Source organism: Cryptomeria japonica, chromosome 6, assembly GCF_030272615.1.
Source record: "Cryptomeria japonica chromosome 6, Sugi_1.0, whole genome shotgun sequence".
NCBI lineage: Eukaryota > Viridiplantae > Streptophyta > Pinopsida > Cupressales > Cupressaceae > Cryptomeria > Cryptomeria japonica.
In genome coordinates, this window is record NC_081410.1 from 110,636,747 (window position 1) to 110,708,835 (window position 72,089).

Genomic DNA, 72,089 nt, shown 5'->3' on the forward strand with positions numbered 1-72,089 from the left:
CCTCCAACTGTTGTACATAAGTATCCACAATCATGTCAACCTCAAAAGAATGATCATGTAGCAAATGAACAAGAGGGTCAGAGTGTGCCCTTGCAACAATCAAAGAAGGATCATCTTCATCAAAGAGAAGATGAATGCCACCAATAATGTCTCCCAAATCTGTAATGTAGGATTCCATAAACAAACCTGCAATGTCTGTCAAGTAATCATCCCATGAATCTGAAGCTGGAAGACAATGAATATCCTACTGCACTGAATCACATGAAGGCAAAACTGTCGCACTATCTACATCATCAGGTCCAATAGGTGATGTGATATCAATATGAGGAGATGAAATACAAGGCTCAAGAATGGGGTCACATGTGAGAATCCCCATGTTCAAGTGCCCAAAGTTCTCCTCAAAATATGAACCATCACAAGAATGTGATCATCATGTGTAGAATCATCAAATGTGAAATCATCATCAACAAAAAAAATCTGAAAAGGAGTATAACCGAGATGCATGATCAACCACCCCAGTCGCAATGATAGCTTTAGTCTCCAAGTCTCTAATGAAAACTGACTCAGGTGTGAACTCCACAACTCTCTTAGTTGCGCTATGTGTGATTTGATAGATGGAAAGGAGATTGTTTGTCAAGTGGGGTACACACAACACATCATTGAAGGAGTTATCCCCAATGTCAATAGATCCTTTCCGAATCACATCCATGCATGTATGATTGCCCATCAAAATTTGCTGCACGGTGCAAGAATCAAATGTAGAGAACATAGACTGTGAAGATGCCATATGATGAGAAGCCCCTGAATCTAGAAGCCATCTCTCTGAATCATGACTTGTTGTAGCACAAAGAGCTTTTCCTTTTCTTGTCCGAAAAGAGTGAATCTTCCCACTTGTAGAAGCCATGAATGCTTTCTCTTTTCCTTTTGAATGTGAGGAAGTGGAAGTTGATGAATCATCCTTCTTGTAGACATTAGGCAAATCAATGTTATGCTTTTTGAGGATATGTGTGAGCTCATCAATCTTCTTAGAATGGCAACGACGCTCCTCATGACCAAACTTTTTACAATAGGCACAAGTAGGTCTCTCCCTCTTTGGTGAGTTATCCCTCTTGGAAGAGGATGAATCTCCTTGTTGTGGAGAGGATGATGCTTTGTCCTTAGGCTTTGATTTCCATTTCTTCTTGTTTGAGTTGTCCTTTCCTTGATTTCCTTTGATCCCTTGATTTGCCACTAATGCTTGAGACTTAGAAGCCTTATGAATGCCCATGCTTATCAACTTAGTTGGTTCCATCATCAACATTTCAGTGAAAGCATCAAATGTAGGCATTGTGTAGCTTTAACCCATTGTCATCTTATGGGTTTGGAAACTAGAAACAAATGTTGCATATTCTTGTGGAAGCTTGCCCATCAAGTTGAAGATCAATTGAGTATCCTTCTTATCAATGCCACAATCCTTGAGTTGTTCCCTCAACTCATTTGCCTTAGTGACATAATCTTGTATAGTATCAAAGTTCTTGGGATCTAACATGGTGAGATCACTATCAATCTAATATCCCCTAATCTCATCAACTTGACCATACAAGTCTTGAAACTTTTGCCAAGCATCCTTGACTAGAGTACACTTCTCAATATGAAAAATGAGATCCTTTGATACATACTTTCTTAAGATACCAATTGCCATGATATTTTTAGTGAGCCAATCCAAGTGACCAATTGGATCAACCTTAGGATTAGCAAGAGCAACAATAGTTCCATCAATATGATGAGTTAGTCCTTTTTCCATAAGTTTACTCCATGCATCAATTTTCCAAGTAGCATAATTATGAGGAGTTAATAGAGGAAACTTAGTAGGAACCCATAGCAGCAAAAATGAAGGAACACAAGAGCACAAAAGCACAAGAGACACCCCCCAAATTCACTCAATTAAAGTACCCCCCCCAAAAAATGATGATTTTGGCACTTTATATGTAGTGCATGTACAATAGGCCACTTGCAAAAAATGGCAAGGTGGACTTCTGATTTTGTTTTACAATTGCCCCAATAGGCTGAGAACTACAAAACAAAAGATCAGAAAGATAGATCTATGCAATACAAATGCCAAATTGGCCAATTAAGAGCATATGATGAAAGTATAATTTCTACCCAAAATTGCTGAAAACTGATAGCAGATTATGAAAGTAGATGAAAAATTATGCACTTAAAAAAAATGACACCTGAAAAGGAGTCCATATGAGCCCAAATGAAGCCTCCAAAGTTGTAAAAATCAGGATTTCATGATTTCCAAAAAACCTGCATCCGAAAATCCAAAAAATCCCGCACCATTGTATAGATCACGAAATTCTACCCCAAAACAAAAAAAAATTGCTCAAAAAAGGAGTCCGGATCAGTGAGATATCACTATTTGAAAATTGCTTGCAAAATTATAATTTCTGGAAAATTTCCGCTGCGGATTCAAACTTCAAATGCCTCTAGATGTAATGCCTCGCCAAAAACCCTAAAGGAAAACAATACAACTAGGCAACTAAAAGGGCGTAATAATTTTTTTTAAAAGAACATGTGCACTAATTATAACCATTGCACGTCTAATAACACAATGAAAGACTAACACATGATCTCCTAAGGGTTACCAACAAAGATTACTTCATAAATTTAATTAATTAATTAAAACCACTATGATTAATCCAGTTGTTCAGTTAATTAGGAAAATTAAATGCCTAAGATAAAATCTACACATACATCTAAATTCCATAATGAAAGAATCAAAGTACTCCAATGCATTCATTTCCCATATATCATATATACAAAAGTTTAAAGCAACTGAATTAACATACATTCCAATGACTTCCCTTTTACAACATCCATAAATACATGGTTACCAAAAATGCCACGGATTACAAAGTTCCAATATCAAGGTTCCAAAAAAATTTGATACAATGACCACAAGGTCTCAACTGAACAATGATCACGAACATGAGCTGGTACATGAACCACGAACCAAGAACATCAACGAAGCCCTTCCTCGCTTGAAGATACATTCCTGAACATCTGATGGGAAGTGACACTACCACCCGACCATGTGATCCCGAAATGGAACCACCCCACCGTGCTAGGAGATAGTAGAAAAGCCTCAAGCAAACAAAGTAAGACAAGTACGAAAGGACTACAAGACTCCGCAAACATCCATGCAACTCAACTCATAAACACTAGTGACTCTAAGGAGAGAGTGTCATCGTATAGCTTAAGATGGATACCATGGTACAACCTCCTAGGTCCTGACTCTCTGTCTTGGTAACCTCTCCCGGCTTCCGGCTCCAACTAAGTCTCATGCAGACCCTACCAATCCTTTCATGAAGACAAGGTGGCAAGTTTGCCATTCCAGGCCTTCTCGTAACATTATGAGCCCTGTACAAGCACTACACCTATGCACGAGGCACATTATCTTAATTAATATTTATTTTAACCACCCCTTAATCAATTATTAGGTTATCACTTTTTATCTGACTTTTGACAGGTTATCTTGTCATCCACTTCGGGCACGACCCCCGCTCAAAAGCCACTCTCTCTCATAGGACACTATAGGAAAGGTCTCTCTACAAGAACTCTATGGCGAAACAGACATCCATACCTAATCCTGACAAACCACAGGTGAAGGATACACAATCACTAACCAAAGATTGACCATTTGGACAAAACACACAATGGCTCACATTAATAAGGTTATACATCAAAACCTGACCAAGGAAATATAATAACATAGGACACAATGACAACTCAACCAGAATTGCAACGTAATTTAAACTTGACTACAAACACCTTTTACATAAGATCCTAATACAGACAATCTTTTCTTAAAACAACCAAATGCATAATAGCTTGCAATTTAAGATTTCCAGAAAATAAGAATTACAACTATATTAATACAAATAAATCAATGTTGTCATTTGTTGAGAAAAGAGGTAAATGAATCAGGACACACAGGATTATAGAGCGCTTAGGCGATATAAACTTAGAATTTTAATCCATAAGAAATGTCGATATTTCTTAGCGAAAAAGAAACATATTTGCAATGTTACATCTTCTGTAACTTCTATCATGCTCCCTATCAACTAACCTTATAATATAACTAAGAGATTAAATATCCCTATTCACTACAATAGCAATTAAATTAGTTAACATCTATTTCACTATGATTTCCATTCCTCTATTTCAAACGATTAATAATTACATTTTCAATAAACAACGATATAAGCAAAATCATATAAATAATCGTAACCTATATCTAAAACTACAAATTTCACACTTCCTTATATAATAACCAAAATCGAAAGAAACTCCGACCTATTTGCAAGCTCGAATATGATTTATGAGACTTCTGACGATCTTCCGCCAAATAGTACTATGCCTTGCTTGCCAATCTCAAACCAATCTATCCTCTAACTTGCTATCTTCTAACTTGCTATCCTCCAACTTGCTATCCTCCTATTTCATTCTCTATACCTTAGTTACATCTCCCCCTCTCCCTTCTATCCTTCTTCCCTCACTCTTTTTCTTCCTAAACTGTCCTTTCCATTCTCTCTACTCTCTCTTGTTGTTCTTCTTATTTCGTTTCCTCTTATCTTCCTCTCTTCTAACTTACTATCTTTCTCTTCCTCCTCTATTCTTCTTGTTGTCCTCTCCCTCGAGCCTTCACTATTATTTATACCGTTCTCATTCTAAATTAGTTGCTATAATATTGGCCATAACAAGGACACCACTAATAATTATAAATCTCTCTTTTAGTTCTAATTGATTTACAACTCTAATGGTTGCATACCTGTCAACAAAGCTTGAATCTATGGTTGATAGATCTGCTTACCTATGCTCCACGTCTTCACCACTTCTTGACTTAGCTAGTGTTCAAATTAACATCATGAGCACGATAATCTGCAGATCCATCTACCTTGCGGGGTTAAATGCTTTCAAGGCCACGTCTCCTAGTTTATCGACCAACGACCAGTTGTTTACTATAGTCGTGGGATGCTAGTCTACTGGTTTAATCAAACTCTCTGCCACCATATCGGGCATGTGACTGCAACGTGATTTGTTAGCATTGTATAGTTGATACCAATCCAAAGACTTCCTTCTCTTAACTCACTGTTTTCTCTGAGTCATCATTAATACCGATTATTTTGGAAGTTGTTTAGCTACGTGTATAGTGATTTTCCAAGTCTTAATGGTTGCTACGTGTATGAAATATGGTTATATAAAGGGGGGTAGTTGGTGGTGTGTCGACTCCCTTCATTACTATGCTTGCCACATTAACCTGCCAACTAACATTAAGTTTAGTGTTTACACGTCGTGGGTGTTAAGGACAACATTACCCATCTTGGCTTGTCTATGGAAGAGGAGAGGTGGTCGGTGGTAATACTGCCCCCTCCCTTTTAATAAGGGGGAGTGGTCGATATTACTATCGACCTCCCTCACCTTAACCTTAACTCATATTCAAGACACCACCCGTTCTCGGTCGTTACTTGCAATAGCTTCTGTATTTCGGTGGCTTCCAATATGTAATTATACTCATCGACTTTTGCCACATCGAGGATCGGGGAGAAGGGCCAAGTTGACTATCGTGGGTCGATATGTTTAGTTGGTTCGACAACGGTTTCTAATAGTCGACTTACTTATTCAACCCACCACCTTTTACTCTACGTTGCATAATATTGAAATAATGACTTATCATTGATATATATATTAAACATTAAACTCTTACAAATTCTTTAATAACCATTTTCTATAATTAAATATATTTTTTGGCTTTTCATTAAAACAATATTTATATAAAATTTGTAAAACAAGCATTAATAAAATTATACTTTCTTATACAAAAGACAATTAATCATTCGATATAAGGTATGTTAAGTCGTAGAATCCAAATTATTCAACTTATCATAAATCACATTAAAATATAATTAGTCATATACTATATTCACCTTTGAATATATATATATATATATATATATATAAGTTTATAATCGATTCCTAATATTTAAAATACGTACAACTAAAATGTAATTCCAAAAACCAATTATAATCGATAATTTCCACACAAGGAACGTAAAAACATAGAATCACTATTTATTTCAAATCATTAGTCGATTTTTCATCCTATATAGACAAATAAAGCATATCATGCAATAATTAAAAATCATTAAACACACAAACTGAGCAAACCTCAAGCAGATACCCATAAAAGATCAAACAACAAAATACGAAGGCCGAAGGCTGAACAAACTGACAGGACGACCATCTGACGACACTCACCCGAGTGTAACTGAATAAACTAGGGTCAACTACTATCTCCTCCACTTCCATCGGACAATATAAGGCACACTCAGACCTGTGAAGCCAGGTGGAGACGATACCCCGTACCTACCTGATACTTATACCTGCAATATCCTGCATCACCGAACCACGCATGCATATATACAATATAGAAAAAATGACACACACACCGATGAAGGAGAATCGCAACGTTCCCTGTCTCACCGAAATGAGTGAAGGAAAATCGTCCCCTTGCATCCAATACATTCGCAGACACACAACTTATAATTCCACATTGCATAGATAAGTAAAGTGTTAGTACATAGCAATAATTCATAAAATGCCATAAATCACGAGTACTGAAATACTGCAAATAAGTTAAGCATCTCATAATAGTGTGGGTCATATTATTAAATAATGTCATATAAGTGTGGGAGTGAACATGTTCTAATTTGGGATAATGGCTCTTGTTATCCTTTTCTTTTCTTTTTGCCAATTTCTTTGGAATCTTTCTTCTTTGTTTCTTGTTCTGTGTTGTTTGTGGTTCTTTTTTGCATATCATATTTATTTGCTCTTGTTTTTGTAATTTGAGTTTTGAGTAATTTATTGTTATTTCCTCCTTTCTTTTCTAGCAAATCCCCCTCTCTTGTTGGGTACTGCCTTGTTTTGTGTGCAACACCCTCCTCTTTTTAAACATCCAAAGATCTGCAATATTCTATTTTTCTTTTCCATGAGCTTTCTATCATCCTGATGATGGATCACACTAATGTTGATGCAAATAAGCACACACAATCTAATCCAGAAGCAATAATACTTATATAATTATGGAATGTGGAAAAACTAATATCTTTAATAATGGCTTTCTATCGAGGTAATGCATAAGACATAAGTGTAGGCCACTGGGTCAAATTTAGTTGTTATTGCGGGTAAGACATATTGGTCTTTTGCCATTGTTAGTTTCCTCTCTATTGTTATGAGAATGGATTCGGAGGGGTCTACCATTGAGTTTAGTTGGAAAACTGATATTGAGATTGTTGTGGCCATGGCCCTTGCCATGACATCCAGTTTGATGAGGAACTACCTTGCCATGCTTGATTAGGAATTGAGTTCAAAGGCTAGTAATTCCAGTTTGCAACATTTGAATTGATTGCAGGGAATGACGCATTATACGACAGGGAGTCTGGAGGCATACCTTGTTTTTGTTGTCATGGATTACATTGATCAACATATAAAACTTGCCCTTCTTCATCTTCTAAGGTCTGAAACTATGACCGGATCTACTTTTCCTCAGAGATAGAAACAATCTTCTTTCATATTTAATTGGAATTATTTTGTCTACGGTGGGGGTAGTACTCTATGAGAGCTACTTCAGCTTCCTCCTCTTTCTTCTTGATATGCAAAGTGTCCAATTGTGTGGCAAGATGACATATAATATCCTCCTTCATGTTAAAGAGAATATTGTTGAGCTTCACTCTAGAGACACCATTAGATGACTTTGGTAGTTAAAAGTAATAGTTTATTGCTTCAAAAAGTTATAAATGAAGGTTGATGATTGATTATTGGTTGTTGATGACTTTGGTTTCTCGTCTGCATTTTGGAGAGAATTTGTGTTTTGCTCAAAACCCTTGAGGATGAAACCCTTTTGATTTTGCTAGTTTTGGTGGTGAAAGATCCTCCCTAGCTAGTTTATGACGGTTTCAATTTAGGAATTACATTAGAGCTTCAATGAAGTTTTTTTATTTTATGTAGATACTTTGATGTCCATTGATATATGTTAAAGTTTTGATTTGATTATTGTATTGATTTTTTAGCAAATAATTTTATGGTGTTTGAAGATTTCTCTAGTCATGCCATTTTCAGTTATATATCTATGGTTGCTTGTGAATCCTTAGATAAGTTGTAGCATAATTTCAATCTTGTGGGACTATGAGAGGAGGTTAAAAACAACACATTTTGCTAGATTAATTCTCTTTGAGTTTGCTCAACAAGATTTTATGTGGATTTGAAGGTGTTACAATAGATTTTATTTTGTGCAAGGGAGAATACCATTGAAGGGTGTCTAGTGGCTAGGTGTGAGGTCTTCAAGTCTTTGTCGCCCTATTTTTGAGGGATTTTTCTAATAAAAAATGGATGCCCTACTTATGTGCTTAATCTGCAACAAATTTTAGGTAGAAAATAACATTTTTGTGGAGTTATGAAATTTTAAGGGAAATCTTCCCTATTGGTTCCGACACCATTATTATTGTCATATTGTGACATCGTTTAGGAATTCATGTGCTTACTTTCTCAATATATTGAAGGCTATTAAAGGTTCATTGAATTAGTTTGGTGGTTTCTCGGGAACATGATTCTTGTGTGTTTGGTGATTGAAAAGAAGGGTTAAACTTGTTGTTTTGGATTGTAGTAGCCCTTTAATTGATTTACCAACACTCAAATTGATATATTAGACCTATAGCTAATGTTTCTTTGTTTGAAAAAATTGGATGCCTAGAATTTTAGCCCTATAGTTGGAGTGATATATGATTGGTGATCAAGTGTATTTTGAATGGTGGATGATTCCGCAATAGCCTGCAATATGCTTCAACGGATCTATAACTGTATTAAATTACATCATAAGTTGAGGTATTTTCATGATGATTACACTTGTTAATTCCTTAATGTAATGAAACTATAATGCTAAATGATTATCTTCTAATAAATCTTGCACAATAGTGTTTAGACACATTAAATATTATAAAATAACTTTACGACAACCCAATATTTTATTACAAAACACATCAAAACTTTGTGATAGTGATTATCTTTCATTGCATGTTCATTTTCTCAATTACGTTGTGGTTTTTTCTTTTTTTTGATAGATTACATTGTGGTTTCCATTAGAGATAAATTTTTGAAAAAAATAAGGGTGTTATTTTATTCTCTTCTATCTCCCTACTTTCTTACTCTCTTTTCTCTCTTACATCCTATATTTCCTAGTACTATTTATATCTATGTATAATAGTACAAAAGATCGTGTCTCTTACTATTGGTATATTTTTTGGGTGGGTCGATAGTTGATTGAGTATGTTCCTTTGAAGTGGATTTGTCTTGCTATAGAGTCAACTCTATCCTACCAATATCATCCCCCTTTGAAATAATGTTTTGTCCTCGTGACATCCTAGCTTTTTCTTGATTGAGACATCTAAATATATGAAAAAATTGTTATTACTATTGGAAAAACATGTCATATTTCTATATAGGAAAATAATGTACTTATCGATCTTTTTAAGTTGGGTAAATGTATTACCCCATCATCTCTTTTCCTTTTCCAATAAATAAATTTAATAATTTATCAGGTAATGTATACTCTCCTCCCCTTGCCTTAGTTGGTATCTAAATGAAATTTAACAATTTATTTGCCTTTATGAGTAACACAATTTCATTTGCTAATGTCGAGTTTGCCACCTCTCTTAATTGTTTTAATATGCGTGGTCTTAGTCCTTCTCTTTGATCCTAGTTTTGTTAGTACTATTTATGGAGAGTTTCTATGTATACTCTTGTAGTTTCATCCATATCTTTCATTGCATGGTAGGTGGATAAAACTTGCATAATTTAATTTTTAATGTGGTCCATCTAAATTATTAAGGCCTTTGTTGAAGTTGGCCACCTCAAGAATAACAAGTACACATGTATTGATGATGTTTATAGGTGTTTGTAGAGTATTCACTCTAGCTTCTAGTATTGTGTGGGTGATGGAACATTTCTTTATTATTTCTTCAAATATTTTGCATCACCTATTGTCATATTGTGTCCTCTTAATTATGCATTTCTATAAGTATTATAGTGTATGTGCACAAAAATGGGGGTTGAAAGTGGTAACTTTTAAAAAAAATTAATAACAATTAATGTTAGATGGGAAATTGAAGATAACCATGCTTAAAATTTGAAAATGTGTCAAGAATAAGATTTGTAGTTCTTAGAATGAAGTGTCCAAATTACTATTTTGAAAAATGGTGGAGATTAAGAGGTTCGAATAAAGGGATCACATAAAGTGTTCTTATCTTTTTTCAAAACAATATCATCTAGTGTGCTCCCTAAAAATGTTGGCTTTTTAAATATTTCATAATTTTTTCTTTAATGAAAAATTAGCTAACATCAAAAGTTAATTTTTTGAATGTGCATGTAACAAAGTCTAGAATATAAAAATTTAATTTGTTTCAAATTTGGATGTACACATAAAAAATGAAAAAAAATACTATACATAGGTTTTTGGCAAAAAAAGATGACACTAGCAAAAAAAATTAAAGATTAAAATTTTTACACATTAAAAATGTAGTAGAAGTTACATGGTTAGATAGGTAAGAGACAATTTGATGTTATTGTTGTATTTTTTTAGATCAACATAAAATAATCTACAGACTTGATGTGGAGCACAATTAAAATTTATTTATTTTCCTATATTTTATAAAAAAACATGTATGTTTGAGCATTGACATGAAAGTCCAATTGAAAGGTTTGGATTTGCGAGGAAAATCCAACCCTTAGGGTTGGTAGTTTCCAAGGCAAGTTATAATTTTATTGCATTATAATGTGCTCACATTATAACATGTTAATGCTATGTAAAATTTGAAAAATAATCTTAAAATAGTGTTCTTTTTTGTTTTTATAGAAAGAAAAATGTGAACAAGTTATATGCACAATTGACAAAACAACTTTTTGATGCCCATCTTTGTGCACATACCTCACATATGTAAGCTTTTATAGTTGTTTCCATAGTGAAGTTGAGGTATCCTAGGTGATACTTTGCTATGCATTGTATTGATTAAGCTCTTCATAATCTCATATGTATCCACATGTTTCAACATGTCTTTCCTTGTAGTATTTCCTAGCATGTCACATAATTAGATTTTTTGCATTGGGAAAATCTATGAAAAATCTATTTGTGAGCCATAGAATACTAGCTAAACTAGTGAAGTTGAGGTTGATGGTTGTATGTACATTTTTATGCCAATAATTCTTTTATTTGTTGTATAGGGTTAGATGGAAATGAAGTTATAATGTCTCTAATAAAATATTATACAAAAATTATTAAAATTACTAAATTATAATATTCTGAGCTATTATATATACCAATATTCTTTTTAATGATATGCACCCAAGCTTATATGTGTTTACCTTACTCTTGCAAACTTAAAAATTTCTTCACGTTGTATTTATAAAATATTAAACCCAATATTGTAGGTTGGGTTCACAAAAAGAAGATAGACTACTTATTCAAATGTTTTGTCTAATTTAACAAACCAAAAAAATTCATGATTACACATTAACACTTTATGTATTTTAACTTGATATTACTTTAACCTAGATTGAAAAATAAAATTGTAGATGGAAGATAAGTTTTAGAGATACTTATATTTATAATTATAGTTTGAATTACATTATGTGAGGTTGTCGTAAGAACACAAAAAACAAATACATCTTCACAATTTATACATTAACTAAGGTAACTCAAATTATGAATTGGGATCACAAACAAAGAAAAAATTGTAGAACCCTTATTTCATATTTAAAAGATTGAATCTCATTACCATAGACTGCTAGAATGATAACCATAATGGGAGATACAATAATATACCTTAATAACGGAAAGAATGGCTACAAGTCACAACAACAAATGAAAAATATAATGCTTGCTCCCAATAAAACCTAAAAATAACATAAGTTTGATATCATTGAATATTTCCCACCAATAAGGCTTGAATGAAACCTTTATGTGATACCTCTCCTTTAGTTGAAGGGGTTTCATCCTTCAATGCAAGATTTATGGGATTTTTGCCTCTTGACCTCCATGGATTTGTAAATTTTTATCCTTAGATGTGTACACTTGGACAACAAGTGATCATGGAACTTTTGGGTTAGGGTTTGTGTAGTTTTTCCTATATTTCATAATAATTCTTTTGTTCAAACTTTGAAACCTTAATACCTCCAAAACAAATGTCAAAACTTGCATTAAATGCAAATACCTCATGATTGGTATGTGACAAAGAGTACCCATTCCTAAGGAGTGTCATTTTCTTTTGAATTATGCTTGAAATCATGTCACATACCCCTCAATGTACACAAAAAATATAGGTAAAAAAATTGTGTCTTGTAAATACTCTTTACAATAATGGTGAGAGATCCCATAGGGTATGAATTATTAACTATTTCATTAGTGGTAGTCAAGGAAACATCTTCATTTGTAGTATTGATCCACATGCACATCATTAAATGATTCTTTTATGCCTCTAAAAAATTGGTCATGTAGAGAGGTAGGTCATATGAACAATGAAAAGAGTTGGGAGTGTTCATCTTTGTGAAGCATAGATACTTCATGAATCTTACCACTAGTTGGAGATCAAAGTTCAGACAATAGATATGATAGCAAGGACAAGTCTAAAACTTCAACGAGGCAAGGGAAAAAAGAGGTTTTACAAAAATGGATGATGGGATGTACAACTAGTATGTCTTGTTAGGAGAATTGAATGAAGTCAAGGGATGGATGCGAGTTATTTAAACATGGATAAATTTGACACTCTAATATGCATAAAGGAAAAAAGTAATATTTTAGAGGAAAGATATGTTGGGTTGAGATTTTCAAAAGTTTAGCAAGGACCAAGGAAAGATCAAACTTAGATGAGAAAGCATGCCTAGAAAAGTAACACTAAAACTTTGATGATTGAAAAACATTTAGAAGACTAGGCATGCCTTTAAACTTAGAGGCTCTAGGGACCTTATACGATAAAGGAGGCAAAGAAGAGAAATAACACACATAAAATTGGACCATGGAAGATGCATGAAATATGAAATAAATAATTTGGTCCGTAACATAGATTCTTACGAAAAGGGGACATGCCATATCGAGAAGTGGAATGAAGGATGTGCTTAGGAGACTTAAGAACTATTTCTTCTTGTTCTTATTGTGTTTTCCTTTTTATTTATTCTGGTGTCTCCCTTAGCACTTCTTCTATTACCCCATTTTTTAAATATTCGACCACGTCCTTTGTTCTTTCTTCTTATTCTCCTTTTATTGAAGGATTTTAAGTAGTCTCTATTGTTCTTGTCTAGCCTTCTCCTTTGCTTATATAGTTTAAGAGAGAAGGATTTACACCCTTTGATTGGAATGGAGTTCTATTATCTATATTTCGGTTAACTTGGCTCTTATTTTTATTGATAGATCAAGAAAAACTATGTCTATTTCCTCATATTTCCTTCCATCTCTACCACCTCTTCTCTTTTGCACTTATGTTTTTCTTCTAATTCTCCTATTAAACCTTCAGTGATCTCTACCAAAGTGTTGGGGTACTTGCAATATACTTTAATAAGGCCTATTCAGTCACTTTTTTATTCTTTGTGCCTACTTGGTGATATACTTGTGCCATTTGTAGGATCATTCGTGGTGTAAATAATGGCCTATACAACTTTCTAGCATCCATCAACTCCTCTTTTTGTTCTTCCTTATCTTGTATATTTTATAATTATTATTTTTTATCTTTTGAATTATTCTTCATTAGGATATTCTCCTTCTTGCTTTGTTCTTATTCTTTGAAACCTATATCTCTTTCTCAAATGTATATAACTTTTTGTATCCTTTTTGTTTATTCTCCCTTCTTTCCTTTTGTACTCATTTACAATAGATCATGTGTAGCTTCTCTTGTATGATATTGTGACCCTTTTCTATCAAAATACATTTGGCATGAAGTGGAAGGTCATTTGACGGATATGGTGGTTTGACATCTAGGCTCATACACTTTGATCTTATTCGGTAAGACATGCAATATGAACTACTCTAATACCAATAATTCAAATCTAGGTGATCCAAGGGACAAAACTCTAGGTAAGGGCATATATGTGTTATAAGAACATGGAATTAAGTTGAAGATAAAGTATTAGTCAAAGAATAATACTATAATGACAACAAATCATTTTATTAATTTGTGTATGCCATACTCTCACATAGAGATGTGCTGCTATGTATTTGTGTCATTTATCTATTAAATCTCTATACCTAATAAGTTATATATGTAGATTTATAATTTATATGTTAACACAGATAAGGGTGGTCATTATAGAAGTTGAATACATAGTTCTTCCATGCATGATGTCTCATCTCCTAATAGTTAGGATCTTATAGATATGCATCATGCTGACAAGTAAAATTTTATGAAATGACTCTAGTATATCTATTGGTTCATTACATTATGCTCCATGTTATCATGTAATGTTCTACACCAAAATCTAAATTATACAATATGTAGATGATGACACGTGAAAACATAAATGTGGTCTATAACACAAACAATGTTGTTGGTTGTAGTGTGTGGAATGATCCTTCACATTACATCTAGATGGTGCATGAAAAGGGTTATGCAGGAGCTAGATGATGCATGTTGAGTTGTGTGACATGGTTCCAAAGATTGCATAAGAGGCACATGGATAAAGGAGCTATGTACAAATCAATTTACATTGGATTGAATGACTATTACATGAGCTATAGTTAAGAGAATTATATATACATCGTTGCTCTTGTGACCTATAGTAAAGTAAGAGTTTATATTTCATTTTCATGGTGGATTAAAAGTAAGAATACCCTTGTATCACCTCTTAGAGAAATCTCTAGGGATGATAGAAGGATATACTTCTCTTGTTTCCTCATTTGTCTTTTTATGTGTCGTAGTAGCTGCAATATCATTTTATTAGAGGAAACACAAACATTTGGAAATGCTACAAGATCAAGACATCAAATGGATTCAGTTAACTATGCAAGTATAACCTAATAATTGATTAAGTTAACCTTAATTTCCCACTACTAATCTTGTGATTGTCTTGGATCTCAACGTTCTAACTATATACCAATTCCACTCTAACACTCCTATCACAATGAAAAGAAAAAACAAAAAACCCTTGATTCTCCTTTTTACAAAGTAAGAGAATGATATGATATTTAGTGTTTCTTTCCCCTCCCATAACTCATTAGAGCTTAACATATGATTTCAATCTCACCTAGTCCTTGTTAATCTTTACTAGTTTGTTAAACTCTAGTGACCATATAAGAGAATGTTTATATTTTTTAGTCTTTTTTTGTCACTATGACAAGGTGGCTTACTATCACCATTGCCATGTCATTCCTAGCATGGTGGCAATGCGACCACCACTTATATTTTGCACCTCCACAACTGCCATACTTCACCCCAAATTTAGGGCATGAACTAAATAAAATGGAAATAAAAAACTCATTGTTACACTTGTTGAAAGATCAAGTCAATGACTCTAATAAGTTAAAGAAGGTTCCATGCTATTTCAAGACTATTACCTTATGCCCTTTTAAATAATTAATAACCCCCTAGATACTATAATTGATTATGTTAATCCCTAATTGATTTATTCATAATAGAACAATTGATATCTTTTTAGTATTTGATACACAATATCTTTAGTACATTTTTCTAAAGAATAATCATTGGTGAAACCTAAGGTCAAGTACAAGCATATAATTGATGAGGAACACAATTTTGTGACTCTTAATGCTAAAGAACAAAAATATATTGAATTGTCAAGACCATCTACTAACTCATCAACAAATTGACAAGGGAACTCTAAACTTATTCAATTATACATTGGGTTTAATTGACTTATAGAAGCACTTGAAACCTTTGACTTTCTATCCACATTGCTATAAATTCATGACAACATCCTCTTGCTTGATGTTTTCCCTATACTTAAGATTATATACTTTATAAAACTCATCAAACATGTTGGTCATAATTCTAGCCAATATATAATCAAATACATAGTAGTTATATAATAAAAATTGAGAATTCATTTTAAATGGAGAATCAATATCTAAAATTAATAATGTTATCAATATTAATTACGATAATAATAAATAAAAGTCACAATTTTAATAATTAAGTAGATTTTCTGGGGTATTACAAATATATATGATCATTAATATATTTTACTAATAAAGAAAGGTCTTTATTAATCAACATATTAGTTTGGTGTATAAGCTCTAATTATAAGGATTATTTTCTCTTTTACATTATATATTATTCAACAAGGTATACCATCTAAGTTTTATTTTAAAAATGAAACATATAATCTTTATACTATGAAGTTTCTTTTTAGATAGGAATGTGCAACCTTATTTATGAAGCATACATGCATGTACAATTAAACCAACACTAAAATCATAATAAACATAATGACATCATTTTCTCACTAGGGTTTCATCCTTTTATTCAAATATAAATAAACCACCTTAGGCCCTTTTACTACAAACATAATGAAAGGTTCACTTTATATGGACATAGTTGAAGGAGTTTGACAAGTCCCTCTATTAACAATAAGAGTTCACTCTATTTACTATTGCAGTAGAGAAAATTGAACTCTTTCCCACATGTTTATTGTATTTCAGGTCAATGTCTTTGTTGCATGATTTTAGTGCATACTTTATATCTTTTGACATGTTCATTGATCCTAAGTTTGGACCTAGTCTTTTGATATACAATATATTTCAATTAGATATTTCTTGACTCATTTCCCAATTACCCATCCCAACTTAATTACACTTACAATTTTATCCCTTAGATAATAGATGCAATTATTTTCCTCTTATCCAAAATTTATAATCTTACATTGTAAGGTTGACAATCTTGAGATTTGATTGATATTGTTAATGTGGACGCCAAAAAGTTTGAATACATTTGCATAGGGTCATGCATATAAAGCATCATCCTACGACACTTATAGAGAAGAATCAATGATCATTTAGAGATCACAAAGTATTAAAGATCATTTTTCTCCTTTTGTAAGAATCAAATATCAATCCTCATAAATTATCATTACGCATCAATAAGAAATAATAACAAAGTAATTAACACTCATTGTCAAATCGCACTCCAAGAACATCTCTAAACATAACCACTCATTGGTTTGTATTGAGTTTTAACGAGATTCAATACTAGTTTAGCTACATTAATTACCACCACATGTTTGTTGACACCCACTATCCCTCTTTATCTCTTTTACTATTGTTAGCTCACTCTTAGGAATCAATTAAGGTACAAGGAAGTCTAAGACTTCAATCCTTACATAACATGTCCCATAGTGCTATTGAGAATCATCCAAATTTTCTTACTTCAAATATACATCAAGTGAAAGAGTTCTACAATTGTTGAAAGTCTATTTTTTCTTAGGGTGAAATCATTCAATCTAGACAAAATCACACTATTATATAGAATCAATCATGTGATTGTACCATAGACACCTAGCTTTTCACATCTTAGTCATCTTAGCTCTATCCTTTACTAAGTTTTAGTTCTCAATTTTTAAATTTATATCATAGCATAATATTAGTCAAAATTAATTTCATGGTATTCAACTCTAATATGTCTCATTTATGTTTTCAATGCATGCTTATTTTTAGTTGATAGATCAATAATATATTTAAAATTATATTTGATTTATACTCCCATAAAAATATTTGTAGGGTGTGCTTTTCCCCCCAAAACTATCAACCAAAAGACTTATTTTCAACATTTAATTACATCTTACAACACATGTATCTTTTTCAAGCCTTCATTTTTTTCCCAACTCTTTCCTACTAATTGTAGAAATAATTTTGAATACAAAAAATTACAAAGTGATTACATCTTAGTTTATCTATTCAAGTGGCTTAAGGTTTCATTGAGCATAAATCGACACTATCTTATTGTAATGGTGAAAATCGTATACCAATTCTATTTTCCCTTATGTTTCAAGTTCACTTCAACTAGGTTGTCCTCTGTGCACTAATAAGTTTAATGTCACTGTGTTAAATTCGTCTGACACTCTTATCTTAGCTTGTTTCATGACCACCCATCCTTAGGAACTAATTTTGATTTATATATCTACCATTCACTACCCTAGTTCAAATATATGAGTAAAGAATTACTATAGGTCACTTCCATGCATGCGTCTTTGAACCTCATTTAAAAAAAAAATTAAATTTAAATATAAACCTTTGGACCCTTTTCCTACTAGACACTATGAGATAATTTAGCACATGTTTCTGTAGACTTGTGTGCCATATTGTTATATTTAAATACATTCATTATTCATTTTGAAATCATATAGGATCATCAAGGATCGTTCAAATGAGAGCATTATAGTAGCATCATTGGGCATCTAAATTACATTGTCAATTTTGCATTATAACCATCCTAAGCATACTACATACTTTTTTGTTCTTTTTTTATACCAGTTCATCATCATTGGATCGATCCCCCCAAGAGGATTGACCAAAGGAGAACAAATTCTTGCCTAGTATGTTTCTAAATAGCGCCTCTCTATAATACACCACTTTAAACATTTGTATAATAAGTTTAGGCAAAAGAGTTACAATTATAATTTTTCTACCAATTCATTATGTAGGTTAGGTTCGTTTTCACATATCAGGGCCACTTCCGTAAACATATTTCAATTGAAGCTAAATTAATTTAGGCTATACATTTTGAGCCTTTTGTTAACAAAATCTTATGTTTTTACATATTGGTAAAACAATTCTCAACATCTTTAATAATATATTGCTCTATTCAAATTTTAAACTAAATATCACAATGTTTGTCGATGGTTTTGGAAATGGATTGACAAACTAAGAGGACTTGATCTTGAGGGCAACTTTATGATTAAACATACTTGAGTCAAAATTGTACTTAAATTGATGACTTTTTATAAAATCTCGATGCTTCATCCTTACAAACATTAACAAGATATAATAAATGATAAATACCATAACTAAATATCATATTCAATTTATTTATATTGAATAAATTCCATTCTATATTTATCATTATTTAATTATTTGTCCGAGGTAATCTATGGTTGGGTGTATATATTATCCACTTATTTCTTTGGTGTTCTCGTACAAATCTATGGAAACCCACTTTAAATATACTAGAGGTGTCTTTAAAAACTTTTAGCTTCCTTCTTTTTAATTCTAGAGTATACCTTAACTTTTCCTAGTCTAGGTGGCAATGGTATACTAGCCAAAACATATATATGATATCATGATTGACTGTAATCATATTAATAATAAATGATGAACAAAATTCGAAAAAGAAAAATTCCATTCGTCATTGTTTTAAAGCAACAAAGAAGACTGAGAAATGGGGATCCAGAGAAAATGGGGAGGAACTCAAATGGGCAAATTATATTTTGCAAATAGTAAGCATGGTGTTAACTTAATTGCCGATAAATACCAAAAGGAGAGAAAACAAATATAAAATCTCAAAGAATGATAGATGTCCATTATACGCCTTCATTCAGTAGGTGTTGTTTGTGGGAGAAGGGCATGGATGAACACATGGAGGATGGATCAGCGGCTCCTGCAGGAGGAGGAAACATTGAAACATCAGAGGCCTCAGAAGGTTTGAGGAGAAGAGGGAACTCCCTCAAGAGGAAAAACAGTGCGTCTTCGTCCACCCCATCTAAGCGCCTGGCCAAAGATAGGTCTCCACTGCCTCCCTTACACAATGGTGGTGTCAAAACCAGGCAGTCGCCCATTAAAATGGCTGCTGCCCAACAGAAGGCACCCATTGTATCACCCCCATTTAAAAGTGAAGATACCCAAATGGTTACTCTAGCTGCTAAACCAGTGGTTGTTGGTGGAGATTCAAAGCAGGAGGATGAGAAAATGGATCAAGCAATTGCTGCTGTAGCTAGCATGGAGTTAAGTGAGGACGTGCTTAAAGATGAGAATGCCCACATAGTGCCTACGCCTTCTGGTAAGCTTTGTTTCTTTGTTTTGGGCCATTTTAGGGTAGACTTTGTATTGATACGGGTCTTCAATGGGCATCGCTGGTTTGTTGAATTGTATGGTGGGATTTAAAAAAATAAGGGTTTGCGTGCAGATCAGTGGTTTAGACTCGCCAATCATAGGTTATGATTTCTAGTCCCTAGAACTTAAGGATATCCTCTTATGTGTACCAGGAAGAGGAAATTTCTATGAAGTCGTTTCCTCGTTATCAGAAACTCATACCGCACATTCACACCAACACAAACATGTAGAATCTGCATAATGACTACATCCATAACCACATAGTTATAGCCATTCAAGATACATACATATAGAATTGGACGGTCCTACTTCACACCCACACCACTACATACAAATAGTTGTGCATTGTGACCGCATGCACATGGTGATGTCTGTGTACAGAGAGCAGCTATTTCCCATACATTTACACACATGTTAGCATATTTGTTGAACCCTATATCCAAACAGCTTGCACACAGAACAGCTATTTCATTTGCATATATACACGCGGCTCTGCATGTTGATCACAACCTACTCCTACTTTGGAAAACAAACAGTATTTTGTGCAGTGTCTGCACTCACACTCACATAGTAATATACATTTCACATACACCCACATGCATAAAAGTTAGCTAAATTGATCGCACCCTATATATACAGCAGCACATACAGAGGTTCTGCATAGTGACAATACCACACCAAATAGTTAAGGGAGATTGAGGAATTTTTACTTGATGGATATCAAATAGTGCGAAGGTTCTGCACCTTGTCAAAGAGTGTGCCTACCAGTGGATTATCTTGTACTTGCCAGTTAATCCCCACGTCATATAAGATCTATACAATTGCTCATCTAACAATGCAGAGCTATGCAAATCGATCGAATCCAATCTAAGTACAGACATTCAAGTAGAGTTCTGCTTTCAAATACAGACATACACAAAGAACTTTGTAATTTGAATACACAATATTCACATCGACACACACACAAAGTGCAGTGCATATGTCTTGCACTCACCAACATTGAGGAGTACTTGCCAGTTAATCCCTACGTCATAGAAGATCTATATAAATGCCCATCTAACCACATCCAATCTAAGTTTACACATTCAAGTAGAGTTCTGCATGCTCATGCAAAGCTCTGCGTTCAAACACAGACATACACAAAGAACTTTGTAAAAGGACTACACAATATTCACATCGACATTCAAACAAAGTGCAGTGCATATGTCTTGCACTTGCCAACATTGAGGACTTCTCAAACTTAAAATTCCTTCATATTGAACCACACGGTCGCTTATATTAATGTAGACAAAGCCTTCTCCCGATCTCCACATCAATCCACATCCACATAGAGCTTGACACGATGACAGTCATGGTATGACCTTGGAGATATTCTATGCAACTTGGGCCATCATGCTGTTAAATTTTGAGTGTGTTTGATGAGCAATTGGCAACATTTGTCTTGAAGAGGTAAATTTTGCGTAAAATAGGCCCAGCGTTCAAATGTGGATGTGATTGGTTTAACCTCTAAATAGCTTATGCACACCTATCGGGTCTCTTAAGTTTTGAAGTGCATGCACCTGACAATTGTGTCCCTGGAAATCGAAGACCTTTTGTCACTTGCAATTATTTCTCTAATCCAATGGTAAATGGATTTTAGTGTTAGCCTATTAGGATAAATGAATATAGTTACGAGCTAAAACTTATATATCATAGTTCTTAATGTTGTGTTGAATGTAGCCGGATTTACAAAGTTTATTTTAGTTGTTTGGAGGAGCTTTAAATTTTTCTAGTTACTCTTTTATGGCAGGTTGGTTTTCCTGGACAAGGATACATACCTTGGAGAAGCGAGTCTTAGCTTCATTTTTTGATGGGAAGTCTAAAACTCGGAACCCTGATATGTATTTAGAAATACGGAATTCTATCATGAAACGATACCACAGGAATCCACATAAACAAATTGTTCTGACAGATTTGTCTGATATAATTTCAGAAGACAATGATGCAGTTCGTGAGATCATGGATTTTTTGAACCACTGGGGCTTGATAAATTTTCGGCCTTTGCCAAGCTGCCAACAAGATGGTCCTATTGCCAAAGAAGATTTAGATTCTTCTACAGAGAACATTAAAGATGAAATTGACAAAACTACATCAGGAGCTTCAGTACTAGAAAAAATGTATAGTTTTGAAAAGGTCAGTTCCAGGTCCCGGAAGAAGACTTCTGCAGCTACTGCTTCTGTTTCAATGCCGACCCCTGTTCTTACTGCAGCTGCAATTCCAGATGTTTTGGTTGGACCTCAAGGACCTGCAGTTGAATATCATTGCAATTCTTGTCAAGCTGATTGCTCAACAAAACGTTACCACTGCCAGAAGCAGGTGTGTTGGTGAATATTCTTTAAATGTCTTTTTCTTGAGAACATTTTACTTATATCATGTCCTACACTTTGTGCATGCATCTCAAAAATGTACCAGATGTTTGTCTGTCTTGTTACTTTTCATTAAAGGGGCCAAATGTTGTCCAACTTTAGGTGCTGTATATCTTCTTGAGTTGCACACTGCTGATCATGATACATCAAGAAAGCTTTAAATTTTAAACATAACTTACCATAGTAACAGAATTGCTGAGCAATGGAATTATAAATTAAACATTGCATATGGGTCAAATCATCTAAACTAGATTGTCCAGAGAACACCAAGATATGCCTAACCTCTTATGGATTAATCACAGCAGCACAAGCTTGAGTTAATAAGGCATAAGAGGGAATAGGCAAGCTTTTCCAATTTATAAACTGTTAATCGCTGAGTGAACACAGAGTATGACTTGGAGCTTCCCACTAACCAAATATAATGTCTTCATAATCATGAAACGACCTGTGAAAACCTTACAATCACGTTCATCAAGGATATTACATGCTACCTGATTTAAAGGTGGGCTAACTAGTCGGATATATTGCTATATCCTGAGGCCCTGAATTAATGAGGCCTTAAAGTAAAAAATAAAAAATCCCAACCCTATCTAGCCCAGAAATGAAGCATGTTCCTCAAACAGATACATTCAATAAAATGTTCTCCTTTCAAATCAAATATGTAAACATAATAATATGATTCATAAATTTTTGGTTGCTCAAAGAGGCTAAGATAAAAAGGCCGGGGATCATGTTGTGGGTGTAACACTGTATATCCACCAAATTAGTTGCACATATGGAACAGTGTGGATGCTTTCCCATATGATTAGTGTGAAATTGGATTGTTCGGTAGAGCACAAATAATTTGCTGGGTAAACGTGGTCCCTTTATAATATGATATTAATATTTGGGAGCAAGAGATGGTAGAGCTGAGAGTGTTCTGTCATTTTGGAATTTTCTTAGCATTTCAGGTCATCTACTTCATAAACACTTTTCAAGTTTTCTGAGTGACAACATTGATTATGGATACTATCCTGTGCTCCGTACCAAAATGCACCTAAATCTGATGCTTTTGCATTCTATAGCATTTTGTGTGGTGCCTAAAAAGTCTAAAAAATTAATACTTGAACACAAATATAAGTAATATCTTCATCCAAGTCCATGTAGAATGCTTTAATATCTGCTCTGCTTGTCATGATAATGAGTGCTATTGTTATAGGTTAAAATGTTGCTTTTGGGATCAGTAGTATTTTATTATATAATACAGCGTCTGGTAAGCTACAGTATATGGTTGGAAAAAGCAAAATAAATTCAACTTTTTACTAGTTATATGCAAATTCATATTAACCATTTGTTGTTATGCCAGGCAGATTTTGATTTATGTTCAGAGTGTTTCAGTGCCGAGAAGTTTGGAGCAGGCATGGCATCAACAGATTTTATACTTATGGAACCTATGACTGAGAGAGCAGGTGTTAGTGGTGGTAGTTGGACAGACCAGGAGACTTTGCTTCTTCTTGAAGCTTTAGAACTTTATGGTGACAATTGGAATGAGATTGCTGAACATGTGGCTACAAAATCCAAAGCTCAGTGTATATTACATTTTATAAGGCTTCCAATTGAAGATCCTTTTTTGGAGGATAAGGACATGCCCGACACAATCATCCAGGGCAGCCTAGAAACAGTTTCAGGAAACAGAGATTTAACAATTGCTGCTCCTCAGAACAATTCAGAAAGCCCCATTGCTAAAAGTTCTAGCAGTGAGGAGCTACCTGGGGTTTCTAAGAATGATGATGCTAAGTCAAAACAGGTAGATGAAGGTCAACCTTCTGAAAAGATAGTTGAAAATGATGCAGTTAAAGCAGTGATAGCTGCTTTCCAGGCTGTTGGTGTATTATCTGGATCTGAGGAGTCACTGTCATTTGCAGAAGCTGGAAACCCTGTTATGGCGTTGGTAAGATGAAAAATTTGTTTCCACAGATTTCTTTCGCTCACCCAGGATATATTATTGCTATATTATGTACAGCCATATCCATCCTTCTGACCAATTTCTGGTTGTCTCTGGATGCCAGGGCATTTTTTTTGGCATTCTTATCTTACTAAATGAAAAGAAGCTCAGCTACTGTCTTGTTTGTAGGTGGCATTTCTTGCTGCCATGGTTGGACGAGAATTAGCTGCGGCTTCAGCTCAAAGTGCATTGAAGGCAATTCATGATAATACACCTGCCATGCAGCTTGCTGCAAAGCATTGTTTTAGGCTTGGAGATCCTTTAGATGATAGCAAGGATGAGAACACAAATTCAAGGTAGGTAATGTGTTAATAGACAATAACAAGTTTGATAAGAAGTACTGTATGCTTTATGATAACTTGATATCCATGGATGTAAGGTGAAGGAGTTGAAATGATAGCAGAGTTCTTGACGCCGTTGGCAGGCCGGATGCACAGGAACTGGAAAACGAATCTGTGTCTCTGGAGCATGGCAAAAGCCCAGATGAGGATCCCCCTAAGAAAGTAGATGAATCAGCTATATCGGATGCACTAAAAGAAACAGAAACTTTGGAAACATCAGCTTCCTTACAAGAGTCCCAAGTAGGACCTGGAAGTTCAAATTCAACAATGACAAATGGGGAAAATACAGGTTCTAATCTCCCATCTATACCAATACAGCTACTATATATGTGTGGACTTAACTTCATCTATATGGTATGGCTATTCCTAACGATTGACAGCGAAATTGTTTTTCTTATGGTATTACTTGCATTGCAGGAAAAGTTGATCCTGAACAAGCATGTAGTGCAAGTGGAGAAAAGACTGGTACTGGTCAATTAACTTTAATAGCTTATGCAATATAGCATATGTGATGTGGATCATGAATTTCTTTATGTTATTTTCTGACAATGAATGGTATTTTTGTATGACTTTTTAACAGATAAAGTTGATCTTGAACAAATTTGTAGCCCAAATGAAAAGAAATATCCCGAGGATTCAATTGAGGTTGAAGATTCTCATTCCATGGACACAGAGAAAAATGCAAATGAGAAAAAAAGTCCTGAAGATTTAGTAGTTGTGGAAGATTCTCACTCTTTAGATAATCTGAAGTCAAAAACTGAGGAAAAATGTGTTGAGGATTCAACTGACGTGGAAGATGCCGATCACTTAGACAAGATGAAGCGTGCTGCTATTACTGTGCTTTCTGGAGCTGCAGTGAAGGCGAAACTTCTTGCAGACCAGGAGGAGGAACATATACAACAGCTTGTGACTGAAGTCATCAATAATGAGGTATTGGCTGTGATTATTTATTTATAGATCTTTATTTTGAAGGTTTCTGTCATATTCATACTCCCGATTTCATGCAGTTGAAAAAATTGGATATCAAATTGAGACACTTTCGGGAGCTTGAGAGTGCACTTGGGAAGGCACGGGAGCAGATTGAAAGGGAAAAACATAGGTTGCTTATGGAACAAGCAAATCTTGTGGCTGCTCGTTTTGGTTTATCCGCAGCACAACCAAGATCCAGTTCCCTGCCTTCAGCAATCGGCAATTCACCTACAGTTGCATTAAGCCGATTTCCCTTGGGAGGGGGTTTGAGGTCTATTGCAAATACTAATGCTGGGACAGCAAAGCCACCTTTATTTACTTCCCCAGTGACCCAGATTAGAAATGTTGCTCCTCCACCAGTTCCATCATCTAGTGCACCTGCAACAAGTTCTGCTGCTGGAGGTACCAGTCAAACTTCAGACCCTCGAGAGGCTATGCCACCACAGGGTGCAAATTTACATTCTGGGTTCCAGTGACAGTCTTAATCATGTGAATTGCCTTCCAGTGAGAGTATTTGCTGAAGGAAATTTCATAATGAGTGAGTCCCTGCTGTGACTAAGCAGTTTTTGCAGAGCTCAGTTCGCTTTGTATAAAAAATGTTAATATAATTTATCATTTTATTCTGATACATACTATGTCATGCCTGAATGTCAGTTTATTTGTTTTATTTGCAGGTGATGGTGTGGCATGATCGTATTATATTGGAAGTACAATCTGTACTGAATATAATGCTGCTCTACACATGAATGGATTTTAAGTAATTATTGAGCCTCACATCTTTTCCAATGCTATATTGCCTTGTTCCTGTAATTCAACTCAATTTCTCATGAATATCTGCTTTCTATTCCTGGGGATTTACCAGTTGATTAGAGCATTAGATATTCTAAATCTCTTGATTGAAATGTATGTATTTTGAGGATACACAAATATTGTGATAAGTGCATGGTTACTGAGACGAATGAAAGGAATAGGTGAAGTTTTTTGATTCTCCAGCATTATGGAATAGTAAGTGTTGGCCATTTATACTTAGGACCGAGTTCCAGTAGGGAGCAATATGTAAAAAAATGAATCCTTTGATATGGTGGAGATTTCAAGAGGGAGATCAGAGACTGCAATTACGTGTAACATTATTTAACATTTTGTAGACAACAAGAACTGCTGTAACAAGGATTGTTGATGATTTCCCATTGTTAGGTTTATTGGCTTAATTTTCTCAGACCTTCTTTTGTATATGCAGCTGCAATGACTCTTTGCACCTGGAAGTAGTCACTTATATGAAGGGTACCATAACTAACCTGAACTCTCAGAGGGCTGCAGAGGGATTGATTTCCTTTTTGTCAGGTTCTTCTGCTGATGGATCTTGGGCCTATTGGGTATACCCAGCTCAAATGCTAATGAAATTGGAAGTACTTTTATCATTTATGGATTAGATATTGGCATGCACTTCAAGTAATCATAAGGTTTGTGTTTTTCTTGATATAAGTGCATTCCTCTTGTCATGAGAAAGAACGCATATTTGATAATGCTTCCCTAAAAATACCATGATCAAGACTGTTGCAAATACTCAACTCCCCTGTTCATTGCAGATGGGACAGAAGCTGAAATTGCATTTTCATGAATAATTCCTCCAGCTGTCACAGATTCAACTCTGTTGGCAATGTTTAGCTTCGTGTAATAAACTTATTGGTACAGGTTACCATATTCAAAAGTACAAGCAAGTCTTGTAATGATTATTACTATTTAGTTGATCTCATATTGTTTTTGTTATCTGCTGATTCCCTTCACTTGCATATATGCTTCCTTAGCATTACTGGTGGCGATGTACGTTGCAAGCATCAATAACCCTCCATGTTCTTTTTTGATAAAAGCTCAGCTGCATTATAATCAGTGTCTGGCTCAGCTGCATTATAATCAGTCTGTGAGTTTTCAGCATGTGGATACATGGGGACAAGGTTTTGGATATGGAAAAAAGTTTCCCAAGTTATGGGGACAGCAGTTAATGGTTACTAAAATAACTTTATTATTGCGGTGATAATTCTCCCGCTTTAGGATTTTAGCATTTTTTTCTTGAAAAGCTAACCTCTTCAAGTTTTTACACACCAAATGGAGAACATCCTCTCTGAGTCACCGAGACCCTGGGACATCATAGACAAATGGGTATGCTTCCCCATGGAAACACTGATTAAAATAAAAAAAATGTGAAACACATTTTATAAAAATTCCTGTCGTATGATTTCGAATTTTGTTTAAACATTGTTGGATTGTATCAGATCATTATTATGTATCAGCAATGACCATTACAAAACATAGGACCCAAATCACGTAGAAAATCAAAGGTATTCACTTAAGAAATCTATCCTCTAAAACTGCAACAATTAGTTGAAAGATCTGAAAGCTGCCTTATTATCCTTGTGGGATGAGCCTATAGTATGATGAATGACTTTTTCAGACTCACCAGTTTTGATTTGCTCCTTTCCGTGACCTCTTTTATCCTAACACCCCCAAATCAACAAAGCTTGTTCGGAGTCACTATTTATCACTCTTGCATGTAGTGTGTCGTTCTTTCCTTTGCGCCTACTTATGCTTGTCTAGTCTCTCCCTTGTGGTAAGTACGTTCACACAGTTTTTGACATCTTGTATGTGCATAAGTCTGTTGAATTCGTTTGGGTTGTTATTCACGATAATATCTGCCCTACTGTTTATCACAAGTTACATGGATGCCTTGTGTCACTTTCCATCTAGTTGAAGATTAAAGTAGTCAGGTGCATGCTTTTGATTCTTCAATTTCACCATTATTGAGTTGAAGGTTTTATGAAACACCATCAGTAATTGCCCAAATATTTATTAAACCTAGAATGATAGTGGCTGAGGTGGCTTACGAGCTTCGTATTGGTGTTACTACTAAGAAAACATGCTTCCTTGTTCCCTTAATACCCGAAGACCTTAATTTGGTTTTGTATGACACCTATTAGGCATTGAGAACTTAATTTGAATATCTTCCCCGAAGACCAAAAAACCCATTTATTATGGCCACTCCTCTATTTAAAAAAGATCATTCTAGCTTTTAATTTTGTTTGATAAGGATATGATAAAGAAGCTAAAACTAGCTGTTGGGTATGATATAATACCTCATATTATATAACAAGAAGCCGGGGCAGAGTTTGAAATGAGAGATGAAAGGCAAGTCGAGGTAAGAAACGTTGCAAAAGCTTTAGAATCCTTATCACTTAGTCAAATTTCCGTTGATAAGTTGAGAGTAACTTGGTGTCTAAAGGTAAAGGTTTGGCAAACTAAAAAATGAGTCCAAGCAAGGCATAGTCATTGACAATGTGTAAACTCATTCTTAGGGGCATAACGGTTGATTAATTGGATTTTGAATTCCCACCAATCTAGGAAATTGGTCATTTAGTTTCAAACGTACTGTCCAAGTGGCATCAATTTCAATGGCACTTGTATTGCAAATATCTTGTTCTATTCTCATGTTTGATTCTCCTATTTTATTAAATATAGTGTAATCTATATCTTCATAGATTAATCTAGTTTTGGTTTTCTTGGGGTCATATTTTCTTTAGTTCTTAATATTTCAAGTAGTCTTCCATCCCCGTCTAATATTACAATCCTCGCAAGCTCAAAGACGAATGCATTTGGCTTCATCGAAGGGTTTGGTGAATATATACACAACTTGTTTTGTTGTCAAACAATAGTGTAAATTAATGGTTTACTCTAAAATCAACACCTTGAGAAAATGCACATGGATCTCGATGTGGCCTATTGATGATAGACCAAACTCTTTAAGATTTTTGGATGACCCTTTAGTTGTTAGAGTGGATGATTGATGGATTTTGAAAAAGTGATGCCAAGTTTGGTGAAGATATTTTTAGGCTAAATAGCCTTAGTGGTGGCAATAGAAAACCTCCAATACATAGCGTTAATCAAAGAGAGCGATTGAATGCTACTTCTTACCCTATGAGCAAATAGAATCAAGATCAAGGTGAAAATTGTAGCTAGAGGTGACTTGCAATCAAAATCATCAAGTCGGTTAGAGTTTGTGTATCCAATCATGTGAACCTTTACTTGTTACATATAGAAAGTTGTGTGGGAGTGCCTAACCGACTTTGTGTATCCAATCATGTGAACCTTTACTTGTTACATATAGAAAGTTGTGTGGGAGTGCCTTCTATGTAGTGTAGAATGCACTTGATCACTTTTCAATGTGATGTAGAACGAAAAATCAAGAACTCTAAAATGGAGTGTTGATCTTCATAGCAACAAAGCAACTAATAATTTTTTCACAAGAATAAATGCCTATGGGCAGCCAAGTAAGATATAAAAAAAGAAATTTCATTTCATATTCTCACAAAATTTATGCTGAAAAGTTTGTTCACATAACTTTTTTGAAAATAAATTCGAATAGGCAAAATAAGACTCTTTTCTTCAAAATATTGCATAAAATACTCATCTATAAGAAAACACTAAATAAAAATAAAAATACAATACTCATCTATAAGAAAACACTAAATAAAAATAAAAATCTGCAACCACCTATATTATTTCATGCCAAGATCTTCAAGAAATCTTCTTTTAACAACTCACTATTTTCTCCACATCCCGTACTCCTGCAACCAAGCATTTTGTTCTCTTTTTCTTTATACTTTGAAAATAAATTACCTAAAATAGGGGCATGGGATTTGTAATTACTCTTTAGATTTTGACAACTCCTTTTTATAACTCCTCAATTTGGCACAACCATTCAAGGGTGTTGGATTTTTCAAAGTATTTGAATTGTGAGAAATGACAATCACAAAAAGTTAGGTGTTGGATTTTAAAATTTTGAACAATTATTTAATGTGCACATTAATAATCTACTTTACAAATCAGCAATGACATGGTTTGAGAACCACATAAATAAAATAACATTGCATAGGCTGAACTCCTTATTTCATCTCATTATTTGATACTTTGAACATTACATTCCCTAAACAAATTGAATTTTCAAATTAAATTGCCTCACTTATGAATCATGGATTTAATGCAACAAACAAAATCCAATGAAACAAACAAAACATAAATTAAATGAAATAATCTTTTTTGCTTGATGCAAGATTACCATACACCCTTGGATGCTCCTACATCAACATCTAAAGTAAGAAAATTTTGTGAGATTGGGCTCAAAAAAATGGAGTCAGGTGATAGTAACACTCAATTAGAGAATTTGATGACCACCCTTGCTTGTCATATGAAGATTTATGACGGCTTTATCATTTCAATGCTTTTCATTTTACGTTTTAAGAAAAATATTAGTTGTGAAAAATATACATGAAAAGAATGTGAAATTTGAAAATAATGATAAATTAATTATATATATGAAAATCGTAAATTTACCAAGTTTCTAAATTCATATGAAAAATATTCAAAGTAATCTTGCCAACAATTATATATTATTTGGGAGAGATTTTAATTTAATAAATATTCATAATAAACATTATAGAATCATATATATTACATATTAACATTAAATGATAATCATTAAGAATTGTTAATAATAAATGTCTAAATATCAAATTTTATCTATTATGACAAGTTTCTAAATTCATATAAAATAGAAACTACTCTAAAAATTCATATTAAAATATTTTAAAAATTAGAAATAGTTATACCTTATCTTTTCAAAATATTCTAAATCAATTTCTATTTTATAATAAATACTATAAAATAATATATTATTAAAAATTAAAATACTATATAATATTTACCTATAACAAATTTTAACGGTTTAATAATAACTTAGTGTCATATATATGATTTTATGAAAATATAGCATTTCAATCCATACAGTCTAATACTTTTTTAAGTCGTTATATATAGTTCAAAAGTGAAAAATGGCCATATAGGCGATCAAATTCCAACCTGGTACCAGCTTTCTAAATCGTGAAAAATGGCAATAACCAAAAGTTGGGTGTTGGATTTCAAGATTTTAACAACTATTTAATGTGCATATTAATCATTCACATTACAAATTAGCACTAACATGGTTTGTAAATAAAATAAAATAACATTGCATAGGCTTGACTCCTTATTTTACCTCATGATTTGAAATTCAAAATATTACGTTCCCCAACCAAATTGAACTTTGGAATCAAATTGCCTTGTGAGTGTTGAAAGTTAAGAATTAGAGACTTGCCTACTATAAACACAATCAAACAAAACCAACAAAATGGAAATGAACTAAAATCATATTTTGAGTGACGCAATATTATAATACACCTCAAGATCCTCTTATATTAGACACCTAAAATAAAAATAATAATTGAACTTGAGTTCACAAAATGGAGTTGAATGATAGTACCACCTTTCTAGATTGTATACAACATACAAAAAACTCCATTATGGCATTGAGATAACTTTTTCATCTCCTCTTCCAGTAAGTGATTGCTCCAATATCCTTCTTTCTCCACTAAAATGCATCTATTTTATTTCTTATAACATTTGCACACACTCTATCATTACAAGTATAAAAAATCTTTGTTTCTTTCTCCTCATCCATTTCTTCCTCACTTTCCTCTTCCTATAAATAAACAAAGTCAACAAAGTCTTTCTATTGTCTCTTATTGTTGCACCTTTCTATGTCTTCTTCACATCCATTCGCCATTTTATTTGAAGAAAAATTATCCTTAACATCTTTGAAAAATATAAAAAAATATATCCTTTCCTTTGTTTACTTCTTTTCCTCTAATGCTATAACTTTCTTTTTTGCACATGCAATCTTCCTATTCTCCACATTTATGCCTCCATTAAAACATTATCGTCTACAACTTCATATTTAACCTCCTCCATGCCTTGAAAAGACATGCTTCAACTATGACCTCGTTCTTCTCTTCTTTTTCTCTTGCATGAGGATCTTTTCTTCTTCTCCAACTGCTACAACTTCAATTTTCTTTCTTTTTAATCTCTTTGTTAAGACAAATTATTGTCATATCTGTTTTGGATCACGAGTCAATTCAAAACCTACTTCTTTATTTTTCATTTCTTTTACAAATTGTTTTTTTGAAATCATACATATCCATGCATTGCTTTCTACCTAGACTCTTGCTTGTCCTTCAATAAATTCAAAGTAAACTTTCTCTCATCTTTTACTATGTTGTAGGTATTTGCTTAACTATTATGCATAGTTTTTTAGTTAAATTGTCATAGTCAGGGCAATAGGACATGACTAGTATCTATGGGCATCACATCACATACAACTTCAGTTATGTAATTATCTATTTGAAAATTCAAGAAATTGTATTCACTAATGAAGGGTACTCCCCTTACAAACCCAAACATACAACAACAATAGAGAAATAACTAGAAAATGCAAGAAAGAAACACATGCCTTATATTATCTCAAGGAAATGAAATACCACGTTAAAAAAATAATGTGCTTCATCCACATTGGCTTTCTTATTACATAAATTTGCAAGCTAGACCCACAATCTGCACTATGGGGATTTGTCCTCTATAACCCTTGTTCACCCCCTTATATAACTGCCTTAAAATGTTCTAGAAAGTGCAACTTTTCTTCTCTTTGACCCCAAACGATTCATCGGTTCATTTTTCCCGCCAAGGTGGAATTTCATTGAAACTTGAGTTTTGGTGGCACAACCTCTAGGAGCCATAACTTTTGACTTGGGTGTCCAATTCACTATTATAACATATAATTGGGAAGATTGCGAAGAGATCTATAACACCAAATTTATCAAAGATCTATTTGTCTAGATTTCAAAACTTTAAGGTCTTCAATTTTGAGTTTTAAGCTTCCTTGGAGAAATTGCTTGGGAGGAAAACTTTGATATCTTTCAAACCATACATGATATTGAGATGATTCTTTCACCAATCATCTTATTTTGTCAATTTCCCTCCTTGGGACCCTTTTTATGTCCATATGACCCCAAATGAGCAAAAGTCCTGAAAATGACCTGTGACTATTTTTGGCTATTTTTAGCTTCTATACCTCTTATATAGTGCATCTATCATAATGGTCTCCAAGAAAACTAAAGAAAAACCACAAAACAAAAGGAAAATCCAATATTTCTTTTTGGGTGATGCAAGATTACTCCTACATTAAACACTCGAGGTAATCTAAGAAGTGACCTTGTCACATCTCAAGTGTTCAAAGGAAAGCCAAGGCGGTCAACCTCTGCTTTAGACAACCATGATGAATCTTCAACATGCCTTCCTTTCCACTTGACCAAATATTCCTCATACTACCTATTTCCTTTGCTTCTACCCACATGGCTATCCAAGATGTCTTCTATCTCCTCCTTCTATGAAGTAGTTATTGGAATATTCCACTGTACTTCTGCTATTTCATCTTCAATACTACCTTCATGATACTCTTATCAAATCAAAAATATTAAAAACAAGTGAAATGTTAAGTCCACTTGGCAACTCTACGTCATAAGCATTTCCTAAATCATGCTTCTTCAAGATTTTGCATGACCCAAATTTCTTCATCTTCAACTTATTAAGTGTTCCCATTGGAAATCTCTCTTTACTCAAATGAACCATGAATTCTTCTTCAATTTGAAATTCCTTATATCTCCTTTTATAATCCGTCTTAGCCTTGTACTAAATATTCATCTTATTAACATGCTTTCTCACTTGTTCATGCAAATTCTTTAGGTGCTCTGCAAAGTCTTCGGCTCTAACACTACTCTTTTCTCCTTTGTCCATCTTCCTTAATTCTGAAGCATTTCTAGGACTACTTCCATATACAATCTAAAATGGTGATTAACCAATACTCCTACTGACAAAACTATTGTATGCAAACTTTGCTTGTGGTAAAATGAAACCCCATCCCTTGGGCTTATCTCCTACTAATCATTTTAGCAAGTTACCCAAACTCCTATTCACCACTTTGGTCTGCCCATCAATCTATGGATGGTGTGTTGAACTAAACTTCAAATCTTTCTTTAATTTTTTCCACAATGTCCTCCAAAAGTACCCAACAAATTTGGTGTCTCGATCTAAAACTAAACTCTTTGGTAGACCATGTAGTTTCACCACTTCTCTGGAAAATAGCTCTGCCATATAAACATCATTAGTATTCTTACATGGAATAAAATGTGCTATCTTTGAGAACCTATCCATGGCCACAAAAATGGAATCATGTCCTCTTCGACTCCTCGGTAAACCAAGAACAAAATCTATATTAATATCCTCCTATGGCTTCTCTGGTACAAGTAATGGCTGATAGAACCTTATAATTTGCCTGGTGCCTTTTTCCATCTAACATACTCTACAACTTTGCACAAACTTCTTAACATCTTGCTGCAATTTTGGCCAATAATAATGCTAACTGACAAGAGCAATGGTCTTATCTCGAAAAAAGTGTCCAACCAATTCTCCACTATGCTTCTCCTTAATTAGGTTCTCTCTCATGGAACTCTTTGGAATGCACAACTAGCTACCTCTTAATAAAATCTCATCTTGGATTATAAAATCCAACAACTTAGTCTTGTCTAAAGTAACAAGCTCCATGCAAGCTTGCCAAGCCTCTCCAAAATCAGGATATTCTGGATACCACGGGGCTTCACCCACTAGGCAATATGATATCATGTGCATTCATATTGGGGGGTTTAATATCCCAAAGTCCAAAGTAATATATTGCAAATATACTAAGGACGACGGGGTTTTATAAATTGCTATCCCGAATACGAATATTCAAAGGTATTTTTTATTCGTCAAATGTCAGAAGTAGGGGTTGGACATAAGACATCCACATGTGTCATCATCGGTGGATCACAAGAGTCAAAACTTGAAAAGCATTAGATATAACTTGATTTTATCGATGGTCATCCCTTCTGATGTGTGCCTCCACATATACATTGTCAAGTCAGCAAGATGAGATTTGAACTTTGCTAGAACTCAGAATTTCACTGCCGAGTTTCATTTTGTTGAGTATATTTCACTCAGAAGTAGGTGCAAAAAGAGAGAACAATTTGAACATAGCCACAAAGGACAAGTTGGATGCAATAAAGGCATTTTTGAATTTAAATGATATTTATTTTGAGTCAAACAATGTTCATTTAGAAGGAGGGAAGTAAACCTCATAGAAACCTGCAACTTCAAGCCCTTATCAAGATTTATAGTCAAAGAGGAACGAGGAAAAATATTTAATCAGGTATTTAGAAAAAATCTTGTCACCTCCATTTAACTATTATTCTCTTTCATCTGTTTTCGCTCAGTAATGTCAACCATGGAAAGCACTATTACGTCTCTGAAAATAATTAGTGAACTAGGGTGAAGAACACATGAAGAACCATCATTTGATCTATAACTAAGAGCTAGTGAATACTGATTATAGTTTACAATATTTACCAATACCAATAGAAAAACACTAGAAAAAATGCCCATGAGCAAGTATGGAGATCTCAAATAGAGAAAAATGAACTGTAACAACAACATAATATATTAGAAAACTATAAAGTTTTTTTTTTACATAATACTGCCATAAGGGGGCAACTCCCATATTTAAAAAAATAGAAAACAAGTACATAGATATTAAGAGGGGGGACACTACGGGGACATAGGGGGGATCATTGATAAGAGAAGGGACACAGGGGTGATCAGTGATACAGATAACCAATCCTCTTTCCAATCACTTTTAACCTTTCTACAATCTCTGTAGGGAACATATTGCCACTAGCATTCATAAATGCCTCAAACTCATCCAAGTTGTATTTCTGGCCTACCCCAACTTTGAATAACTTCCATGCTTTAGCCATTTTGGTCTTTTAGCCTTCTGCATTAAGATAAAAAAAACCAAGCATGATTTTTTACTGTGGCACAATCTCAAGGGTCACTAGCGTAGTCTTCACACCTTGAGCATTCTCCTCCTTCACTGTGTGATGTACAATACCATAGGCGTCAAGGGCATATCCCAAAATTTGGATGATGGGGGAGAACATGTTCTCATAAACAATTCCATCATGTACATGCCCGTTAGCCCAGATATTCATCCCTAAGATGTTTATCACAAATATCTTCTCCTCATCATTCCCTTTGTTGAATAGGTGGACAATCTACTCCTCTGGGGATTCTCTGAGATTTTTCGTGCATACACACAAACACTTAACACCAAAGGAAGTCACCATTTTTTTTACACAATCTTTGATGAAGGGATCACTGCTTTATAGCCTTCACAACCTTCATATCCTACGATAGAAACAAATCTCAAAACAAAGATTTTTGGGATTTGTTTCCAAAATTATTACCCAGATCTTTAGTTTGTTGTAGATCGTCATCGTTTTGTTAAAAAGGATGAGACCCTTTCATTCATTTACCACCTATTATGTTCAAACTTGCATTTTGTACCTTTGACTGCAAAAATATATATGATTGGATAATTAATACTTTTCAATTCTGACAGAAAATCAACTCATCGAGTTTCAATGTAATCTTTGTTTTATTATTTATGTGGCCTCACAGATTGCAGACTCTACCACCAAAATGGAGATTCACAATCTTACAGAATGTAATTGTAGTTCCATGTGAAGCCATGTCATTCTGTCTGAGTAACAAATGTTGATTTACACTAATCTGAAACTAAGAGATCTCATAAATCATGCCTCGGTAATCCTGATTGGAATAGCAAGGAAAATAAATAGTTCCTTGGGGCAACTACCAAGGAAAACAAATGCCTTCATTGACTCTTAATTTTCCCATTTCTAAATTAACCTCTTCATTTGTAAATTTGAATTTCTTTTTTCATTTAGTTATGTATGCGCCAAGATGAAAATACACATCAATTCATAGCAATATTATAACCAAACTTCTCAAATTTTTATTATAATTTCATAGATTACTTGATCAACCGATAGGTACATGTGGAAAATAATACGATGGATCCAATTATAGATATGGAATATGTAATTGTTACCAATGAAGAATTTTTTGTTGTTGGCACAATCATTTGTCGAAAAGGTTGTACACTTGCTGACAACCGTCATGAAATTGTGGATGATGAACTCAATGAATATCCTTTCGATTTTATCAGTGGGCTTGGGCATCCTTTAAATATAAAGCAAGAAGTAAAAGGGAAAGCTACAACAACACTTATAGGAATTAAGAGGAAACATGACACAATATATATATATATATATATATATATATATATATATATATATATATATATATATATATATATATATATATATATATATATATATATATATATATATATATATATATATATATATATTGTGTCATGTTTCCTCTTAATTCCTATAAGTGTTGTTGTAGCTTTCCCTTTTACTTCTTGCTTTATATTTAAAGGATGCTTTATATATATATATATGTGTGTGTGTGTGTGTGTGTGTGTGTGTGTGTGTGTGTGTGTGTGTGTGTGTGTGTGTGTGTGTGGTTGAGTCAAAAATAGTGGAAAGTACACCAAACCCTCAACACAATAGAGAGATTGTGGAGGTAGGTATGCATAAACAACCAAGAGTTGGAGATGTGTCTGAGTCAGTGGAACAAACATAGTTGTTGATCCTAATGTATTGGCATCTTGGAATCAGAAAATGAATAGTTTAATGGAAGAATTTGTCAATGAGAAACTTACTCTCAAAGTATTTAAAAAAAAGGGAGAACCTAAAATAAAGATCTGTTGTGAAAGTTGTGGCATTGATTATGGAACATGAGAAGTATCCATAATAGCACAAATAGTTCATAACTTTTGAAACAATCATATGAACACAATGTCCCATCAATGTCACATTTTAATGGAGGGAAATGGTGAAATTTTTTTAGGTAGCATAGAAAAGCAGACAACAATGGTTAGAGCTCGATTTGAGATTGTTCAAGCAATTAACTTTCTAGATAATTTCAACAAGACAAAAGGGCCTAGTTTGTTCAAGGTGGTGGAAGAAACACTTGCAGGCTATGAGGATAAGAAAAAAATAAGAGTGGAATGTACATGATGCAATAAATGATTTTGTTTGGTGCAAGCAAGTGGTAATATTGTCAGTTTTCAAAATGAACAAATGAAATGAAAGAAGCACACCATTGCTATAGATGAGGATTCACATGATACAATTGTTTTAAGGAGTGGTGTGAGAGTTGAGAAACACAACACCACAGGAGCCTAAAGATCTCTACAAGCTGAATAACCTGTTACAAGGAGAAGCAAGGAAGCAAATAACAGAAAAAACAATACACATAAAATATGCTCAAAAAGATGAGAGCTCAATATTCACAAAATGTGTAATGTGATAATAATAGAAGGAAAAGAAAAATAACCTCTAATAGGTCAAGAAACCCTAAAAGGGAAAACCTAGGCTTGCACATAATAATTAATAAAAGAATTAATTATTATGCACCTAATGTTAGCTTACATGTAAAAAGAGATAATAGGGAACTTAAAAAATTCAACAAATATTGTTTAATTAATCAAGTAAAGACCCGATAACTCTAACACCCCCCCCTTAAGCTAGACTTAGGGAGAAGCTAAAACCTAGAACAAATACTGAAAGCAGGAAAGATGGGTCCCAACAACAATGCCTGATCAGGTACCCAAATATAATGAAATCTCTATGAAACAGAGAAAAAGGAGAAAACCTAGTGGGAAAAAACTCCTCTCCAAAAAGAGATAAGAGAACATGTTGAAAGAAGAAGGAAGGAAGGCCTCATAAAGACCCCCCAAGGACAACTTCCGTCACCCCAAGCATAGAGCGCAACTGAAGATAGCACGACGATGCAAAAGGTTTCGTGAAGATGTCTGCAACTTGCTCAACAGTGGGAATGTACTTCAGAATGAGAGAACCATCCTGAATCAACTGGCGGATAAAATGCATGTGAAGCTCAATGTCCTTCGTCTGCTGATGCTCTACTGGGTTGCAGGAAATATGAATAACACTCTGATTGTCACACCAAATAACAGTGGGACTATCAGGAGGAAAACCAAACTCAGTCATCAACTGTTGAAGCCATAAGATCTCCTGACTAGCGAGCACAACAGCTCGGTACTCAGGCTCTATAGATGATAATGCATGAGAAGTCTGCTTCTTGCAAGACCATGTGATAGGACCAGAGCCAAGATAGAAAACAAAGCCAGAAGTAGACTTCCGATCAATGACATCACCAACCCAATATGAGTCAGTGTAGCCAACAATGTGAGGTTCCCCTGATGTGTAGTGAATGCCATGAGAAATAGAGCCCTAAATGTATCACAAAATACGTTTGGCAGCTTGCCAATGAATCTCATGAGGATCATGGGAGAATCTAGAGACAAGGCCAACTGCAAAGGAAAGATCAAGACGGGTGTGAGTCAAGTATAACAAACTGCCAACCAACTGGATGTAAAGTGTAGAATCTACTGAAGGAGTGGGACAAGTAGTAATCAAAACAACCCCTGACTGAAAAGGAGTGGGAGTAGGCTTGCAATCAAGCATACCAAAGTACCAAAGCATGTCAAGAGCATACTTCTGCTAGTAAATGTAGATCCCATCAGAAGACTGAATCACCTGAAGACCAAAGAAATAGTGCAGAAGACTGAGATCTGTCATCTCAAACTGGTCCATCAAGGCTCGCTAAGTATGCTGAATCATAGAGGATGAGCTACCTATGATGAGGAGATCATGAACATAGAGTACAGGAATCAAGATCTCACCCTCAATAAGATGAATATACACTGTGTGATCAAAATGACTGCAGGTGAAACTAGTGGAGAGCAAGAAAGAATCCATCTTCTCATACCAAGCCCAAGGGGCTTGTTTGAGACCATACAATGAACGTCGAAGTCTGCAAACCAAAGAACTATCCTACACAAGTCCCTGAGGCTGCTCCATGTAGATTTCCTCCAATAGGTTCCCATGTAAGAAGGCACTCTTCACATCCATCTGAAAAACGGGTCATCTCCGATAAGCTGCAAGAGATAGTACAAAGTGAATAGAGTTCATCTTGGCGACAGGGGCAAAGGTCTCAGAGTAATCAATACCCTCAACTTGGGAGAAACCCTTCGCAACAAGACGTGCTTTGTACTTATCAATGGAACCATCAGCAACATACTTAGTGCGATCCAACCAGCGACACCTAACCATCTTTCTACCCTTATGAAGAGGACAAAGATCCCAAGTATGATTCCTCATCAAAGAAGAATACTCCTCCTCCATAGCACAATCCCATTTAGGGTGTCCTGTAGCCTCTGAAAACTTTTGAGGATCATCTAAAATGGCATGACTCAAAAGACTAGAACCCACAGTATGAGAACAGGTGCGACGAGTATCTAAAGGATCACCGGCCATAGAACCTGCTGCCTCAACAGTAAAGCGAGCCCACTTGGGCATCTGAGGTGGAGCAGGTGGAGGTGGGGATGGTGGATCATCAACACCATCATTAGAATCATCCTCAAAATAATCCTGAAGAGATGCAGTGGGAGGAGTACGCAGAGGAGTAGACACTAGAGTCAGGGTATCCATTGTGGGAAGGCTCTCATCAAAATGAACATCTCGTCGAATCAGGACCTCTCTGGAATCAAGATCAAACTGTACGCCTTAACATCCCCACAGTAGCCAACAAAAATGAGGGGTCAGCTCTTTCGCTCCATGGCTTTCCCCTGTGCATTAGGAATAAAAGCCCATGCCTCACTACCAAACATTCAGAAAAAAGAAACATCAGGCTTGTCATGAGACCAAGCCTCCTCAGGAGTCATATGTCGAATCGCCTTGTGAGGCATCCGATTCTGAATATAGTTGGCACAATTGACTGCCTCAGCCCAAAAAGATGAATCCATGGACCTGGACTGAATCATATAATTCGCCATGTCCCATAAAGTTGTGTTCTTGCGCTCAACGACACCATTCTGTTGAGGGGTGTAGGGAACAGTAAACTAATGTTGCAAACCATGCTCAGTGCAAAAATCTCTGAAAGTCTGATTCACATACTTCCTCCCATTATCTGTACGTATCTGCCAAATAGAACAACCAGACTGCTTCTCTACAAATGTCTTGAAGATTCGAAATGAATCAAAGACATCACAGTTGTACTTAAGAAAGTACACCCATGTGCATCTGGAGAAGTCATCAATAAAAGTGAGTACATACTTGGCCCCAGAAAAAGGAGTGGGAAATGACATGAGATCACTGTGAATCAACTCCAAGGGTGTCAAAGCATGAGGGGCTCTTCCCTTTGGAAAGGGATCTCTGTGATGCTTGCCAAGTGCACAACCATGACAAACACCATCAGTGCAAGAAATCTATGGGAGCCCAAGAACAAGTGCATGTGTACTCATCTGCTAAAGATATATGTAACTGACATGGCCCAAGCACTCATGCCAAAGATTACTCATTGAATCTGCATGTGCTATAAGAGATGAACCTCCACCTGCAGAGAGCTCAAATCCATCAAATCTGTACAGACGAGATGCAGTATCAACACTCCTAGTAGCCACAACCAAATCAGAGTCATGGAGGTCTCAAATAACCACATCATGTGGTGATAACTCAACTGTTTTACCAGAGCCATAATGGAAAATCTAATAAATGGATAGGAGGTTCGTCGAGATGTCAGGGGCAACCAGAACATCCTGCAGAGTACCCCCATCCAAAAAGACAGAACCTGAACCCAAGACTGAAAGTTGAACTGAGTCATCCACTGCAATCTATGAAGTACCACAAGAGGCAAGAGAAGTAACCAACTGCTGAGTGTGAGTCATATGGTGAGAAGCACCAGAATCTAGTATCCATGTGGACCCATAGGTCGAAGCTAGAGCAGTGAAAGCATGACCTTTCCCTGTGGAAGGAGAAGATGCCTAAGGTGAGGAGATGTGATGTTGCTGCATGGCTTCCTCTAAAGCCTCTAAGCATTTCCAACATCTGGAAATTGGATGTCCTTCCTTGCCACAAAAACTGCAAGTGTCTCTTGATTTCTTCTTAGTCTTGGAGGAAGACTCACCAGACTGTGAAGATTTACCATGTTTTGGAGGAAATCGTGGTTTAGAATCAAACTTAGGAGGAGGCTTGGAGGAATGCTCACTACCTGCATAATTCTTCTTTGGCTTGGGTTTATGCTTTTGCTTCTCCTTAGAGGACTGAGCAACCAATGCTTTGTTCTTGGACCCTGAAAGCATATCCAGCTGAGAAAGATGAGACTGCTCACGAGACAAATGCTCACAAAAGACATCAAAGGTAGGCATGGTGAAACAAGCACCCAAGCCATCCATGGTGGAGTAGAAAGCAGAGGCAAAAAATTGAAAATGACCCCGAATCTTCAAAAGAATCAAGTGAATGCACTCTGTGTCTGTCTTGATCTTTCCACATCCTTGAAGAACAGATTTGGTAGTCTTTAACTTGTTCAAAAAATCCTCAATGGTGGGAAAGGAATCAAGTGACAAGGAAACCAACTCTTCCTCAATCTATAAGCCTAAATCTCATTAACCCTCCTAAAGAGAGACTCAAAGTTCAACCACATAGCATGAGGAGTGAGCAACTCATCAAGGTGAAACAGAAGACTGTCAGAGACATGTAAAGAGAGCAAACCCATGGCCTCATCCATCTTGTTTCTATGCTAAAGAATCTCATAAGGACGCTGCAATAGAGGCTCAACCTCATCCAAACAAGACCACAACCCTCGTGCCTGGAAAAGCCTCATGATGTGGGGCTTCTAGGTGTGATAGTTGTCTGATGTCAAAAACTCAACTGAAGGATCTGCAATGAAAACTCGACACTTGCACCTTCTTGTTGGTTTTTTTTTATTATGTGATCTTTCAGAATAGACAGAAGATGCAGTAGGGTTTATTTGTATTGAGAGTTTTTGTGTTCTTTATTTCTAATATAAATGATAGAAAGCGAGGAAAAAACACCCCCCATAATAGATAAACCCAAACCCTAGTACATACTGATGAGAAGGAAGCAATGCATAAGCAAAAAAAATTCAAAGTAAAATATCATGTATCTAATGAAAATTATAAGAAACAAGATCACATATCTAAATAGAGCACGCTGAGAGCTTTCCAACACCTATTCGTTTTCAAAAAATGAAGTCCGTTTGTCCATTCTACGGCCCCAGAAGTGCAGAAAAGAGTCCTAACTTTGACTGGAAAAGAGTACAGTCAAACAGAAAAATTGAGAAAAAATTCTAACACCACGAGGTCCATCTCGGAACCAGCTTTCCGACACCTATTTTTTTTCGAAAAAATGACATCGGATGCTCAAGATATGGCCAAAAACTGAACCCCCCCTTAAAAGACAAGAGGGTGGAGATCTGGGGGCAAGGGCCTGACAGTGGTGGTGCTCCGGGGAGGAGTGATGGAGGGGCCGAGAGGGAGCGGCAGTGGCAGGGAGAAGAGCTCTGGTGGGCTGAGCAGCAGGCGGCGACAGCAGGGAAGTGTGCGCCGACGACGGGGGTAGTGCTTCGACGGGCGGCAGTGGCAGGTTGAGTGGGTGCCGATGACGGGAAGGGGAAGCCGGTGGCGAGGCAGCAACCGGTGGGGGCCAGCAAGTCGAGGCCAACATTGACAAGTCTAGTCAGTCGGACTGTCAGCGGTACGGAGTACCCTCCGAACCCTGCAAAAATGATTTTTCAAAAAACCTTTTTTTTTCTTCGCCTTTTGCCAAAGCTTTTGATTTTTGATTTTTTTTAAAATAAAAAATTCGGCTTGCATGCCGTAAAAAGGTAAAAATTATTTTTTTTTGAAATTTTTTCTCAAACCGCGTGCCAGGGCAGTACGAACTGGTACTGAAGAAAAATTACCCCCAGATGCTCAGGAGTCAAAACTAGGCACGTTATATATGACTATAGGGGTTTTCGGGCCTTTTGAGCATGATGGTGAGGTTCATTTAGGACCAAAGTGCTCAGAAAAAAGGTATATCCCTAATTACATTAAAAAAACTTCCTAAAACCATAGATCTGCCTCCATTGCAAAAATTCTCATAACAAGAACATATAGCCGCAGATATGAAGCTCTGATACCATGTGTGAGTTGAGAAACACAACACCATAAGAGCCTAAAGATCTCTGCAAGTTGAATAATATGTTACAAGGAGAAGCAAGGAAGCAAATAACATAAAAGTAATACACATAAAATATGCTCAAAAAGATGAGAGCTCAATATTCACAAAATGTGTAATGTGATAATAATACAAGGAAGAGAAAAATAGCCTCTAATAGGTCAAGAAACCCTAAAAGGGAAAACCTAGGCTTGCACATAATAATTAATAAAAGAAATAATTATTATGCACCTAATGTCACCTTAAGTGTAAAAAGAGATAATAGGGAACTTAAAGAATTAAACAAATATTGTTTAATTAATCAAGTAAAGACCCGATTACTCTAACAAGTGGCACATCCAGGAGACACAAGAATCCTACCAATAATAAGTCCCAACAAAGTTTGACTGGGTTCTTGATCCCATCATCACCATTTGTATTACATAGGGGTTCTACAAGTGCATATCCTTCTACTTCAGGTGTGTTAACTACCCAAGTTCAAATTTATTTTGAATATGATCTATTTGTAATTTGTACATTTTTTGTTTTATCATCTTATTAAAGGTCATTCATCACCATCGATGCTACCATGTTGGGGCTATTGGTATTCCCATATTAATAGAAATGGAGAGAGATTAGACACAAAGGTCCTAATGGATGATCAAAGTGGTGGAAAATTATGGGTCATAGAGAAGCATACCAAGATGGTGCTAAGTTATTGTAGTGTCCTAAATTGTGCCTAGTGCATTTATGACACTTACACATGCCACTTGGTGCATTAATGGCAGAACCATGATCAAAATTTCATCATTTTGACATCAAGGGCCATGAAGACAAAGTGCCTCTGTTTGCCCTAAAACCCCATTTGGGCTTATCTTTGGCAACATGTGAGTGCACCGCACAAATGTTCACGCACTGCGCTTACATCCTGATAAGTTCACAGAATCTCGTGTGTCATAGCTAATCAGGAACCTTCTAATGCGTGTCCCTAAGCTTTCTTTTGGCTATAATTTCTCTCCACGCTTCTTTTCAGGTTTAAAAACCTTTCTTTTCTCATTTTGAGGGGTTCCCTTTTGGGTTCTTATCTCATCTCTCTCTCTCGGTGGCTCTCTTGGCTCTCATATTGATCTCTTAATGCTCTCTTGAATGCCTTACCAAAATTATCAAGCTATTTCTATCTATATCTATAACGATCTTGCATTTATCTTGCAACGAGCATGCATCTCGAGCTTCATCACGCTCGCATTACAAAAAGGGGGTTTGGTTGCACGCCTTGTCTTCTATTTATCATTTATCTACATTTTATCATTGCATGCAATATATATCTATCATATCTTTGAATGTATATATTATCTAGGTGCATTTAACTTACTTTTTATCACTTTATCTTTTTGTAATAGGGGTTTGCTTCCATTAAGCAGGGCATAGTTTCTATTTGCATATTTACCAATTATCTTTTATTCCAATCTATCTATCTGGCTGTCCGTGGCGATGGAAACACCTAAGTGAGGGTCTGATTGAGGCAGGCCCCTATACAACCCCAACATTTTCCTTGTCTTCATGTGTGTAGGTGACAAATAGATTCCATGCAATTTAGAGAAGTTGATGTCAGCTCTTAGGGCGACTCAGTATCTTCTGGTCATACATAATACAACATGCCACACTGGTGTCCATGCGCCACGCTGGAGTCCAAAACCTGAGACCCTCCCAACGTTCTGGTATAATCTACTTTAGACTTTGCATCGTTATGCTAATTTAGATTTTTGTATTTCATTACTTCTGCACTTTAATCATTCAATTATTTCTCTTTAGCATATTCATTTGTTTTGTTATCCCTTGGCTAACCCTTAGCGCTAGTTTAAGTGAGGTAGCGACGAATTGATTTTCTCTCTAGGATTCATCATCTTAGAGGTATAAAATCCCCTCCTCTACATTTTGGTGAACTCGATGTGAAGCACCTAATGTCAGATCTTTTTCTATTAGAGTTTGATTCTTTTGATAAGGAATTCTCTAAGGATGACTTCGATATGTTGGATAAAGTTTTAGATGATTTTTTTAGAGGCATCTCTTTCCAAAAGAGATGTAAAAGAAGAGTTGTCCTCCACGACATCCTCAATCGAAAACAAAAAAATCTGTGAATGTTATTGTAGTCTCTATGGCTCCTAAAAGGCCATTCATGTAACTGTAACAAGTCCTTCTCCAAAGACAGTTAAAGCCATTAATGGAAAACCTTTTAAAGGAGAAACTTCTGACTTAAATACTAGGTTTATGAAATCCAAACAATCATCTTACATTATCATTTATAACACATATAACACTCGAAGGAATAAACAAACTTTTGATCAACCACAAGTTTCTTTACCACCTTCTCAACCAAGTCTTCCTAAGGCACTTTTATTGACAAATAAGCAACCCGGTGACTATGATCTTATCGAGCAACTTAAGGTTACTCTTGCTAAGATCTCACTATGGGATTTTCTCCAAACTACTTCAATGTATCAAGGTATGCTATAGGAAGCCTTGCAAAAGATCTTGCACCTTCTTCTACAAATCTAGTGGATGTGAATGCTTTGATGGATCATATTCGTGCAGATTCGTCGAATATTAAATTCTATCCCCATGAACTTCCGCCTCCAGAAGTGAGAAATTTGGCAAATCCTGTAATGATAATTGTTCATGTGAATGGTGTTGGTATTAGACAAACACTTGTTGATATAGGCTTTGCACTTAATGTTTGTGGCCTAGATTTGTTACCAAAAATCAAGGTGGACCCAAATTCTTTGGCAGTCTCTTCCCTGTTTATCTGAGGATTTAACAACAATGGTAAAACCGTTGTAGGGGCCATCATATTATCCTTGAATGTTGGACCTATTACTATACCAACCCTTGTGCATGTGATGCCAGGTCCTCTATCTTATAATCTTCTTTTGGGTAGACCATGGCTTCATGCTTTGGGAGCTGTATCATTGACACTTCATGGATCTGTGAAGTTCATATCTAATAACCAAGTTTTGACAATCGAGGCCGGCCCAAAAGCTATGCGCCTTTGTCTAATAGCAGTAGTGGGTCAAGCCTTGGTTGCGCCTTCTTTTTAAAATTATATACCCACCTTGTCCTCTTCGGTGATGATTCCTACCTCTGTTTCCTTCCCTAAAAAGGAAGAGAAGAAGAAGAAGGAAGTCCCAAGGAAACGAGATCTCGTGGAGGAAAAATTGCCCTAGGGAGTAGGATTCTCTAAAATAAGACTCCCCAAAAATAGATGTCCCCAAGGTACAAGCCTTGGAGTCTACTCATATTAAGATTTTCACGACTAAATTGCCGTCTTTATCAAAGACAAATGTATGCTTGGGTAATGATTGGGGTTCCTTAGATTTCACCGATTCTCATGTTGGTGAATATAAGGTTGACCATGTCCATTTGAAATTTCCTAAAATTTCGTTCACTTCAGCTACAAAAGATGATTATGCATCCATAAATCCAGGAGAAGCTTATCATGTTGATATTTTTTTCTACACAAAACCTTCTTCATTTAAGGAATTGCATGATATATATGGTCTTGGATATAAGCTCATATCACAACTTGGCTATGATGGGAAATATTGTGGACCGAATGAAAAAGGTTTTCGAATTCCTTTGGAAGTCGAACCTCATGACCACAACACCAAATTAGGTTATCACCATACGAGTCAAAGGACGAAGCCATGGTTAACTGTTAACGTGATTTCAGCCGACCCTCTTCCTCTTAAGTTTATTCATCTGAAACTCATTGATAGCACTGCGCCACCTAATGAAATTCCCTTGGACCTCTTTCCTTCAAAACAATCCTTGAATTAATTTCTAGGTGCATATGATGATTTGCCCTCTTATCACCTGAAATGTCGGTTCCCTTATTGTTTAAATACCTAGGCATATTGGGGGAATCTGTTGAGAAGGGGACACCCTTATCTTGCAATAAAGAGCATATACCCACATCTAATCCAGAAGACCATAGTATGCTCCTTAATGGAGAAACTATGATGTCATTATGAGTGATAAAACTCTTGACGAAACCATCAAGGTCGGGAAGTGTTTATCTTCTGAGGAGTTTAAGGAATATTTCGATTTGCTGCATCAATTCCCTAACATGTTTGCTTGTTCTTATGAAGAAATACCAGGCATAGATGAGTCAATTGTGATACATAATATTATACTTAGTCCCAACACAAAACCGGTGAAACAATAGATTCAAAAAATGAATCCTAAGGTGGCCTTATTAGTCGATACAGAGATAGAAAAGCTTTTAAAAGCTAGTTTTATTCGTCCCATTGGCTACTCGCCTTGGATCTCGAACATTGTTCATGTTAGCAAACCTGATGGTCGAATTTGCATCCACATTGATTTTTCGGGACTTGAATAAGGCTTCCCTCAAGGATGAATTTCCACTCCCGAACATTGACATGATTGTAGATTCGACCATGGGTTATGTGTTGCTCTCTTTCATGGACGGTTTCTCGGGATATAACTAGATTCGTATTAACTCTGAAGATTGGTATAAAACTACCTTCATGACTCCTTGGGGAACTTTCTGCTATGTTGTCATGTCATTTGGGTTGAAAAATGCTGGGGCAACCTATCAACGAGATATGACCTTGATATTCCATTATTTCATCCATAAGATCTTGGAAGATTATGTCAATGATATCTTGGTAAAATCTATCACTCATTAAATACATATTGAAAACCTTCAACTGGTCTTCGAAAGGCTTCGATTACACAAGATTAGACTGAACCCCCTTAAGTGAGTTTTTGGTGTCGGTGCTGAGAAACTCTTGGGATTCATTGTCTCTCATCGAGGAATTGAGATAGATACTGGTAAAATCGACGCAATTGTAAATATGCCTCCACCTAGCCTCATAGTTTGCAAGGGAAGGTTCAACCCATTCACAAATTCATGGTGCAATTGGCTGATCGTACCCTTCCTTTCACGCAGTTGTTGAAGAAAGATGTTAATTTCAAATGGAATGAGGAATGCCAAGAAGATTTCAATTCTATTAAGAATTACTTGGCTAATCCTCTTATTCTAAATCCGGCTATGTCTGATAGACCCTTCTTTTTTTTAGGTCTTTGCCTCGTCTCACGCTCTAGCAACCTTGTTAGCCCAACATGATTATGAAGGTCGAGAGAGAGCAGTCTATTAAATTAGTTGCACTTTGATAGAATATGAGACTCGATATTCTATTATGGAAAAGCAATGTCTATCTCTCGTCTTTGCGACGCAAAAGTTAAGGCATTACATTCTCCATGTAGAAACACAAGTTATAGCTAAGAATGGTATCCTTAAGTATCTCTTTTCAAAGTTTGATCTTTTAGGAAGGTTGGCTAAATGGGTAATGTTGCATTCTGAGTTTGATCTAAAGTTCATAACTTAGAAGTCAATCAAAGGCTAGGTCATTGCTGATCAATTGGTTGATCCCCATTTGAAAAATATTTTTCGACCTTAGATCTTTTTCCTGATGAAGATGAATTAACCACTGATCACGAATCCATATGGGACATGTATTTTGACGGATCAAGATGTCAGACTAGTTCAGGAGTAGCTATGCTATCTGTCTCACCTGAAGGAGAACCAGTCCCTCTCTCATTTCGTTTAGAATTTCCCTGCACAAGAACATCACCGAGTACGAATCCTTAATTGTTGGGTTGTGTGCCACGATTGCTATGGGTGTTAAAAACATCTGTATCCATGGAGACTCTAAGCTTATCGTAAATTAGGTTACAAGCACATATTGCGTTAAGCAGCTAAAGTTATCTCAGTATAAGGATTTAGTTACAACCATACTAACTTTTTTTTATTACTTATACGATTGATAGTATTTTAGAGAGAGAAAATCATCATGTGGATGCAATGGCAAGCACTGCTTCCCTTTAGGCATATACTTTTGTTAGGACGAGTATCGTCTTGTGGTACAAGTCCTTCACTCTTCAGCTGTGACTAATCAAGCCCAATTTGATAGTTTCTTGTGTGATCATATCAATTCGGGAGAATGGTTTGCACACTTCTATGATTACCTCAAAACTGAAAGCTTTCCTGATGATGCCAGCAAGAGCTTACATATGTGCATTCAAAAATTGGTCGCCCACTCTATTCTCTTATCTAATATTCTTTATTGAAGATCATATAATGACCTTCTTTTATGTTTTTTGACAAAAGCTGAGATACCCCTTGCCCTCCAATAAGGCCATTCAAGCTCTAGAGGTGGTCACTTTGGGGGAAAACCTTTGATTGAGAAATTGATTCATATGGGGTATTACTGGCAAACAATGGAACAAGGTTCCTTTTCCTTTGTCAAGAAATGCCCCCAATGTTAGCAACATGGTAATTTAATTCGGGCCCCCACACAGGAGCTCCGAACTCAAGCTTCTCCATGGCCTTTTCAAACATGGGCGCTAGATATCATTGGCAAGATATCTCCCCCTTCTTCTAAGGGTCATGTCTTTATCATCATTGGTACAAATTATTTCACAAAGTGGGTCGAAGCTATACCATGAAGATATACCACTGCTGACATGATTTGTGACTTCATCATGGATAATATCATTTCTTGTTTTGGCTTACCTGCTACCCTTGTTTCTGTTAATGGTAAACCATTTAAGAACAAAGAGGTTAAATAGTTCCTCGAGAAATTTCACATCCAACATCACTTTTCTACACCTTATTATCCCCAATCTAATGGTCAAGCGAAAGCGTCTAATAAGACTATTGAGAAGATCTTACGTAAGATCATTACCAAACATGGTAAATATTGGCATATTCAGCTAGTATATTCATTATGGGCCTATCACACAAGCATACGTACAACTACGGGGACAACGTCTTACAACTTCGTGCATGGTGCTGACGTTATCATGCCCCTTGAGTTGGAGATTTCATCATTGCTTGTCTCCCTAAAAGGAGTTATCAACGATGATTCTTATGGTAGTCTTCATCTCAACCAACTTGAATTACTGGATGAGCATCGTTTGAAGGCCCTTCAACACCTCCAAGCTTATAAAAAAGGTTTATCTAAGCAATACAACCAAAGTGTGCTACCTCGAGCCTTTAAGATAGGTGAATTGGTTCTTTGTGAGAATCAGAGAAATGTCAATATGCCACTTGATAAAAGAGGTAAATCTAGCCTGAATTGGTTGTGTCATTACATCATCACCTCTGTTTATGGTCCGGGTTCCTATGGTTTATCTTACATGGATGGTACATTGCTCAAAGAACCTGTCAATGCCATGCACTTGCGTCGATATTATGCATAGAAGGCAAGTTGTATGTATCATGTTCTTAATGATATATATGACATTCACTTATTTCTGTGTTATTAAGTGACTGTGCATATTTACGTCTATGTGTGTATGTGAGTGTGTATACATGTTCTATCTATATCTTAAAAACATCTATATATTGATCATTATAGAATTTAATCATGCATATATACAATAATATGTAAATTAAATCATGATGTACGTCTACTCTAAACCTTCCATCACATGAGCATATATAATGAGCATGTAAAATAAAAAGTATATCCATCCATAATAACACAAGATAGGATTGAAACAATGAATCTCATATATGTATGTGTGTGAATAATGTTAGTATCAATGTACATGTATCGCATCACTACAAAAATAGGCGATGCCGACATATGTGTCTCTAAGCTAAAAAAATACATCCATATATATATCAAAAGAATGCTATACATCTGATAAGATAAAAAATGAATTCATCTGTACAAGTTTGAAGATTTCATGACCCCTAAGGAGGACAAGTCTGTGAAGTCACGGGCTCCAGGGATCCTGGTCTCAGCGTGGGGGATGTCTCATTGAGGTGGACTGCGACCTTGCCGTAGTGGTGCTCCATGATCACAAGCCCCTCAAATCTCCCTATAGCTCTACCAAAATCTCCCTCTGCATCATAAGTTCCTATCGAAGTGCGGCCTCCCTTTGGTGTGCCTCCTCCAGGTCTGTCATCAATTGGTGCACTCGAGAGCGATCAAAGTGACCCGCTGTGCCTTGTTGGGCGACATCCACTTGTCGTCAGAGGTCATAAAATTGGCTCTACAAAGCATAACATGCCCTCTCAATGCCAAGGATATATCCTTTTAGGCAACAATGTTCATAAATCCAAGCTAAAGAGGCATTACTCTTATAAACAAGGAAAAGATTGTTGAAAAAGAGATATCTTGCAACAAGTGTAAAGGGGATCCTTGGAGGAGAAGACATCTTTGCTCAAAATACATCTACCTCTAAGAGGAGTTCTTGAACAAAAATATCATCAACCAAAAGAGAGGAAGGAGAACAAGAATAAATACCTTCCTCTCATTGCTAAGTTAAAGGGATTCTTGATAAAGGATGACATACTTTTTACCCAAAGTGAAGGGTTTATTTATAATATATTCACATGGCCAAGTGTAGAAGAAGTTGTAGTCAAGGATGCACACATCTTGTATAAGAGAGAATCCTTGAGCAAACAAATAACTTCACACAAGGAATAACAATGTATTATAACCAAACACCACTCAACAAAGGAAAAGTGGATACTTAGAAAGGGTAGGAAATATCAATGCCCCCCAAGCATAAGGACAATGAGAAGGATTACACAACCTCTAAGGAGAGATTTATTCATAAGAGATGTACCATTTCAAGCAAGGAATAGGTCCTACCCTAGTAACACACATGTACTCACATGAAAGATAATTCTATGCAAGAAAGGACACCATGTTATGCAAAATGCAACTCTAAAGAAGAGGTAATATTTGCAAAGGAGAGATTGAATTGAGTTTAATATACCATCCTTCACCCCCAAGCAAGGAAAAAAGGAATAATTATGTTGCTTCCCCAAGATGATTGTTATTGAAAAAGCATCACCACTCATGACAAAGACCCCCAATGAAGTTAACTACTAGAGTGATAGGGTGAGGACCAACATGATAAGGTGAATGGAGTGATAATGCAATACCTCCCCACCAAGAAAAAGTGCAAGATCAGTTGTAAGATCTATGTGAGCTCATTTGTATTGGTCTTGAACAAATTCTTTAAAAAAATACAATTTCCAAGAGAATGAGAATAACTACAATGAAAAAGACAACGTTTATCCCCTTCTTTAGTCATATAATTATAAGTAAGTCTTATGAAGGAAAAAAAAAATTCTTATCATACTTAAATCTCCAAAAAGATTCTTGTAGCTAATTTTTCTTGTTTGTTAATAGGGCTAGGTCTTATCTCTTGAGATGTAGGATAACATTTGCTAGAAGGAGGAAGATTGTCTTCTATGATTTTGATAGTACATTATTAATGAGATCTTGTATTTCCTTTTGAAAATTAGTACAATCGTTGGCATGATGATCATGGGTTTCATTATGTGAGCAAAAATGATTATTTAAGGAGGAAGCACCTTTAGATGGACAGTAATTTCTATGTCTTGCAAGATACTCCTTAAACCTTTGAATTTTAAGAAGATCATCCATAGGTGAATGATGAGGATGTCCTTGCCCTTTGGTGATATCTTGTGAAGGAGGGTTTATAGGGACTTTGATTCATTGTTCATATTTTCCAATACCTTGTCCACAATAACGTTGTTTTGAGATTATTTTATAACTACTCCATAAGAGGTTTTTAATTATGAAGAAGAAGGACAATTATCATGAATTTCTTTAAAATTTGTAGTATAAGGGCACATGGAAGGATCAAAGGGAGAATTATATGAATAAGGAATATCCTTTGTAGGGAAATTATCCTTATTATCACCATTATTCACGTCCTCTTTCATAGGTTGTGAGGGAAGGTCCTTATCATCTAGGGCTTCATCTTTGCTTAATGTTATGTTATGAGATAGGTCTTGAATAAAATTCTTAACATCATCTTCCCTACAAACATTTTGATCTTGCCCCCCTTGCACTAGAGTACTCCTATGAGAAGAGGATGGTATCATGTTGCTCTTCAATGCCTTCTCTCCATTAGAGAGATCATTGATAGGAGTATTGAATTTTTCCTCATTCACATTAGATGTCTTAAGAGAGGTACAAGTGTTAGATTTTCCAATGCCATATTTAGGGTTATCATTGTCTACAACATCTTCTATGTGATCTACAAATGTCATCATAACACAACACATAACATTGATAAAATATTTGAGATATGATTTTCAAGTAGGAAATATCTTGGAAACCTTAAAAATGCAATATGCAAGAGTAGTATGAATGAAAAGAAGTAATGTAAAATGAAAGAAGCCATTATCCAACACATGATTGTGATAAATGTAACTAAAAAGCAATGTAATCATATGTGAAATAGAAAATAAATTAGATTTAATAAACTCCATTATGGGTGCCTAAAATCATATCTCAAAATATAAGTGAAAATTTATGCAACCCACAAGTCAAAATTAGCAAAATAAATTAGGATTTTTATGAAACTAACCACGAAATTTATGTAATCATGATCTATGATGGAGAATTTATTTTTCAAATGCCTAAAAATCATATCTAAGATGACAAATCAGAAATAAGCATGCAAGGAGTTGGGATCACCAAAAAGTAATGTGGTAAAAATTAGGAATTAGAGTTTTACTAAGTAAATCCGCTAAATAGTCCAATTAATTAACCAAATTACATTGAAAGAAGGGGGTAAATCCAATAGATATAGCCACAACTTGATTAGGAAAAGGGCTGAGAATATTGATCAAATTTATCAATTGTGTGTGGGGTGTAACTCTCTGCCTTTCTAAGTTGAATTGTAATGTAATTAATGAAATTAGGTTAAAATGAATAATTATTGAGCACTTGATCTGATAGAAACAATAAGCTATAGATGTCCCACAAAGCCCTAAACTTGGATTTGGGCAATAGGATATGTTTAAAAACTATCCTTCGAAGTTTGCCCTAATTTTTTGGGACTAGGTACACAGATCTATCCGAGTCCTTCAAATTTTTTGTCGTCGAAAGCTAACATGTTCATCACTATTGACTCTGTCGGATTTCGCAAGTATAACTCTGCACCTACTTACTACACATAGAAAGAAAGGGAAATATGTTGGGAATAGGGTTTTGCCTTAGGTCAAACCTCGGTTTTAGAATCAACCATGAATAAAATAATACAAATACTAAAATAAATGTTTGGGAAATATACCTCAGGTTTGCAATTATTGATGATGATGCAATGCTCATTTAATGTAATCATAAATGTTGAATGTAATGACAAGATAAACACGCGGACATGAAAAAAAATAATCACACACATACTCACATGAAGATTGATGTAACTTTACTCCACAATACTTGAATGATGAATATGCAACCTTGAATCTCTGAATATGCTTGATGATGAATGCTTCACAGATGTATAAATGATCTAATTGATGTTCTCCTAGATCTAAATTAATTGATAGGATGTCTTTATATAGGGTCTCTTGGGTAATTTATCAATAAGGCCAACCTCCAACAGTCATGTGAAGTCTCGAGAATCAAATGTTATCAGGGAGATATAGCACCTACTCCATTTCAAATTGGGGCCCTTTTGAGAGGGACTAGGGTATTTTGGGGCACCCCAGTCTTTCCACAAACAAAACTAGAATAAGTAGCTAGGGGGGGAGGATATCTTATGGTAGAACCCACCAAAAGGTGTACATGACATCAAAGTTGGATAATTGACCCTGAACATACCTAGAGAGAGGATGAGGATAGGACATGCTAAAGTGGGAGCACAAACATGAGGTGTAATTTGGATTAGTGACAATTTACGATGCTACATATACATAAATATAAATATATATATATATATATATATACACATATATATAAATGTATAGACACACAGAGACATCTCCCTCTCCCTCTCCCTCTACCTCCTTCCTAAAGTATTATGCCTCCACAACCCAAAACCGAGGAAGAATCCTCACACAAGCATAATGGATCCTTTGACCAAGGAAGTGAGCATCCTCCTTCGCTTGCTCCCATTGACCTCCTCTTTCTAATTGAAGATTTTGTCCTCCCTCTCTATCCATAAAAATAAAATAAAATTTGACATCCTTTAACAACACATTAACATTCTTTAACAACACATTAATAGATATAACTATCATCTGCATGTTTGTCATCACATGCACGAGCTCCCCAAAATACTTTCTATTTCAGTATCCTCTTTTTTAAAAAAAATTCTATTGATGCATACATTTTGTTTTTCAAGTGTAGGCTAATATTAGAGGGAGTTGGTGGTTCCAATTCTCCTGAACTTAAGATTCTAACTTCCACTTAATCTTTAACTGTTTTAATCCACCATGCAATAATGATTGAGTGTAACTGAAGATTTTAAAAGAGATTCCCCAACTTCAATTTCAAATGCAATCATTTAAGTAACTTAAAATCAATAAATTCATTTTTGATGCTTTATATATATCATTTAATTTGTTTAAATAAATTATTAAATAATAAAAATTACATAAATGAGGGTCATGACATGTTGTAGCCATGAAATTTTGTATGGATTGGGATGTTTTACTCTCCTCAAATTGAACTTTTCATGATTTTGTATGCCACGAAATTATTTGTACTAATATTGTGTACAATCAATTTGTGACAGTTTCTTCCGTTTTTGCAAATGCTTTTGAACAAACTTATTCTTTGTGTGGGTTCTCGTTGTTATTTTTTTGGCTCTAAAAGTATTATTTTGATTATTAAAGACCATCCTTTCTTTGGTTCCACATTCTCTTCCTTTTTCTCTTCTTCAACCTCTATAATATTGCTTCTTCTAACATTATTATTTTCACCTCCTTGTTGTATTTGTGTGCATTGAAAGGCCTTTGGCTACATTCTCGACAATTGTAGCATGTGCTTAAAATCCCTCTTCCTTTTCCATAATTTACTCTTCCTCATAAAGGGTTTCCTTCTCCTCTTTCTCATTGTCCAAATTCTTTATTTAAGTTGGGTTTGGTTTCTTCTTCATTGACTTGTTTCCCCTTGTTGTTGCTTCTTTGTTCCTTATATGCTATAAATATTCCATGATTTTTGAATTATTCTTCTGCCTTCATAGTATATTCTCTTTTTCCTTTAATGCATATTGGTATGCCTCTTTAGTGTGTTTATCTTTCATATTTTCCTATCCATCTAGTGTTGTCCCAATCTTGTCACTAGTTTGTAAAACCCCTCTATGTGATCTTCTATTTTGTCTTTGTGTTTAAAATTTTATATCTTCATAAATAAATTTAATTCATAAACTTGTGGTATGAATTTTTCCTTCAAGCCAACCATCATTTGACTCCACCTTGTTATTTTTCAAATCACTATTTACAACCCTCTCTTTCTAAAATTTCCTCTACCACAGTGCAACATGTCATTTTAGTTTTATCTATGCTAATTTAAATCTCTATAGATATTTAATCTCCTTCAAATCAAATTACTCCTCCAACTCACCTATCCAATCCATCAATTCATCAACATTTAATATACCTAAAAAATTAGGGACTTCCATATATTATTTTCACTAATTTTTGTAAGGGCTCTCAAGAATCATTCTTTCCAAGCATCTATTGGATGTTCATATATTTATTTCATTCATCTATTTCATTTTTTTCTTCATTGATGTGGTCTTGAATATTGTCAACAATTAAGTTCCTCATTTCATTTCTCATTTCCACATAAAATTATTCAAAAAACTCCTCTAATATGTGATTTCTTCTTTAGGGAGATGTCTTTAATACGTTCTTTTATGAAAATAAACACTATCTCAACTTTCAATACCTTCCCAACAAGAGAAACTTATCTCTAATACCAACTGATGTCAAATGCAAAAATCAATAAACAAAGTGTGAATTTGAAAATAAATTCAATTGGTAAAATAAGACTTCCTCCAAAATCGTAGAAACAAAGAATCAATATTCATCTATAGGAAAACACTTTAAAAAAATTTAAAACCAATAACCACCTACATTATTTCACACCAAAATATCCAAGAAATCTTGTTTTGGGCACTGGGAATGCACAAAAAAAAACTATAAAACTCCAACTCTCACGATTTTCTTCACATCATGTGCTCCTGCAACCAAGGGTTTGGTTCTCTTTTTCTTCCTATCTTGAAAATAAATTACCTAATACCCAAAATAGGGGTATGGGATTCCTCCGAGGACACTTGCCAACATTTTGGAAATATAACTCCTACTAAAATTCAGTTTTGCACCTCTTCTTGATATTTTCCTAACTCCTCAATTTGACACCCAAGAAAGAGGTACAACTATTCACAGTAGATGGATTTTTTGAAGCATTTAAATTCTAAGAAATAACAATCACCAAAAGCTGGGTATTATATTTCTAGTTTTCAGTAACTATTTAATGTGTATATTAATAATGCACTTTACAAATCAGCAATAACATGTGGTTTGAGAGCCATATAAATAAAATAAGATTGCATAGGTCCAACTCTTATTTTCACCCCATGATTTGACATTTGGAACATTACATTGTTCAACCAAATTGGATTTTGGAATGAAATTCTCACAAATGTTGAAGTTCAAGAATTAGATCTACTTTCCTATAAAAAAAACAATCAATTTAGAAATTAAATGAAATCATATTTTTGGGTGATGCAAGATTAGCACACACCTCTGGATGCCCCTACATCACAATGTAACTTATGTGGCTTTGTCATGAAGTGTGAAACTATGCCCATTGCGAATGAAATGTTAGAGCAAGTGTAAGTCAAGTGGATGAGGTTACCAATAAGTTTACAAAACAAGGTTTCATCAAGTGGAGTTGAGCACTTTGCCTCAAGCTTGATTCTAGATAGAAAGGGGGTTGATGTAGGCTTATAATTGGTTGTATCAAATTGAGCTAACCTATCAAGAGGCTACACGGATTGTGAAAGTGTGATCCTGAAAGAAGATTCAATGATATCGATCCTAAAAATTAGTGCAAGAGACCCAAGTTGGTTATATTAAACTCGATCTTAGTAATGATGGATGAAAATACTTCCTGCAATGATCAAATCATGAACATAGAGAACCAAAAACATAAATGGATATATAATTTGTTTGAATATAAAAATTTGGTTTTTAAAATTTCCAAATAGGAAAGGACAACAATTTGAAACAAAAAATATATTCTTTCCAAGCCCTTTGTATTGGAATAAGATATTTTCCAAAATCCATAAGAAAATCACAATTTTATTGAAAGACACTAGCACTTGATTGTACCGTTCTCACACCCAACATACAAAATTTTTTCATTATTATGTTTTCTTATTGTAAATACATTTAATAAGTTGATACAATATAAGATGGATAAAAATGATAATAGCTACAAGTAACAAAGACTTACTTACATTCCACACCCAAAAGTTAAAGCCAAATATCACTACAAACTACCCAATCAAAACACAAATGACGTTGCATCAAGAAAACACCAAAATGGTTATGCTTCCATACATGGAATATTTTTGGAAGTGCAAATGAATAGAATTTTTTTTCAACAACAAAAAATCACATCAAAAACTCAAAATCCAAACTCTAGCTTCAAATCTCACCCACAACCTATCAAAATCTCACATAGATCTCTCCAAACTTGCATCAAATGGGATGTGGCACTTGAGAAGAGGGCAGAACAACACACAAAATCTATAGTGAATCACTATAGAAAACACAACTACAACACCAAAACTCAAACCCTCAAAACTCTGGAAATTGCACAATGAACCCTACAAGCCAAAACAATCAAAATTGTTAAAATCCCAAGCTCATTCTACACAATTGTAATCTTTGGATGAGATAATTATTTGTAATTTAATGCTTTACATCATCAAACCACCTGGAACTCATGTGCATCTTGTCCACAAGCTTATTTCTCCAATGGGTTTGCATCCAGTAAAGGTATCAATAACGTATAGTTTGAGGAGAGAAAAATGAAAGATGTACCAATTTTCCCAAACGTTTTTTAATTTAATATGCAATATGTCTAAATTGAACATCCAAAAAATCTAACACCATGATTTGGGAGGGAAAACCAATTCAAATTGATAAATTGGTCTCACCTTGTAACCAACGGTCTAACTTAATAATTTATTCACTTCTCAAAGATGCTCTAAAAAACGTCAAATTAACTCAATTGTCTCCAAGAGAATCCCACAACCCACCTATGCTAGCAGCCCTAAAATATAATGAATTTAATACTAATTTTTTTGAAGGATGTAAATTGTACCTAAGGAATATAAATATTAAACAAATAACTTTTTCCTTTGTGTCCTGTCTCCTCTAGCTTACTATCTTTGGACATTGAAAACTTACTATTTTTAGTAAGTGCTATTTTTGGAAAAAGGGTTGTGACAAGTCCCCCCCTCAATTTATTCTCCTTAAGAAATTAGAAATATGATGCTCCAAGATCCTAATACCAAAATGATCAATCATGTAAAATTACATAGAAACCTTGATATTGTACTTGTGAGATGGTGCATCTTCCTTTCAAGCATCTCGAAAAATGTCAAAGAAGTGTACTTGTGTGGTGTAATATTATTACAAAAATATTCAATAGGCAACCACATATTCCATATTACATGTGGGTTTGTTTTTGCATCTTCTTTAATCAACAACCTATGTTTTAAAAGTTTTCTCTAACTTTGTATGTGCATTATCACAAGGGAAGTTAAACCAAAAACTCTTGCAAATTTTTATAGTGATACAAATTTGATTTATGCAACATAATAGACAGTAATATTAGTTAATATATCCTTCATAAGAGCAAATATATATGTTAGAAAAAAATTATTTTTCCATCATTATTGAAATGCATAATACAAAAATTTATCGTAACAAACTCATACATTACCCTAACTTATGAAATACTATCTTCAAATTCAAAGTACATTAATAGAGTAACCATTAACAACTTTAAGTATCAAATTTTGTTCCACCCAACTTTGGATATTGAATTCATATGCTTGATAATTCCCTCATAGCACTTCCAAGAAAATATATCTTCTATTTACATGGGTTGCTCTAGATGGACAATAAAAATTGTGTTAGGAGTCATCCTCAAAATCATTCTTTTCATCTTAAGTTCAAGGAAAAGGATACTCCCTATCCATATGAAAATTGAATTCATATTTCTCCTCTAACTATCATCTTGAAACTTTTGTCAAAAATAATCATGGAAACTACCATGCTCATCACCCACATCCATACATTCTCCATTGAATACTCTTATCATGAATATCATCCAAATCAAAGCTATGATTATTGGATTACTTAATAGTAACAATGATGAGCTTATTCTAACCTCACCATGCAAGAAAACTACCTCCAAGTGAAACAACCTACATCTATTCAAAATCAATAGAATACCAATAATGTAACAATTGTTAAAATTATCAACCTAAATAGAAACCATAAATTTGTCTCTTGTAAGATGGATGTGAAATTGTTTAAGGACCAAAAAATATCTATGACTCATCACAAACAAAAAAATATTCTTTTCCTTATTTGAAATTTTCATTGGAACATAAGGTACAATACTCATTATTGTGTTTATATCAACTCATATACACGTATACACAATTGCAATCAAACATTTGAAGTCATGAAATATTTATCCCCAACAACAATACTTAACACAACAATAGTAAGCTTCAATTAACCATACAATGATTGGGAATCCCTCCATTATCATTTGTATAAGTCTATCAAAACAGTTTAAAATATGCAACCTTTTGAAGATCATTACACAAATTATGGAGTGCTAATGTTATGTCAAACTAAAAATCTTCTAGAAGTTTCCTTGTGGCATCACTTATTTTCTCAGTAGTGCAAAAAATTTCAACATATCTTTTTTTTCGAAGCATCACATTATTGAGTACTAATGTCTTGACCCAAGCAGTCTTTATCAATATCCTAAGAAGATGTTTTACAAAAAATTCTTATTGTTGAAATACACCCTAGCTATATCCAAGTATTCTGAAGCATCAACCCATGTTGGAGATCAAAATATCATCAACATAAATGAAATCAAAATTTGTCACTTGATTTAATTTGAATTTGAAATTAAATCATAAAGGCAAGAACTACTTTGTGTGCTCCTTACAAATAGATATTTGAGAGTAGCTTGATGTCGAATCAAAATGTGAGACTCGACTGATGTATTCACAACCAATGGCATGTTGAAATCTCCTCTCTAAAGATGATTCAAAAAACAATTTTTTGAACACCCTCCTTTATTGATTTGGATAATATAACTTTCATACTCTTTACCACCAAAAAAATTGTTGTCTAATTAGCTTCTCTTGAAACACCATACTCTTCTATGAATGGATGTGAAAATTTAGAAATGTAAAATGTAAAACATGCATTGGTTACCTCCATAGGCTTTTCAAATGTCTCAAGTATTTCATTCTCTTTCTTATCAAGAGTACTGATGATATTGCTCTATTATGGAAGATTTGTAATCTTGGAGTCGTAAAGATATTCCTTTGTAGCTAGATTCTTTTTCTTTTCATCCACCACTTTTGTAGCTTCTAAATTCTCCTTTAACAATTTCACTTGTTTGAGTGTGAGCTCATCTTTCTTACATTTTTTAATTTGAATTAACTCATCAATGGAGTGCATTGATCCTTTAACCTTGGAATTTATGAAGATGAAAGCAATAATATTTCCAATTACCAAGTTTCTTGCTTTCCAAGTTACATACACTTGAAAGGATCATGCGACGATCTTTCCCTTCATAATTGCTTTATTTTCAATAATGAAATGTTTCTTTAAAATTATAGAAATTGAGCTTCAATATCATTGTTGATTCTCATGATATTGACCTCAAACCATACCTTATTCTTGGTGAAGTTTATATTAAGCTTTCTACTTATCCAAGTGTATGGAATGGATATTCTATCTGTAACTATGATATTTAACCCATCAAATATTTTCGCCTTCAAATGTATTTGAATGTTTCCCTCTATGAATCTTTGGAAAAAGAGAAAAGGTCTCATACTCTCATGCATGAATAAGCTATAACTATAGAAAAATGATCTACCCTTTTTGCATTCTTCTTGAGTAGAATTTCACCTACATCTCATATGTAAAAATAATCTTTGATTTTGAATGAATGAATATGCATGATTTACTCTTGCAATTTTTTATCTTTATCCCTATCTCCCTTCTTAGGACAATTTTTATGATGACAACATTCTTGTAGAGACATATTAAGAAAGATTAAATTTGAATGATCTACATACCTTGGGTTAGAATCAACACGATCATCCACCTTTTTCATAAGAGATGTTGTTGAGATAACCTCAATGCATTCATTTTCATGACTCAAAACTCCCAACTTAGGGATGACATAATCATTCTCCTTTGCTTCATTTTAAAAATCAACAAGCTCCTCAACCAAAGCCTCTAAAGTGACTGTTTGGTAGTCTTCATCTTGTTGTTGCTCAATGATGTCCTGGACTCCATCTTTAACTGCTACTCTCACTCCAATATTTCTCTACCCTATTTAAATTGTTATTGTTCCTATCTTCTTCTTATATAACACTTGTGAAAAGGTACTTTAAATCTAAAATCTTCATATTTTCCTTGAAAATCCTCAAATATGTAGATAATATCTCCTTCTTAAGGCATAACTCTTGTTGTAATCTCTACATATTTATAAAATGTTAGGGATGCCTTAAAATCTTTAGATTTCTCTATATATCCATCATGCAATTTATCCATTTTGGAGGTTAAAATATCATTGTCCCAACTCTTGAATAGAGATTTGAAGAAACGTCCAATGAAAAAAAATTGACACTATACAAATAGGCAAGATCTTTGCTGAGATACCATTGTAATGTCTTGAATATAGAAATATAATATTTGCCTTTCTAATTAGAAAAAAAAAACAAAATATATATTATTTTCAAGAATTTTTTGATAGAATAACATAATTTTCAAAATCCATAAGAAATTCATAATTTTATTGATTGACGCTAGCACTCAATTGCACCTTTCTAAACAACCAACATATGAAAACTTTTTATTATGTTTTTTTCCCTGTTGTAAATATATTAAATGGATTTATACAATAGAAAATGAATATAAATAATAGCAACTACAAATAATAAAGACTTGCTTCCAATCCACACCCTAATATTGAAACAAAATATTACTACAAACTATTTGAACAAAACACAAGTGGCATCACACAAGAAAACACCAAAATGGTTATTCTCCCACACATGGAACAAAAATGGAAGTAAAAATGAATAATAAAATTGCTGATCAACAATAGAAAACCACTAAGGATTACTGTTAAAAGTAAAAAATTTAAATTGTCCCAGTCCTCTTTTGATATGATCCTTCGATCCCATAAGGGTAGGTCAAATTCTTGATCTTTCCTGGTTGGGGTAGGGCTGTTGGTTTTTGGCAACTTGTTGGTTTTTGGGTGGGGGTTAATGTTGTTCCCCTTCTTTTGATTGGCTGGGCCAATTCTCTCGTGTTCTGTTTCTTTGAGTGGTATTTCAAGTTTATCTTTTGGTTCGGGTTGCAGGTCCTTCTAAAACCTGTCTTATATAGGGTTTTTGGTCCCTTTAAAACTTGCTTTTACTTAATCAAAAACAATAGAAAACCACCAAAAAAGCTCCAAAATCCAATTTACAACTTAAAATCTTCACTTGCAATCTATTAAAAACTTACAGAGACTTCTCCAAACTTATACCAAATGAGATGTGGTGCTTGAGAAGAGGGAATAATACACAAGTAACACACTTGCAACATCAAAATTCAAAATTGGAAACTCTAGAAGTTGCACAATCAACCCCGTAGATAAAAAACAATGAAAATTATTAAAATTCCAAACACGTTCTACATAATTGTAATCTTTAGATGAGATTAATCTTTGCAATATAATCCATCCTATTTGTATAGCTCTTCAAACTCATGGTGATCTCATCTAGAATCCTCTTACTCTAATGGGTTTTTGTCCACTAAAGGTATCACAAGCATATAACTTGATGAGAGAAAATGAAAGATGTACCAATAATCCCAAATAAAAGAACTTTTACTTTTATATGTAGTATGTCCAAATTCGACACCCAAAAAACCCCAAGCCATGATTTGGGAGAGAAAACCAATTTGAATGGAGGAATTGGTCCCACTTTGTAACCGACAATCTAACTTGGTAATTTGTTTGTTTCTTGAAGATGCTCTCAAAAATGTCAAAACTCCAATTACTTGTAAGAGAATCGCATGCCCCACATGTGCTAGCACCACAAAAATATAATAAATTTATTATATATTTATTCAGAGGGTGTAAATTGTACCCAGAAAATCTAATACTAAATAAATTTTTTTTTTCCAATGTGTCATATTACCTTCATCTTATTATTTTTAGTGAGTGTTATTTTTTAGAAAAAGAGCATGACAACATTGTATTGTATAATGATTTAAATATTAAAATCTATGTGGCATCTTGAAAACTCAAGAAAAAGAAGAAAGGAGTCCATCTTGGCATCCCAAGCCCATGGGGCTTGATTGAGACCATATAGAGACTTCCTTAGTCTACATTCTAGTGAATAATCCTAAATGAATACTGGAAGCTACTCTATGTAAATATATTCTTGTGCATCCTTGCCAACAAGTGCACTCTTCACATCCATTTGATGTATAACCCAACCATGATCTACAAAAATGACAAGAGAGGTAAATAGAGTACTTTTTAGTGACGAGAAAATATCTTAACATAGTCAACACCATAAACTTGCAAAAATGTTTATTCATAATTCATTTATCCATAATTCAAGATTTGAACTCATTATCAATCTCATCTATTATGAAATTGGCTTGATAAATCTGCTTACATTAAATTGGTTTTCTTCTCTTAGGAAGTAAAATAATCTCTCAAGTGTTGTTCATCATCAAAGAGTTGCACTCTTCCTCCATGGCTAAATCCCAATCAACAATACCTAATTATTCATGACATGGTTGTGGATTTAAAGTTTTGATGATGCACAAATATTGATATCTTTATATTGTGACCAATTTTGCAAAGTTTCCAAAGGATCCCAACAAGAGTTTTTACAAACTCAAGTGTTTGTTAAGCCCAATGGGGCATGGAAGAGGAAGGGGGTGGAAGATAATCCTTTTCCTTTAAATGTGAATTTGGTCAAGGGAAAGGTTTGTCCTTATAGTTATCCCTTTAAATCAAGGATGCTACAAAAAAATCTTCTATGTTGTCATCATTTGAGTCATTTGGGGAGCAAAGAAGCATGTGAGGATGAATTGGGAGAGCTTTCCTCAAATGCACACTTTACTCAATGAAGAGCTCACATGTCTCAAAATATAAGATTTGATATCCTTTGACACCATAAAGTATCCAATAGATATGCAAAGTCAACTTTGAGGTTATCAAGACCAATGTTTCTTTGAAGAAATGTGTGTCAATGTGCAGGGCCTAAAAACTCTATAGAGTCGATCGAACAAATAAGTTGAATGATGGCTCTATGTTTGTGTGGGTGTCATGCTACAGTTGATGTGCCCTAGCCTGTGTCCTGTGCTTTGCTTGCTTCATTCTAGGGGGCAGGTTTCTTTCTTGCGGGGGGTCAATTTTTGCTTGCTTGTGGTTGGGTTTTCTGGGCTGCTGCAGAGTTTATTTGCAACCCTTTTCTATTTCTTCTACTTTGGGTTACCATTGGGGGTGTGTGGGGTTTTGGGGTTGGGTTTTCCGTCCCTCTTCTTTTTCTTCTTTTGATATTCTCTCTGGGTCCATGGAGAATAGAGGATTATCCTCTTCTCAGATGATCTTTGGAGATCTGGATATGGCGGATCCGTCTCATTTGATGCATGCATGTGGAAAGAAACACATTAGTCATTCCCAATCAAGGTTAGGCATCTCTTCTTCGAAAGAGCCTTTTTGCATGAAAAAGGTGAATGGTTGTTAGGAGAGATCCCAAGATCGTCCAGTTTTGGTTATTCAACCTAAGCAAATTTTGGAGGATGTTGACTATTGGTGTAATCATTCTCTCATATACAAATTTATCGGTCTTCACCTCTCTATACCTATTTTAGAGTCTTGGGCATGCCATTTCTAGAATCTTGAAGGAGACATGGAGCTACTTATGGTAGCCAATAACTATTTTCTGGTTATTTTTTCCAACTTGGCAGACAGGAACAAGGCTTTTGAGGGTGGACCTTATTTTGTCAACCAGGTGGGACTCTTTATCATACCTTGGCATATTGGATATAACTCTACTAAGGAGCTTCCCTCTTGTGTGCCCATGTGGGTCCAATTGTCGAGGCTTCCGTTAGAATTCTGGAGAGAAGATATTCTTCACTCAATCTCACTGCTTCTTGGTAAACTTGTGGGTTCGGCTTCACAAACTCAAGATCGAAAGGCAATTTCCTACACTCGTATATGTGTAGAAGTTGGTTTAAATAATCCTTTGCTAAACTCTATGGAAATCTATTTGGGGACATCTTCTTAGATCCAACAATAGGACTATGAGACCCTGTCATTTAGATGCAAAATTTATCATGAATATGGTCATTTACAACGGAGATGTCCAAGAAATAAATCTTCTAAATTGGTTGTTTTTTATCCTCCTCACTCTGTTCAAGGGGAAGATGAGGGGAAAGCCCCTATGCCTAATGGTCCTGCTAACAAAGATGGCTTCATTCTTGTCAAACCTCAGAATAAAGACAAAGGACAGAAGAGAACCTGGCTGGATAGGCAAAATAATGTCACCCTAAATAGGTTTGATGTTCTAGAGGATTTGGTCCAAGAGGAAGGAGTTCCAATTGAAATGTCCTTGGGTGCCCAATTTCAGCATGAGGTGCTGGATGGGGATTCCAAGAAAGAGGGTCGAGCCCTATATTTGGAGAATCAATGGGATGTTCAAATGGTTATGGATTTACCTTCCCATGTTCAGGATAATAGAGATCTTAGTGGATCACAGGTCCTTGAAGGTGTAGTGTTCATGGTGTCTACTCCTCCTTCCACTATAGTGGCCTCAAATTCTCTGAAGAGTAACAAAGCCCCACCTATTTTAGGCTTGCAACAGAAGACCCTCAAAAAGGGTTCTTTAGACAAACCTTTAAGGAGTGGATGTTAGTGGATGGTTTGGCTAGTTGTGCTTTGCGTGTCTGGCCCCAGGGCCTTTGGCAGGGAGTGAGCTCTCATGGCAGTTCAGGGGGGGTTTCTTTCTTCTAGAACCCAAGGAAAGTTTCCCCTTTGTGGTGGTTTTCTAGCAGGTCTTCCATTTCTATGGTCGCTTCAAGTTTTGAGACTGGAGAAAGATGCCTCTTCTCTAATATTTATGCTCCTAATAATCTTGTGGGTAAGTCACATCTTTGGACTCACATCAATCTTGTCCAAGCTCAAGATCCTTTTCTCCCCTAGATTTTGGCTAGAGATTTTAATGTCATTACTAGTTTGGAGGAAAAGCGAGGTGGGTTATGTAGGCTTGATCCTTCCTCAAATTTACTTAGAGATAATATTGGTCTCTTGAATCCCATTGATGTGAAGCCAATTAATGTTGTCTTTACATAGAATAATAGGAGGAGTGGTGTTGAGGGTATCTCTGAAAGTCTTGATAGATTTTTGGTTTCCTGCTATTGGGTGCATGATAGGTGGTCCACCAGTTTAGAAATTCTTGATTGGAGGGGTTTTGATCATTGGCCTATTAAGCTTTCTATTACATCTTTTAGAACCTCCAAAAATCCCTCTTTCAAATTTTAATTGATGTGGCTTCGTGATTAGTTGTTGAGGGATCTTATGTTTGATTGGTGGTATGAAGGGGTGCCTAGCCACGATCGGGCTATGTACACCTTTGGGAAGATATTACAACATATGAAATACAGGTTGAAGAGGTGGAATAAACAATGTTTTGGGAATCTACATAGACACAAGATGGCATCTTAATCCAAGATGGATGAGGTTATGCGTCAAATTAGGGATCAAGGGATCAATATGGAGCTCAGTATGGACAAGTCCCTTGCTCTAAAGGACTTAGAAGAGTGGAAGTTGCATGAGGAGATTTTCTAGAAACAAAAGTCTCATGTGGATTGGCTCCAAGAAGGTGATAGAAACATTGCTTTTTTTCATAATTATGTTAAGGCTTGGAGGTATGGTATCTCTATTACCCTTCTCATATCTTTAGAAGGGGTTCATCTTTCATCTATAGAAAAAATTGCTATGGAAGTTGTCAGTTTTTTTTCTCATTTGTTTACCAAAGAGGATCCTGAAGCTCTGGTGGAAGAAAGGGCCATCTTGAATTGTATTCCCCCTCTTGCCTCTGTTGAAATGAATGATGCTCTATTGTGCCCCATTTTGTTGTCTGAACTTGAGGGGGTTGTGTTTCAAATGAAAAAAGGCAAGGCTCCTGGCCCCGATGGGTTTCCTATTAAGAATTTCGGGAGATTATAAAGTATGATCTTCTAGATGTGGTTCAGAAATCTCATAGGAATAAACAAATGCTCAAATCTATGAATTCTACCTTCTTGGCTCTTGTTCCTAAGGAGGAGGGGGCCAATAGCTTGGATCAGTACAGGCCTATTGCTTTATGTAATGTTGTCTACAAGATAATCACTAAATTGATTATTGAATGACTCAAACCTCTCCTCTGCACTTCAGTTTCTAAGGAGCAAGGTGGTTTCATTGATGGAAGACAAATCCTTGATGGAGTTGTGATAGCAATGGAGGCTATTCATTCAATGGCTTCCTCTAAGGAGAAGGCTATGTTTATTAAACTTGACATGGCCAAAGCTTATGATAGGGTGAGTTGGGATTTCTTATAGAAGATCCTTTTGGCTTTTGGTTTTGGAGAAGAGTGGGTGAATTGGGTTCTTAGTTGTGTGACTTCTACCTCTTTCTTAGTTCTTATTAATGGGTAACCCTCAGAATAGTTTAGCACTTCGCAGGGGCTTCAACAAGGGGACCCTTTATCTCCCTATTTATTTATTCTCATGGCTAAAGATCTTGGCAGATTTCTCACTTCCCAGGTGAGACATGGTCTTATTCAGAGCTGGAGTTGGAGTAATGTTCTACCTCCCTACTCTCATCTTCAGTTTATGGATGACACGGGTTTGATGGGTAGGGTCTGAATCAATGAGGCAGTGAATTTCAGGAGAGCTTTGGATATATATTGCAAAGCCTCAAGTCAAAAAATTAATAAAGATAAATCATCCATATATTTCTTTAATACCCCTCAGCTTATTTAGAATAGGATTGCCAGGATCCTCAGATTTTAGAGGGAGTGCCTTCCTTTGTTGTACCTTAGGATTCCTTTAGATTTGGGGGTTCAGTGCGGAGATTTTTGGCAAGGAATTTTGGATAAATTTCATTGCAAGGTTAAGCATTGGACTTATAGGTGGTTATCCTCTGTTGGAAGAGTGATTCTTCTGAAGACTGTGGTGCAAGCACTTCCCATTTATAGGTGTTTTGTGCGAGATCCCCCCTCCATCTTTGTGACAGAGTTCAATGCTCTTTCCTGTCAATTTATTTGGTTTGGTAGTTTTCTTTCTTCTAAGTGGAGTTTAGTTAAATGGGACTTTGTTTGTAGACTGAGACATGTTGGGGGTCTTGGCCTCAGATCTATTGCTTTGGTTAGCAAGGCCTTGGCAACTAAGCTATATTGGAGGTGGTGTAACAGTCAGGATCAGGACTAGGCCAAGATTTTAACCCACAAGTATCTCCCTGGTGCTAATGATCATGAGGTACCTCGTCTTAGTTTAGTGGGCAGGGGCTCTTATATTTGGGATACTCTTAAAAAAGGTGCCCAACTTATTAAAGATGGTATTTTTTGGATTTATAATATAGACTCTGAAGCTCTTTTTTGGCAGGACTCTTAGGATGGTCACCCTCCTATTCTGTCTAGTTATCCACAGCTTCAGCCTCTTTGCAACATTTTCACTGATGTTGGATGGATTAAGGTGGAGAATTTTAAAATGGTTTGACGCATTGGACAAGTTGAGGTGACTTGTTGGAAGGATCCTCTTGAATGGCCCTTGGGTGGCTCAGATGAAGATCTCGTGGTGTTGGTTAATATCATGGAGGGTAGGTTATGTAGTTCGCTCAAGGAGAGAGATATTTTGGCTTGGGTTCCTAACCCAAAAGGCAAGTTTTCTATTGCTAAAGGTTATGCTCAGCTTGATAGGCAATTGCATGGCTCGACAAATGTTCCTTGGTGGAAGAAGGTTTGGAATAGATTCTCTTGGTCGAAATGTTTTTTCTTATGGTTGGTTGCTCAGAGGAAATGCCTCACTTGGGAGAATCTTCTTAAGAGAGGCTTCCAGGGACCATCTATCTGTTATCTTTGTATGCA

The 72,089-nt window shown here is 35.1% G+C and overlaps 1 protein-coding gene across 3 annotated transcripts; it reads left to right on the forward strand.

The window, feature by feature from the left end:
- Window positions 1-19,438: 19,438 nt before the first annotated feature.
- LOC131051228 (SWI/SNF complex subunit SWI3D) lies at window positions 19,439-27,603 on the forward strand. Of its 3 annotated transcripts, none has more exons than XM_057985638.2 (10): window positions 19,439-20,084; window positions 21,927-22,492; window positions 23,888-24,472; window positions 24,656-24,822; window positions 24,951-25,156; window positions 25,285-25,332; window positions 25,448-25,797; window positions 25,875-26,374; window positions 26,511-27,296; window positions 27,423-27,603. In XM_057985638.2, exons 1-8 carry the CDS (start codon window positions 19,595-19,597, stop codon window positions 26,310-26,312), a joined length of 2,850 nt encoding a protein of 949 aa, XP_057841621.2. In that variant the 5' UTR covers window positions 19,439-19,594; the 3' UTR covers window positions 26,313-26,374; window positions 26,511-27,296; window positions 27,423-27,603. The 3 variants fall into 3 exon arrangements, with proteins under 3 accessions (XP_057841621.2, XP_057841623.2, XP_057841620.2); XM_057985640.2 differs by having other exon boundaries at window positions 26,511-26,593; window positions 27,074-27,603; XM_057985637.2 differs by having other exon boundaries at window positions 26,511-27,603.
- Window positions 27,604-72,089: the final 44,486 nt, after the last annotated feature.

What these genes read in the sequence shown, in the direction of transcription:
- LOC131051228 (XM_057985637.2), top strand. Translation starts at nt 19,595, where the DNA reads ATGATAGATGTCCATTATACGCCTTCATTCAGTAGGTGTTGTTTGTGG. An exon ending in GATGAGAACACAAATTCAAG is followed by an intron (nt 24,823 to 24,950) that starts GTAGGTAATGTG and finishes CGCCGTTGGCAG; the next exon opens with GCCGGATGCACAGGAACTGG. An exon ending in TGCAAGTGGAGAAAAGACTG is followed by an intron (nt 25,333 to 25,447) that starts GTACTGGTCAAT and finishes ACTTTTTAACAG; the next exon opens with ATAAAGTTGATCTTGAACAA.